The sequence below is a fragment of the Ursus maritimus genome, unplaced genomic scaffold, assembly GCF_017311325.1.
Source record: "Ursus maritimus isolate PB19 unplaced genomic scaffold, ASM1731132v1 scaffold_9, whole genome shotgun sequence".
Classification (NCBI taxonomy): Eukaryota; Metazoa; Chordata; class Mammalia; order Carnivora; family Ursidae; genus Ursus; species Ursus maritimus.
Window position 1 is genome coordinate 70,801,459 of NW_024427107.1, and position 72,089 is coordinate 70,873,547.

Here is a 72,089-nt window from a genome sequence, read left to right on the forward strand (position 1 = left end):
ATCGGCACCCTGAGGCTTCGACACGACGGCACACAACTCTTGCTGAGCTCCATACAGAGGTGTATGCATTTTTTCAAGCAGAAGCTCGCTTCTGGGTGCAGACTGTACCTTCTTCTTCCCTGAATCCCCAAAGCCTATCCCAGGATACAGCAGGTGCTCAAGCTGTGTGTGGCATGATGAAATTGGGCACAGCTCTCCTCTAAAGACTCCTCTAACAACGGCCTGAAGGCAGAGACAGGAAGCAATGGGTTTCATTTACAATGTCTGTAAAGATGACTGTGTCTGTTATTTATTCTTCCTGTGGCATAACATCGCAGCCATCCATCACGTGGGCCAGTTCAGTTATTAAACAGAACACGCAGGTACCATGAGTTATTTGCTTCAGTGTGTATTCTTGAAATGCACACGACGGAAGGAGGGAGCCCTGTTAAACTGTTCCGGCGTTGATTGTGGGGGGCAGAGGAAGAGAGCCTGAGGTTGACGGAGCTTGTCCCTGCCTCCGTACCCTTATAGCCCCGAGGATGGGTCCGCCCTTGCGGAATGGAACCAAGGGACCAGGAATGGGGTTTTCGTATTTTAGAAGGTACAGAACTTTGCACCAGGCAGAGCTGAATTCAAACTCCAGCTTCACTAGATGACTCAGGCAAGTCACTGACTCAGTTTGGGGCTCGGTTTGGCCATCTGTAAAATGGGAATGATAATCCCTCGTTTCTGGCATCATAAGGAAGATTAAATGCGATGACATATTCAAAGCACTTAGCCTGTGCTCCTTCGGTAAGTATGTGTTCATCACCTACAATGTAGGCAGGTAGCCAAACAGGCAAATAGCCGCTATATTCGTCAGCTCAGGCTGTCATCACCAAACACTGCCAGTTGGGTGGTCTACACAACAGTAATCTATTTCTCACAGTTCTGGAGGCTGGAAGTTCAAGCTCGGGATGCTGGCTGATTTGGCTCCTGAAGGTGCCCACCTTCTCCACGTGTCCTCACAAGGTGGGGAGAGCTCTCGAGCCCCTTCCTCTTCCTATAAAGACACCAGGCCTATCAGATTAGAGTCTCACCCTTATGACCTCATTGAACCTTAATGGCCCCCCAAAGACCCTGTCTCCAAATATAGTCACATTGGGTGTGACAGCTTCAACCTGTGAATTGGGTGGGGGTGGGGGGAATACAATTCAGTCCATAGAAGCTACTCTTTGAGAAAGCCAAGAGTTTCTCAGAGTCAAGGAAACCAGTCTGGAATTGGAAGGAACCAGACTGCAGGCTGGACAGGCTGTTGGTAGAGCAATGCCCGGTGTCCACTTACAAAACACTACTCAGCCTCGACATCCAGCTCTACTTTCACCACATCTGTGAAGAGTTCTCTAACCTCTCGCCTCAAAACTAAGCACCTCCCCTGAGGACCCACTGGACTTCTTTCATGTATTAACTGAATAATGTCTCACCCTGTATTGTGTAACTCTTTATTTACTTATTTGTCTCCCCACTACAGTATGAATTCTTCGAGGGGCAGGACTTTATTTTATTCACCTTTGTCAGCCAGGGTTATGACAGGGGTTCAGTAGACAGTGGTAGATCAATGGATGGGCAGATGCGTGGGTATGTGGATGGATGGATGGATGGATGGATGGATGGATAAATGTTGTCCCTACAGAAAATCCAAAGGAGATGCTGAGACTTAAGTTTCCCAAGCAGGTAGCTGGTATCAGCGAGCTCTATCAGTGAAGAATCTCTCTTACCTCCAGACTTAGATTTTAGGGGAAAGTCCTCCTGTTTGGGAGTAAGGCTGGCAAGGCTTTGGCCGGCAGTAGTGCCAGAAAAAGACTGAGGTGTAAGGCCGTGCACCAGAATAGGAAAGTAGCAAAACCAAAAGGCAACCTAAGGAACAAGGCAGAAGGTTCGAGTGTGGTGAAGCCCGTGCCACAATCAGCCAAGCACTAGAGAATTTCGAGCATGCATAGTAGATGTAAGAGACATCAGGCTGGTTAAATGCCCCATGACTTAAGGCAAGATTGGTCCTCGTAACTGGAATTGGAGCCAGAAGCCTCAAGCTCTCAGTTACTAGAAAGAGTCATGAGCCAACTCTACCAGCCCCTGATCTATGTGGTAGGCTGGAGAAGACAAAATGTTCAAAGCCACCCCGTGAGGTGGGCAATGTCATATTCATTTTACATTTGAGGAAATAGGCTTAGAGAGATTAAGTGATTTTTCCCAAGATCACAAAGCTAACAACTAGAGAAATTGGGGGAAAAGCCCATTTTCTACATGATTCTATGTTGTCTCTTCAGTATTGTGCGGGGGTTGAATAATACTGGCTTCCAAAAGATATCCATATTCTAATCCCCACAACCTGTAAATGTTACTTAATCTGGCAAAGGGGACTTGCAGATTTGATTAAACTAAAGATCTTGAGATGAGAAAATTATTCTGAATATCTGGGTAAGCACTTGATGTAATTCCATAATCGGAAGGGCCCAGGAAACCAGAAGGCCAAAGGAGGAAGTAAGAAATGTGACAATAAAAGCAAGAGGCTGGAGTGATTCAAGGAAGGGATCATGAGCCAAGGAGTACCTCTGGAAGCTAGGAAAGGCCAGGAACTGGATTCTTTCCTGGAGCCTCCAGAAGGAACCATCATGCCAGTATCTTGACTTTAGCCCAGGGAAGCTGATTTTGCACTTCTGGCTTCCAGAACTATAAATAATGTATTTATGTTGCTTTAAACCACGACAGCCATAGGAAACTAACATAAATAATAAGATGAAAAAAATGAAAGATGAGTGCTAAGCATTTCTAAAGAAATTTTTTAAGATGAAAGGTGTCAAATGATTTCATAATGGAAGATGTCATAGAGAATATGACCTCCAGCTTCAGCTGAAAAATGACTTTCCTCTCCTCCTAAATTCATGATATGTCCTTTTCAAGTCCATCAAGACACTTTTCCCACTGAATTTTCACATATTCTTATAACCAATCTCACCACTCCAAGATGTCATGGCCGCTTATTCAAGTATGGCACAAAAAATGAAATCTACTCACCATTCTGGTTTAGGTGACCAGCCAAGAAATCAGAAAGCCACTCACTGCTGGTCCACTCAGCCTGGATGAGAAGTGTATAAGAAAACCTTTTCCAATCTTGGGGTGCCTGGGTGGCTCAGTCGGTTAAGCGTCTGCCTTCGGATCAGGTCATGATCCTGGGGTCCTGGGATTGAGCCCCTCATCGGGCTCCCCACTGAGCAGGGAGTCTGCTCTTCCCTCTGCCTCTGCCCCTCCCCCTGGCTCATGCACGCGCTCTTTCTCTCAAATAAATACATACAATCTTTAAAAAAAAATCCCTATCACAATCTTGATCCTATTTAAGCCTCGTCAATAACCTTGTGAACCTGCTAGAACGGGGATTACTCTTAACCACATTTTTTTGATTGGGAAACTGGAACCCAGAGAAATCTAGTTCTCTGCTTCATGTTATACAAAGGGGCCAAAATTAAACCCTGGGTCTATGTATTAGCCTGCTCAGGCTGCCATAACAGAGTAGCCCAGACTGGGTGGCTTAAACAACAGAAAGTTATTTTCTCACACTTCTAAAGGCTGCAAGTTTACAATCAAGGTGTGGGCAGGGTTGGTTTGGTTTCTTCTGTGATCGCCCCTTGCCTTACAGACGACCGTCTCCTCTCTGTGTCTTTATGTAGTTTTCCCTCTATACATCTACATCTGAATTTCCTCTTACTAGGATACCAGTTAGATTGGATTAGGTCACCCTAATGACCTCATTTTTTAAAGCTTTTTATTATGGTTTATTATAAAGGGTTTATTATAAATGGTTTATTATACAGAGCATGGTCTGGAATGAACCAGAGCACAGAAGCTTCTGTCCCCGTGGAGTTTGGACGATGCCACCCTCCCAGCACAGGAATGCTTCACCAACCCAGAAGTCCTCTATACCCCTTTGTTTAGAGCTTTTATGGAGGCTCCGTTACATAGACATGATTGATTAAGTTGTTGGCCTTTGGGTATTATCACAATCTTCAGCCCCTCTCCCCTCTCTGAAGGTCTGAGAGATGACATTGAAAATTTCAACCCTTGAACCCTGCGTTGGTCTGGTTATTGGGGTAACCAGCCCCCATCTGAGGCTATCTAGGGGCCCACCAAGAATCACTTCATTAGCATTCGAGCAGACACCCCTCACTCTGGACACTCCAAGCTGAATGACCTCATTTTATTTATTTTTTTTTATTAATAATGATTTTTTATTATATTATGTTAGTCACCATACAGTACATTTTAATTTAATCGTCTCTTTAGAGACCCTCTCTCAAGTACAGTTACATCCTGAGATACTAGGGATTAGAACTTCAACATATGAATTTTAGGAGGATGTATTTAAGCCCAGAACAGACTTTGAGGTTTTGGACCTATGTTGCTTTCTTTTTTTTTTTTTTTCTTTTCATAATATTTTTATTATATTATGTTAGTCACCATACAGTACATCCCTGGTTTTTGATGCAAAGTTCGATGATTCATTAGTTGCGTATAGCACCCAGCGCACCATGCAATACGTGCCCTCCTTACTACCCATCATAAGAACTAGGAAGATTGGTAGGACCTATGTTGCTTTCTTTTTTTTTTTAATATTTTATTTATTTATGTGACAGAGAGACAGCCAGCGAGAGAGGGAACACAGCCCGGGGGAGTGGGAGAGGAAGAAGCAGGCTCCCAGCGGAGGAGCCCGATGTGGGACTCGATCCCGGAATGCCGGGATCACGCCCTGAGCTGAAGGCAGACGCTTAACGACTGCGCTACCCAGGCGCCCCTGCTTTCTGTCTCTATCAAGCACCTCAAAGAATGGCACCAGTACATCTCCACATGACCCCAAAGAGCAAGAGCCTTGCCAGGGTTAACACCCTCGAGTTCTGGGAGTCCGCGGCACACAGTGCAGCTTCAAGGAGATGGGGTGGGTGGAGAATCCAGGCTCTCAGAGCCCGAGACTACTGACTGCACTCAAGAAGTTCTTATATAACCCACACGAGAAGAGCCCTCTTCAGAGGCAATGAAGCCGCACTGTCTGACAAGCAATTTGAGCTCCCAGAAAGCAGGCATTAGGCAGGGAAATCAAAAGGGATCTATTCTGGTACCTCCTCGGTTAGGGATGCTCTCTGCTTCCCTGACAGGTGACCTTTAAGCAAGCACAGCGCAGCCAGATTGAGGGGGGCTCCTTCCCGGCAGGGACCGTGAGTGATGTGACCGACGTGCCAGTACAGACCCCATCCCGGCCGAGGCATAAGCAAACATCCCCTCGTGAATGTGACCCCAGCCTGTCAAGCAATTTTCCAGTGTGAGTATGTTTTCAATTAAGTTTTATTCTGAACAATATTTGGAAGTGATGCCTGTGGTCCCTGTAAATGAAAAAGCAAATTGCTGTGACAGATTTAGCTATTTCTTATGTGGGAAAAAAAGGGGGGGCAGCACTCAAATTCTGGATGTCATAACCATTATGTCTTTAGGCAGAGACATTTTATAGCCCTCCCCACACCTTCCTGACACTCTTCTTGCCCCCAAAACACACAGACACATGCACACTTTTCATCAACCTAAATTTCTATTTGTTTGTGGCAAACGATTATTTTTTTAAAAAGGTTTATTTTATTTATTTGACAGAGAGAGAGAGACAGCCAGTGAGAGAGGGAACAGAAGCAGGGGGAGTGGGAGAGGAAGAAGCAGGCTCATAGCGGAGGAGCCTGACATGCACCAGGACTCCGGGATCACGCCGTGAGCCGAAGGCAGACACTTAACGACTGAGCCACCCAGGTGCCCCGACAATTATTTTTCTTTCTTGGAAAATTGGTCCAAGTCCTTCGGTTGAGAGAAAGGCCATAGCCGACTTTTACCAGAAGAAGAGGAAGGAATAGACTGCAGAACTCTTTTTCGTCTCTCTTTGCCCCGCCCCCCTCCCTGCTGGCCACTCCCCATGAGAACTGAAAAGAGAATCACTTCACGAGGAATAATATCTATAGTTTAATGAGCACTTACTCCATGCCACCCCACTGCACTCTATTCTTCATGAGTAGTTTTGCATTTAATCTTCACAATTCTGTGCTGGTGGTGGTACTATGAGGCTCATTTTTCACGTGGGAAAACAGACTGAGCAACTTTCCCAAAGAAGCAGAGATTGTAGCCATGTCTGTGTTAGCAGAGAAATAGCTCTCAGAGATGTCCATGTCTTAATCCTCCATCCTCGGAACCTAGAACTGTGTTCATTGACAGGGCCAAAGAAACTTTGCAGTGTGAGTAAATTAAGAATCTCAAGATAGGAAGATTATCCCGATTATCTGGGGGCGAGGGGTTCAGTAATCACAAGGGCCCTTGAAATAGGGGGAAAGGAGGCAGCAGAGTCAGAGGAGATGGGGCAATCCAAGCAGAGGGTAGAGGAGTGCGATCACTGACTGCAGAGCTGGATCAGGGGTCAGGAGCCAAGGAATTGGGGCAGAAGCAGCTGGGAAAGGAAACCAATTGTCCCCTGAAGCCTCCCCAGGAAACACAGCCCTGCCAACAGTGCTTTGAGGCCAGCTCCATGAGGTTTATCCCTCCTTCTGACCTCCCAAACCGAAACATAGCAAAGTTATGTTATCTTTAAGCCACTGCATTTGCAGTAATTTGTCTCAGAAGCAATAAGATACAAAGTCCCCGTCCAGCTGTCTCCTCTCGTGTCTAAAAGTTGAGCAAGGAAGAATCACCTTCCAGTTTTGTTTAAATCCTGTCCTGATGAAGGCTCAGCACACTTGATCTCTTTGCTCCCCTGACAGGCTCAGCGTTAGAGGGAAGTTCTGCTGAATCTTTATACCAGTAGCAACAATATTAGTTACTTAACACGGAGGAAAATGAGGGTTAAGTGGGGCAAGAGATGAGAAAGCCTGAGAACGCTGGACTGTGGGCTTCTTTAGGGCCACGTCTACCTAGACCCCAGCCTGACACAGCAGAGACATCCAATTAATGTTGAACGGTGGGATAAACATTGGATGGACGCATTGGTAGATGGGCAAGTGGAAGAGGTGTAAAGCACTGCGTACGTACCTAGCATACAGAAGGTGCTCAATCAATAGCCACTCTTAGGCGTTCTAGGTGATGGTTGATGGCATTAAGGTCAGGGTATTAGGGGGTGATCAAATACTACCGTTTCTATCATTTCTCCCTCTCCACAGAGTTCCCAGGGACACACAGACACACACAGCAAATGGGAAAGTAAGTGCAGTGCTGCTTCACCAAGAACCATACTGGTACCTGGAATCCCAGTTCAGGGCTCTGGTAAATACACATGACTTAGGCTCGGGGAAGACAGATTCTCTACCTCCCCTCACTTTGTGACCACCTCGCCACTCCCACCACTTTTCCTACTGAAAGTAAACCTCAGAACACACACTCTGAGGGGCACCTGGGTGGCTCAGTCGGTTAGGTGTCCAACTTTGGCTCAGGTCATGATCCCAGGGTCCTGGAATCATTCCCTATGTCTGGCTTCCTGCTAAGCGGGGAGTCCGCTTCTCCCTCCCCACTGGCTGATGGGCTCTCTCTCTCTCAAATGAATAAATAAAATCTTAAAAAAAAAAAAAAAAGAACCCTACACCCTGAGGTGGTAAAGTGGGTGGAAATATGACCTGGTCTGTATAACTGGGTTCTGGGTTAACCTATACACAGAACCCCCATGAATGGAATGGAGCAGTAGGGACCCACAGCTAGGCCTAGATCCCGGGTAAGAAGTGGAGCTGAGAGGCCTTTCCAAAGAGTGACTTCACCCAAAATAACCACAGGTCATTATGACATCACCTCTGCCCAATCAAATCAACTGTGTTTCCTCTGGTGAAAAGAAAGTGTAAGAGGCTTGGGAAGAAACAGACCAGGCAGAAGAAAAGGGCAGAATTATTACTCCTGTTAGCATTACTACTAGTAGGTATGATGATGGATGGATGGATGGATGGATGGATCCTCCGATACCCATTGATCATAACAAAGAGGAAGCAAAGACAAATACATGGAAGGTAGATTCTCCGGGGTAGCGCAAGGGTCTGATGAAAAGTATTTATGAGGTGTAACAAACTCAAGTGTGGGTCTGGCTGTATCAATATAAAAAGGAAAGAGGAACTATCACCTGAATACCTACCATGTACCAGATATTGTGTGTTATACAGGAAAAAAAAACACAAGACAAACCTGAGTGGAAGGTGTTATGATCCCATTTTAAGGCAAGGAGTACAAGCTCATGGAAGTTGAGTGACTTGCTTAAGGTCACTCAGCTAGGAACTGAGGGAGCAAAGATCCAAAGGTTTTCTAGCTCCAAAGCCATACTCTTTCCCAACAAGTTCAGGTTATGGAGAAGTTGAGCTGATTGGGCCCAGTCAAGCAGAGCATACAATAGATACCCACTCCTTGTGTCCCCTCAACATCAGCCTCCTATTCTTCAGATACGAGCTCCTAGAATTTCTTGTAGGGAACCACGGCTCCCCATCTCTGGCCATGTGGCTTGCCCAGGGCTGACCCCTGTTCCCTGCTGTAGATAGCCCTATGCCTCGGCTGATCGATCATCCCATACTCCATCTCCTTGGTCATGGAATCGATGCAAGAGGGACATGTACAATACGTGTCAATCACAGAACATTTGTGGGAATTGTTGGAGGATCCCTCTCTCTCTCTCTCACCTCATCTTATCTCACCTCGAGTCACTGAGAAGACAGGGAAGAAGCTTGGTCCAACTGGGACCAGCACCAGAGTGAGGCTGCCAGAGAAAAAAGTCAACATAAGAGAAAGAAGAGCAATGAAATAGAGACGTCTCCCAACGACAGATCCAGCCAAGCTCGAAACCAGCTTCCCTAGACTTTTTTCAGTTGCATGAGACTACACTCTATTTCATTTTGTTTCTGTGTATTTCAATCTAGTTTTTACCATACACAACAAAAAGTCCTAATACAGAGAGGCACTAGCAAAAGGATCGGGGTTATTTTGTACATTTACAGAGACTTGCAAGTGGTAACTTATACCTCAAGGAAGGAAAAGTCCAGACCTCTGGAATAGGAGTCTGTCCTGTGTAGAACATCAGGACCTAGACAAACAGACTGAGTTTCTAGAAGCTTTTCAGTCTTCACCAGGAACTGGAATGCCAGGCCTTGAAAAGGGAGCAGATGCCAGGGCCTGCAGATGGCACTGTAGCCTGGAGACAGGGAAGACAACAAGACAAAGTTCACCCCTACCATATGCACACCACATTCATGAGCAGAAAGACTTCTTCAACAGATTGTTGGACTGAGGCTGCTGATGTACTTTCTGACCCTGTTGGGTTCAACTCATGAACTCCAGCAACCTAGGATTGAGGATGGGGCCCAACCCCAAGCCCCATGGTGGGAAGACAGAGGCAGGAAAGGTAGAAGTTGAGCAATGATGTAGCCAAACAGTAACAAGTATGGAAAGGGAAGAAAAGAGTCTTTGGGGTCAGCATATCTCCAAACAGCTCTGCCAGTTCACAGAGGAAATAGTGATTTTAGAAAGGAAGTGAAGAGTATATTATAAGGAAGGGCTGAGAGTCTTTCAGGGAAATTAACAAGGCTGCATTCTGTAGCCTCTAAGGTAGTGATGACGGTGGTGATGGGGATGGTAGTTATCATAGTGCTGGTGCTGGGGATGGTGGTGGTGATGGTGATGGTGACGGTGATGGTGATGGTAGTGGTGATGGTGACGGTGATGGTGATGGTAGTGGTGATGGTGACAGTGATGGTGGTGGTGGTGGTTATCATAGTGGTGTTGGTGGTGATGGCAGTGGTGGTGATGATGGTGGTGGTGGAGGTGGTAGTGGTTATCATAGTGGTGTTGGTGGTGATGGCAGTGGTGGTGATGATGATGATAATGGTGGTGGTGGAGGTGATGGTGGTTGTCATAGTAATAGCAGTGGTGGTGGTGAGGGCAGAGGTGGAGTGATACTCACCATATATGATCCAGGCATTGTATTAGACCCATTATTTCATTTAATTCTTACAACAACCCAAGGAAATATGCATTATAAGCTCATTTGACTGATGTAACGGACTCAGAGAGACTATTTAGCATGTCCAAGAGCACATAGATAATAAGTAAAAAAAGAAAGAACTTAAAACCAAGAGCATCTGACCCCAAAACCAGTGCTTTTAACCATTACACTTAAACTCAACTTCAGCAGAGCTCTTGGAAACCTTTGGTGCCCTCCTCAGTCCACTGCAATGTGCTTCTCACCCAGCCTGGGCATATCAGCAATGTGGCACTTTGTGTTTCCCTAAGTTCATAGTTTTCCACACATTGTCCTCTATGCCTATGGTTTCTAATCTTTCAAGTAGGACAACTCCATTTTAACATCAAAGTATTTTGCTGATCCTTCAATGAACATACTTGTCTTTTTAATATCAGTGACCAAAAAAATACATTAAAAAGAGTTATCCTAAAAGTACACAACTTAAACTATGTGAATAATCACAACGGCATCTACTTGTATTTGAAAAGTAGCCAATCATATATTTTATTTAGAAACATTACTTATTAAGGCCATAGTTGAGACTTTGTGAGTATAGGAATTGGCCAATAACTCAGAGGCAGAAGAACCCACTACTGGATGTTATCTCACTAGTTCCTTGGGGCCTTCCTGTGAAGAGTGTGGAAGTAAATGGTGTTGATCCGTCAGGGAATGGCAGTGGGGTGCATGCTTCACCCGCTCGGCGATGTTCAGGAAAATAGAAGCTTCTGTTTCTCCCTTCTCACCCTTGGAGCTTTTGGAGGTTCCAGATGTTTGGCTGACATGACCAGGAATTAGGCTTCAGATCCCAGTTCATTTGCTAACGAACCATGTACTTCTGTGTTCCAGGCACCCCCACCCCCACCCGACCCCCCCCCCAGGAGTTCCTTTTCCTCATCTGTAAAATGAGAACCTTGAACCAGGACTCTATGGGTTCTCTCAAGGTGCAATGTTTGGTGCTATTCGTTCTTGTGCATCTGGTATATTTCTCCAATCCCACTTCTTTAGAATCTCCCGCTATTTATCATCAAAAATAACCAGTATGTTAAAATGCAATGAAAAACTTCAGAATGAGATTTTTCAAAATATAATGTTCTACCAGAGAACTCGTCAATAATGCCACTGCCTTACTGAATCCATAGAACAGTTCATCATCCCCTTCCAAAACCCAATGTGAGCATGAAAGAGCAATATATTCTTTTGAAATAGTGGTTTCGACTCTTTTAAGGTTCTGGGCCTAATTTGCCTCTCCAACTATAAGAAGACACTGTCAAGCCATGACAATGGGGGGTGTGCCTGGTGACAAGAGCACAGGCTTGAGTCAGGCTGCATGGCTTCAAATCCTGGCTCTGACACTTACTAGGTAGGTAAGCTTGGACAAGTTCCTTAGCTATTCTTGGGCTCAATGTCTATATCTGTAAAATGGGCATACTTACCGGACTTATCTCACGTAGTTGCTGTGAAGATTGGATGAGATAAAGCACATAAATTTGACTTGGCGTGTGGTAAATACTCCATGGTTGATGGTAAAGCAGAAGAGTGAAGCATTCCCCCTGTTGCTAGTTTGATGATTGAATAAATTGTACCCCTATCCTCTAAAGGAAGACAATGTAAGCCAATAACTGTTATTACTAGGGGTTGGGCTGAGGGAGCAGTAAATGGAGAAGGGTAACCCTGCCTAAGAGTTCAGAGCGGCCTTTACAGACAAGTTTTCCACCTGCATAGGGATGGGAAAGTTAAGTATAGTTTTCCAGGACAGGAGAAGGGGTGAGGAAATCCCAGGCAAAGAGAATAGCATGTTCAAAGGTCCAGGGGTTGCAACATAATGGTAAGTTCTGAGACCCTCAATAGTTCAGCATGGCTGGATTGTAGGAAAAGGTCAGAAATGGTGAGTCCCTTCAGAAGAGGGATTGTGTTTCTCTTAGTGTTCCCAGCACTTACCACAGTCCCTGACCATGGTCTCAATAAATACTTACAGAATGAATGAGGCTGAAGGTCAGACATGCCATGTGGGGGCGGGGGGAGGTTGGACTTTGCTGTGACATCAATGAGGAGCCATGGAAGATGATGTGGGGAGCAGAGGGGAGACCACTATGCTGATTTGAAAGATGGATTGGAGGTGAGGGGGGTGAGGGTCAGCGAGTTCAACCACAGCAGCTCACTAGATAGAGCTGTCATTCTCTTTAGGTCCAATGTACAGATGAGGAAACAAAGGCTTGGAGAATTCACTGACTTATCCAAGGGCCTACAGCTTTCACAGGATTCAGGTCAGCTTGACTTGAGTCCCATGTCCACTGTCACTGAGCCCACACAGGCCATTGACTTCTTTCGGTCCCTAGCAATCCTGTTTGCAGCAAGTAGAAGAGATCTAGCGATTCCTTAACTCACTCTCAGCTCAGAGAGATATCAATACCAGAAAAGAGAAAAGGATGGTGGTGTGTCTTCAGCCGTTAGAGTGTGTGTCCGTGTGTCTATGTGTGTCTGTGTTGTCTCGTGTTGGAACATTAGCTACAATCCAAGAACCTTCCGGCAAAGGGAACGGTGCCTGCAGGCACACATACCCACATGGACACGGAGGAAGCTCAGAGTCATGCCTAAGAGCAGATGAGCCCAAGCTGTTCGTTTCCCCAAAAGGATAGAAAGTCCAGTGTTCCCAGAAGAAGCTGAAAAGAGGGACACACTGGGGAAAGGATGGAAGGAAACAGGCTAGGACACATTCCTAAGAGAAGGAGTGGGTGGTAACAAGGACAACTACCCGTCTCTGGAGGCAACAAAAAGGTGCTGAGAGATGGAACCCATGGGGACCCTGGCTTCTCAGCTCGGCTCTGGTCCTGTCTCACTGTGTAACCATAGAGAGGTGGGTGGTGTGGAGCACAAGGCAGCATTTCGGGCAAATATGACGCGTGCCTCGGTGGCTCACTTGGCAAAGTGTCTGACTTCGGCTCAGGCCATGATGTCAGGGTCGTGGGATCCGGATCGAGCCCCACATCAGGCTTCCTGCTCAGCGGGGAGTATGCTCTCCCTCTGCCCCTCCCTCTCCCCCTGCTCTCTGTCTCGCTTTCAAATAAATAAATGAAATCCTTAAAAAAAAAAAAAGCAAATATGAGATAACAAAAGGTGGAGCCTTACTCTTGAGAAAGGCTGAACTGGCCTCGAAGTTTTGCTCTTCTTTTTCGTACCTGTGTGATCCTGAGAAACTTTATCTTTCTGCGGTTCAATTCCCTTACCTGCAAAAGGAGGACAGTGATGGGACCTAGCAAAGTTCGAAGCAAAGACTGAATAAAATCGTGCATGACAGGGCTAGCGGGGTGTCTGGGTCAGAGGAAGTCCTCAGTGGGTGGTGGCTGCCATGGTGACCATGAAAAGTAAGATGGAAGGGAGGGGTGCAGAAAGAGAAGAGGGGAGCTGGCATGGAGAAGGAGGAGGGGGCCATAGAGTCATCGTGCAGACAGCAGGAGATTCCAGATCCCCATGGGCTTGGCACACGCCTGGCACATCAATGCATCTCAGGACCTGTTAGCCATCTTTCTCTTCCCTTTCTTGCATAGTTTACCCGACCTCGCTCTTGAGACTGAGCTCCCCAGAGCAAAGAGGAAACAAGTCTGTCAAGTGGTTTCTCCACTTCGGAAAGCCCAGACACAGAGACAATGGCCCCACCTACTGCATGGCAGAAGCACTGCCTCTACTCCTCCAAGGGCCCTTTCCACGGAGTCCTGCCTCCTGAGCAAAACGTCACCTCCACCATACTCTGCTGTTTCCCTGTATCACCATCTTTCTACTCTCCCTAAAACGTAAATGAAGCCGACAGATGCTTGGCAAATTCAGTGATCTCAACAGAATCCCAGATAAACATCCACGATGGGAGAGTTAGGGGAAGGACAGAGCTGTATCCAATGAGAGGCCCGAGAGCGAGGCCTCTGGTGCTGGCTCCCAGTTTACTAACTCACAGGCTTGCTAACCACAAACACGCTCTAGCTTTTAGGGGTTGCTGGAAACCCTTTTCTGGGAAAGCACCCTCTTACTCCCTTCCCCTGTCTTTAATTATTGAAATTGGACTCATCTCCCTAACCCTCCTTGGCTTCCCTTTGCTTTTAAGACAATGCTTCAATGTCTTAATACGGCCCGGGAGGCCCTAGGAGAACTTTGCATTTGTGGTGGTCACATCTGAAAAGCCTTTTCTGAATTGCTTCCCGGTGGGTTTAGCTCAACTATTCTCTACTTCAATGAGAACTGGATGGTTGGAATTGTTCGTGCTTGTCTCTCTGCCATCAGACTGTGAGGCATGAGCTGTGCGGACAAGATTCTCTGTATCCTTCACTCTTCTGTGCCATACAGACCACAGAAGCCCTTCGTTAGTAGTTGTGGAAAAGCAGACAAATTAATCAATTAATTAATCAACAAATCAATGAGTAGAACACCTGTTCTAATGACGTCTCTGGCACTTACTGGCATGGCTTTTGGCCAAACTCACCCACCTCTTGCCTTCGTTCTCTCAATTCAGCTAGTGATACCTACTACCGGAGACCCAACAGTGAGCAAAGCAAAATTCCTGCCCTCAGGAACATACATTCCAGAATGTTCGGAAGGGACAGAAAATTAGCAACAAATTACAATACAAGATAATTTTGCAAGCCCACAGGAGGGGCTTCGAGACCATTCTGGGATTAGGGGTATCTTCCCAAAGGACATGACAAGTTAATATATAGAATGACAAACAGTGAATGAATGCAGAGCAAGAAAATAGAGCAGGCCAAGAAGTATGGTGAGTGCCACACTGAGCAGGGTTGTCATGTCGTGTCACAAGTGGTCTCACTCATCAGGAAACGAAAATGCAATGGTGCAGCTAATTGGGGAAAAGACATCCCAGGCAAGTGCACAGTGTTAAACCAGCCCAGGTGATTGTGTCCAACGGAGTCTTGTCTTCTACACGCTCTCTCTTGCACTCACTTTCCACAACAAGCTCCTGCCAAACGCATAAACTGCATCGGAGAGCAACTTCTGTCCTCAGGCTCAATGCTTTCCTACATGGCTGGCTGGGCTAAAAATCAGGAAGAGACGGCAGGTCCCCTCTGCCGGGCCTCGCTTTGCCTGGGCAGCAAGTACCTGCTTCTTCCCATCAGCCCTCCATGGTCTTCATCACTGGTGGCCCCTTAAGACAATGATCTCCCAGCAGATAATGATCCCAGGGCAATGATATCCATTGGTCATAGAGGGAGATTATCAAATTTCCATATTTTTAAATTTTATTTTATTTAAATTCAATTAATTAACCTATAGTGTATTATTAGTTTCAGAGGTAGAGTCCAGTGATTCATCAGTGGCATACAACACCCAGGGCTCATTCCATCCAGCGCCCTCCTTCATGCCCATCCCCCAGTTACTACATCTCCCCACCCACCTCCCCTCCAGCAACCCTCAGTTTGTTTCCCATGATTAAGAGTTTTTTATGGTTTGTATCCCTCTCTGATTTTGTCTTATTTTATTTTTTCCTCCCTTCCCCCATGTTCATCTGTTTTGTTTCTTAAATTCCACATATAAGTGAAATCATATGATAATTGTCTTTCTCTGATTGACTTATTATGCTGAGCATAATACCCTCTAGCTCCATCCATGTCCTTGCAAATGGTAAGGGTTCATTTTTCGATGGCTGAGTAGTATTCCCTCGTATACATACACCACATCTTCTTTATCCATTCATCTGTCAATGGATATCTGGGCTCTTTCCATCATTTGGCTATTGTGGACATGGCTGCTATAAACATTGGGGTGCAGGTGCTCCTTCAAATCACTATGTTTGTATCCTTTGGGTAAATATCTAGTAGTGCAATTGCTGGGTCATAGGATAGCTCTATTTTCAACTTCTTGAGGAACGTCCATACTGTTTTCCAGAGTGGCTGCACCAGCTTGCATTCCCACCAGCAGGGTAAGAGGGCTCCCCTTTCTCTGCATCCTCGCCAACATCTGTTGTTCCCGGAGTTGTTCACTTTAGACATCCTGACTGGTGTGAGGTGGTATCTCATTGTGGTTTTGATCTGTATTTCCCTGATGCTGGGTGATATTGAGCATTTTTCCACGTGTCTGTTGGCCATCCAGTTTCCATTTTATTTTGAAAAATCACTTTGGCAACAGCATGAGAAATGTATCGGAGGGAGGAAGCTGAGCATAGGGAACCCAGCTAGGAGGGTGTTACTGCAGTCCAGCAACCAATGAGGGTGACCTAAATTCAAGTAACAGCAGTGGGGATAGAGAGACACTAGCAAAGTAGAACTGGTAGAACTTGATCACGGTGTAAATGCAGACCCATGTGGAAGAAATTCAAGGATGACTCCTGGGTAAGGTTCTGGCAACCAGCAAACTCTGGGCTGACAGCTCAGGGCTTGGCGATGTCGCTCACTGAGATGGAAGAGAAGAGTGGAAGCAGAGTGGAGAAAGATGACAGATGATGAGTCCTGTACCCCTTTTACCATATCCCAGCCTGCCTTGGGATTTGTTACAGATCAATTGTCAAAGATAGGAAGTGATGCATTTTGTATAGAGTAGAAAAGAGAAAACTTACAAGTGTAAATAATTAGAGGTCATTTTGAAGCAGGACATGTTTCGTTGCAAAAAGATTGTATTTGGGATTGAAGGTACAAAAAGGCTTGAGGTCATAGGGGCAGGACAGCAAGGGGAAAAGATGAGATTGTGACAGAGTCTTGAAAGTTTTGGTGGGTGGAGACAAACAACAGATGAGGAAATTATGACCAGGCTCACTACCTAATCAAAGCCACAGCTGTGGGAATGAGGAGGCTGTGTTTGAGAAGCGGTGACTCAAAGAAATGTATTAAAAATTGTCCATAGCTGTAGTGCAAGGTGCTCTGAAGTTGGTGAAGAAATTGCAATATTGTGTGGACATCAACTCTGGGAATGGAAGTTGTACGCAATGGGCATCATTATCTTCCTTCGGGGTTTAGTACAAAGAACATGCATTTTGGAGTCAGATAAGCTCATGCTCACATCCTGGGACCACTACTAATGAGCTTTATGGTGTTGGCAAATGAACTAACCTCAGCAAGTCTCAAATTCCCCGTGTGCAAATGAGAAAAGCGATAACTTGCAAATTTTCTGAGAAATAAACAAGATGATACAGAGTAAACGCTCAACATATGTTCATTTCTTTCCGGTACTCTTCTTGAGTCTGTGCCCATCTACCTACCCAGTAAAATATCTGAACAGGGTCCCCGAATACCACGTATGTGGAGCAGATACCAATGTCAATTGGCACTAGGGGAGTTCCTCAAGCTCAGGTTGTAAAAAGAAACCACTACGAATCAATCTGTAAACACAGACCAAATTGTAACCTTGAGCATGAACATATTGAATATGCTGGAAAAAGTTGCAAATACCATATGGGGGTCACAGCCAGGTGAGCATGGTATGAATCACCTGCTCGTTCTTCCTCATAAGTGCAGAGACCTAGACCCTTAGCCATTATGGCAGGGAGCCTTCTGCCCCAGGTCCACATCCACTTCTGCTGCTGCTGCTCTGTCCGTCCATGTCCAGGTGTCAGTACCAACTTCCACTGTGTCCGAGTCCATGCTGAACTTTACAAGCTTTCTGCGATCATAGAATTAAATGATATTCCATTGCTCTTGCTTACACTTTTTCCTTTTTTCTTTTTAAAAATTTATGGATGTCTTTAATTTATTCCTTTTTATCCTCATAACTATTCATATTCACCTGATCACCCTCTCAATGGGCAACCATTCTAAAAGTTTTAAACACACTCTTTTGCATATATGTTTCATTAATGGATCACGTGGTAATGCGATGGGTCATTTTTAGTTCTTCTGCTTTGCCCTTGACTGCCACCACTAGCCTGTGAGCATCCCAATGATGGGCTCATGCCTTATTCATCTTTGTCTCTCTCTCGTTTAGAACAATCTTCCACAAAAAATCTTCTAAAAAAATGCATATGGATTCAAATTCTACAATATTCCAGAGTCTTAAAGATTACAGGTATACCTCGGAGATATCGCGGGTCTGATTCTAGACCCCTGCAATAAAGTGAGTCAAATGCACGTTCTAATTTCCCAGGGCATATAAAAGTTATGTTTACATGATTTAGCTTATTGTAGACAATTAAGTGTGTAACAGCATTATGCCTAAAAAAACAATGTACATACCTTAATTTAAAAATACTGATCATGAGGGGCTCCCTGAGTGGCTCAGTCGGCTAAGCGTCCGACTCCTGATTCCAGTTCAGGTCATGATGCTTAGATCGGTCCGTGCTCAGCGGGGATTCTACTGGAGATTCTCTCTCTTCCCTTTGCCTCTCCACGGCTCACACACTCTCTCTTTCTGTAAAATAAAATGTTAAAAATACTAACCATCATCTGAGCTTTCAGATGAGTCATAATCATTGGTGACAGATTACCATAACAAATATAATAATAATGAAAAGTTTGAAATATTGTGAGAATTACCAAAATGTGACACAGAGACAGGAAGCCAGCAAATGCTGTTGGAAAAATGGTGCCAATAGACTTGCTTGATGCAGAGTGCCACAAACCTTCCATTTGTTAAAAACAACAACAAAAATAAATCAATCAATCACACAATATCTGCAAAGCCCAATAAAGGAAGGCGCACTGAAACAGAAGTACACCTGTACACAGGTGAAAGGTCCACAGCCCAATTCAAATCATTTGTGAATGCCTTACCTGAACTCAGTACAAACTCAGGGTTAACCACCAATCTGCCGTCTGGGAGCAGACGTGAGCAGTAGAGACAGGGCTTGGGTGCAGGGCAGCAATGGTTATTCTTACTATAAATGTTCTCACCTGATTCCTCAACTTTTGTAGGTGGCCGGATCTTTCCAGAAAGGTGGGAGGGGGAGTAAGTATTTTTATAGGAATTTGCATATAACAGAGCTGCAACTTCAAAGTAAAAAGTTATCAGGGATTCCTAGATTAAGCTATTAGCTCCTCTTTTCCACACTCAAGGACCACGCTACGGATAAGTCTGCGTCCGTGAGTGAGTGCGGGTGCGTGGGTCTGATATTCTGCCAGTACACGTTACCGCAACCACACAGGAGGCAAATATGGACAAGCATCCAGATTGTTGGTAAAGAGCCTCCCTTGCACCCCACTCCACTAGCCCACAGCCCCCTCTTCCCCCTAGACTCTCCCTAAGCCTTTGGACCGTCCCTTACTCAATGGCTGAAGAGTGATCCTGGCAGCATGGGTCCAATGCTCCTGGACCTGCTCAGATACCAGTCTTCCCGCTTCTGGTCTCGCTCATACCCTGGCTGAGCTGGCTGCTGGCTGTTTTATTCTTATTTTTTGTCAAAAATCAATAAAACTTTATTTGCTTCCATTTCTTCGCCATTAACAGAAACCGGGAAAAGCAAACATGTTTTGTGTTTACAAGGATATATAGCCTCTTTACCCAGAGAAGATGAAAGCCACGAAGGACCACAGGGACGATCAAAAAACCCCCCCCCCCCCAGAGCTGCCCTTGTCACTTTAGACAAAGCTCAGTCCCCTGGCCAGGGACCCTGTATGTGGCCAATGCAAGATGAGGGCCAAGAAAGCGGACCAATCCGTCCCCGTGATGTAAAGTCGAACAGAAGCTACGCCAAGGGTCCAGTGCCTGGATTTTATAGGGTGCAGGAACCAGGTGGCTACTTATTAAAAATAAATAAAATAAAACAAGGTTCATTTGAGGCACAACATTTTTACACCTTGTTTTGTTTTTAAATCAGTAAAAGAAAGCAGGTCCTAGAAGCTGCATTTGTCTTTTGTTTAGTTTGTTTTTGTATAAATTCAATTAAATTATGACCCTGCTGAACACTTCATTTGCATGAAGTTCTACGCCATACATATTAATTGTAGTAAAGTTAGCCCTCCCTGTTCCCGGGGGAAACACCACTCTGGAGGCGCCTGGCTGGCTCAGTCCATAGAGAAGGCGACTCTTCATCCTAGGGTCGTGAGTTCAAGCCCCACATTGGGTGTGGAGCCCCCAACAAAACTAGATTTCAGTTTTCACTGAAATCTAACCAAACTTTGTTTCCTAGACTGTGACAAGACTATAAATGATATGAAAAATAGGCTGTTGGTTCTTTCAGGCAGTGTGTGTGTGTGTGTGTGTGTGTGTGTGTGTAATGGTGTCTATGTGACTCTCCCTCATTCCCTCTGCTTCTTTGTGGACCACGGTTCCCTTCTCCTCCAACACACGGTTCAGGTGCTTACTCTAGGTTGCTCAGGACCACCATGACCTCCCCATGCCCTCTCCACATCCTGACCCACACATTTCACCTCCTATTTCTAACTGCTGGTTCAAATTCCNTGGTAGGCACGACATTCACTTTTCCAGTCAAAATCACTTCGCTGACTTAGCCAGCTTGACCGAGCCACCGAGGTGGCAGGGGAGACGGGGGCTAAAGGTCCGGGCTCCGAGGAAGATCTGGGGATGGTACCGATCTGCACAGAAAGGAGAGTTTTTGAAGGAATTATTCTGAATTAACTTGTGGGAGTTCATGTACGGTCCAGGACATAGTGAAGAGCCGATGAATCCTTTCTGAATCGGATTCTGGGAGAAGCTAGAAATTAGACGGATGGCGCCGTCTAACACCCATGACATGGCCCTTCGTGGAGGCTGCAGGCTTCTGGATCTCACAACTGCAGAGAGGAAGAGTAGGATTTCTGCTTGATGGGGCTCTTGTGAGGGCAAGATAAGAAATGCTGTGTGCGTGGTGGTGAAGAAGCTGGATTTGGGGGTCCCTCAGACCTGCCCCTCCACTCCAAAGCGCTGGAGGCAAATGATTCATCAGCTTACATCAAAAACCTCCCAAAAATTGGAGATGGGGGTATTGGAAACCGAAACCACCAAATCCAAGGCAAGCTCTTGGATGGGCTGGAGGTGCCTGTGAGGCTTTCCTTCCAGAACAATCCCAGCAGACGTGGATAATGGATAAGGCTCTAGCTTTATAGTCCCATGAGCAAGCATCTGTTTGGTTTGTATGTTCCCTAAACTAGTCAGGGACAGTGGGCTGGGGAGGGGCAGGATGGGGGCAGCTTGAGCCCTGGGGCAATCGCGCTGGGTGCAGATCAAATGACACCAAGCATTAAGCTCACTCCTTGACACAGACAACTGACATTCAACATAGTATCTATTTTTTTGCGCCATAGTGCTTTGCAAAGTGTGAGAAGCTTGTTTCCCTGTCTGATCTTGCTTTGCTGACCTCGTGCTGACATCCCGTAGGGTAAAGAGAAGTGTAAGAAATGACCCTACTTCCAGGGATCTTACAGTCTTCAGGAGAAAAACATCAATACATAATTAAGGGTTTGATTTTATGATACAGATCGCAAGTGTCCGAAGAGATAGTGGAACACCTTTAAAAAAAATGGATAAATGAAAGAAAATTCTAGGAAACAAACCTGAGTTTTGTAAGAAAAATAATTTGGAAAAAATCAATTTTGAGGCTAGACTGGAAAGTGATTTTCTGTTCCATTTCCTTAGCAGTCTCATACCCATAACAAAAATAGACTTATTTATAATGCCATTGATTGCCTTGTGTATAGAACTAAGAATATAAAATAGGAGGGGGTACATTCCATTTTGACAAATGCGGAAATAACAAGGAAAATGTACTGAACATTCCTGCACTGCTCCCTCTGGATCTTTTCTGTTCTCTCTGACTCCCTGCCTTGCCAAGCAATTTTGTTTTATCCCCACGAATGAAGCAATTTACATGATTTGAGTTTGGCTTTGTTTGTGTATTACTGAGAAATGTCCTATACCTCCACCATCAATTATCTTGAACAATATCATGAAGATACTGAAAAGAAATGTACAAAGAATGCATCTCTCTCTCTCTCTCTCTCTCTCTCTCTCTCACACACACACACACACACACACACACACACACAGAGTCCATGATCAGATGATGGTATTAAGAGATAAATTAACATTCCCAATCCTCTAATTCAGGCTCTTTGCCTGTTTGTAAAATGGAAATAGAAACATCTCCTAATAGAATGATAGGGCTGCGCTCTGATTATGCACCAGCCTGTGGATTTTTGCTAGGACTCTGCCTCTCACCTGAACCTCATATTCTGTCTCTTGCAGGCATTTCGATATTGCCACATCCTGATGTCCTGCAACGAGGTAACTTCATAACGAATGGCCCTGCAGTGCAGCAAGACCCGTGGTAACGTGGACATGACATCTTCAAAAGAGGTGGTTGTTGTATAGCTCAGAGGCAAGAGGGGTGTGTGTGTGTGTGCGCGCGCACGCACAAATGTGTATGTTACGCAGAGGCTTATTTTAAAGCTCTTTATTCGAAGAGTTAGCTGGTCCAGCAAGAATAATTCTGACCCCGTGTTTCCGTTATTCTACCAACATAAAATAGCCCACATTTTTCATGCTTTGTCGTAGGCATTTTATACACACTAAATCCTCAAAACACCTCAAAGTACATATGATCAGTTTGACTGTTTTATAGATAAGAAAACTAAGAGACTAAGGAAAACAGAGAGGTCAAAGAAATTGCTCAGATGAAACAGCTGGCCCATTCTGAAGACAGGATTTGAACCCGGGTAATTTGACTCCGGAGCTGATACCGTTAATCCATTCACGAGACTGGCAGAAGACATGTTGGGGTACTGTCTGCACACACACAGTGGAACCCAAGAGATGATTGTGAACAAGCTCACTGAAAATATAATCATAAATTAAAACACTCCATTTCAGATGCTGGCTCCAGACGAAATGTCTGCACAGATCAACTTGATGTGAAAATTGTCTTCCCCTTGGCCCCATTTCCTATCAATGAACTTCCACTCCGTTCACACCAAGGAACTCCCAGCTGCATGGGTAGAAGAGCTGTTATCCTATAGTGTTCTGCAGAGCACTGGCCTCATTTAGGGTATCATGGCCCTTTGAGGGTGCCGTGATGATGATGATTATATCGTTATGTTGTGTTCATCGTGTGCCAGGCTCTATTCTAAGCAATTCACATGAACGATGCTATTGAAACCATGCCACTACCCCACATGGATTCCTGTTACTATCCTTGTGTTACAGTTGAGATAGCAAAACTTGGAAGTTCAAGGCTGAAATGACATTTTCCATGGAAAACCGATTGCTCGGTGCCTGTGCATAAGGAGTACCCGAAAATGTTAGCAAGTGTTATTCTCACCACATCATTTTTTATCATTATTGCATTTTTTACTATCGCTTTAATGGGTCCATAGCTCACAGAGGATATGGTTCAGAATAGAACTCAGACCTATGTGGTTCTAAAATTTATGCTCTTCACCAGCCCATGAAATCCGTGTCCAGAAATCAGCAACCCACACCGTGACAGACCTGAGAGCCAGTACATCTGAAGAGGGGTTGCAGACCACCAGACCTCCGGNNNGGTTCAGCAGGGTCTACATGAGACTCGGGAAAGTCAAAATCATACTCTGTATATTCTCTTTTGCACTGGAGGCACTGGTTGAAACTCGGGAAAGACAAACTTTTAACTCCACTTAGAATGCATTGTCACGATCCATGCTGACCAATCCTAGAATGGGATTTCCTGTATTTTCACCCTTGGGAATTTTTTTTTCTTTTTTTAAAGATTTTATTTTTTAAGCCATCTCCATATCCAACATGGGGCTTGAACCCCAGGATCAAGAGTTGCAAACTCTACCAACTGGGCTAGCCAGCTGCCCCTGTCCTTGAGAATCTTTTCTTTTAAATATTTTATTTGTTTTTATTTATTTGAGAGAGAAAGAGAGACAGCCCACGTGAACATGAGTGCACGTGGAGGAGGGGCAGAGGGAGAAGCTGAGCAGGGAGCCTGACACTGGTCTCAATCCCAGAGCCCCGAGGTAATGTCCTGAGCTGAAGGCAGACACTTAACCAGCTAGCCACCCGGGCACCCTTTCCTTGCGAGTCTCAAAGCAGAAGATATGTAGGGGCGCCTGGGTGGCTCAGTCATTAAGCGTCTGCCTTCGGCTCAGGGCGTGATCCCGGTGTTATGGGATCGAGCCCCACATCAGGCTCCTCTGCTGGGAGCCTGCTTCTTCCTCTCCCACTCCACCTGCTTGTGTTCCCTCTCTCGCTGGCTGTCTCTCTCTGTTAAATAAATAAATAAAATCTTTAAAAAAAAAAAAGCAGAAGATATGTAAACATTATCAGAGACTCTGGGAAGGGTTTCTGTAAGGTAATGTCATAGCCAAGTTGACTTCAACTCCCCCTTACAACTTTGAAATTCTGCAATTTATAAAGGGTCTGTGCAGGCTTGGAAACTTCCATTCTTTGTCCCAACCCAGACACCAAGACTCCAGCCTTTTCTTTTGTTCCTCTCCCATTCCCTCTCTTTCAAGACTCAGGACCTCAAAACTTACTCGAGAAGTTTACAGTGCTAATGTATCTGGGTTGAGGTGGATCAATGCTACCCCTTCTAGTGAAAATAAACAAAACAACCAAAACTCTGAATTGAATGAACAAAACATGTTGATTAAAGAAAATTAGAAAATATAAGGAAAAAGAGAAAAAGATAATTCACCCAGAATTCCTCGTAATAGATGGTTGCATAGTTTTCCAGTCCTTTTTTTTTTTTAATTTTTCAATTTAAAAGATGAATTCTTAAAATTCAGAAATGGCTCTAAACATAAGCATATTCTGTAGAGTGACAGACTGGAAATTATACATATTTTCAGTGCAGTACACCAACCGCTGAACACTGAGCTCTGTGGCAAGCACCGTATCGGTTAGTAGCAAGACACAACCAAATAAGTCACGATCTCTTCTGTCAGTATGCCCACAGTCTAGTACAGGAGACCAACAAGTAAACAGAACCTAATAAAAAATCAGGTACCTTCAACAGATGAATGGATTAAGAAGCTGTGGTCCATATATACAATGGAATATTACTCAGTCATCAGAAAGCACGAGTTCTCAACATTTGCTGCAACATGGACGGGACTGGAGGAGATAATGCTAAGTGAAACAAGTCAAGCAGAGAAAGACAATTATCATATGGTTTCTCTCATCTATGGAACATAAGAACTAGGAAGATCGGTAGGGGAAGAAAGGGATAAAGAAAGGGGGGGTAGTCAGAGGGGGGAATGAAGCATGAGAGACTATGGACTCTGAGAAACAAACTGAGGGCTTCAGAGGGGAGGGGGTGGGGGAATGGGATAGGCTGGTGATGGGTAGTAAGGAGAGCACGTATTGCATGGTGCACTGGGTGTTATACGCAACTAATGAATCATGGAACTTTACATCAGAAACCAGGGATGTACTGAATGGTGACTAACATAATATAATAAAAAAACATTTAAAAAATGCAGGTAAGGAGGGATGTGGTAACGATAGGCACATATGGGTTTATTAGGGCTCCTAAAAAGAAAAATGGTCACACAAATAATGGTCATAATCACAGTAACTAAAAGCAATCAAAATTTTTACATTTATTTATTTTTTACATTCATTTTAGCTGATTTCATCTCCACTTTTATTTTTTTTGGTTTTTAAGTTTTTATTTTAATTCCAGTTAATATACAGTTTATATTCGTTTCAGGTGTTCAATATAGTGATTCAACACTTCCATACATCACCCAGTGCTCATCACCACAAGTGCACTCCTTCATCCCCACCGCCTATTTCCCCCATCCCCGCACCCCTCTGGGAACCATCAGTTTGTAAATTCACCATCGTGTATGAAGTTTTTTTTATTACTATCTTATGTTAGTCACCATACAGTACATCCTTAGTGTTTGATGTAAAGTTCCATGATTCATTGTTTGTGTATAACACCCAGTGCACCAGGCAACATGTGCCCTCCTTACTACCCATCACCGGCCTATCCCAATCCCCACCCCCTCCCCTCTGACGCCCTCAGTTTGTTTCCCAGAGTCCATAGTCTCTCATGGTTCATTCCCCCTTCTGTTTACTCCCCCTTCGTTCTTCCCTTCCTTCTCCTACGTTCTCCCTGCTATTCCTTATGTTCCATAAATGAGTGAAACCATATGATAATTGTCTTTCTCTGCTTGACTTATTTCACTTAGCATGATCTCCTCCAGTCCCGTCCATGTTGCTGCAAATGTTGGGTATTCATCCTTTCTGATGGTTGAGTAATATTCCATTGTATATACGGACCACAGCTTCTTAATCCATTGTCTGCTGAAGGGCATCTCGGCTCCTTCCACAGTTTGATTAGTGTGGACATGGCTGCTTCACTTTTAAGAGGAAACAGAAGAATGTAATGAAAGACCACGGGCTTTGTAGCCAACCAGACTTACCGCCAACTCTCGATCCTGGCTCTGACCTGACTCTGTTAGTTGAATGTATTCAACTACCTTTCAGGGTTGCTCTTGTATTTCTTAGTAATATTGAAAACGTGCCCGATGCATGGTTAAGTAGTCCCTCAAGTGCAGCTTTTATGATTGACCAAAGCTCAGAATAAGTCAGTGACGTGCCGAAGGTCACACAAGCAGTGAACAGAGCAGGCACCCTGAAACCTCTGATGCTGATCCTGTCTGCCCCTGGACTGTGCCAATTATAGAGCTCAGGCAATCATCTATTGCTGGCAATGGCAGTGCCAGAAATAGAACAGAGACTGTGTGTGTACCTGTATCTATATATTCATATAGATGCATTGAACATTTGTTCCCTTTTTTTTTTTTCTTAAGTGTCCAGGGGGCAAAAAAGGTTAAATCAAAGTTGTCTGATATTTTTCCTGGTAAAAATCTGCTCCCCAAATCCTCAGCCCATGATGGCAACACCAGAGACTACAATTAGAAGAGGGAATTGAAACTGTGGAGAAATCCATCCTACAACTGCGAAACCTGCACAGCTGCTCCTAGGACACGGCCTGATTGCCTTCTTGGCTACGATTCCGAAGGACCGGACTGAAGAGCCCACTTGGGACCTCTTAAGACACCAATTCAGCGTCCGTTTCAGTTTGGTGGGCAACGAGTTCCTTCTACAGAAGGTGTCCATCTTCCTTAGCACCTGTTTGAGACAAAGCAGAACTGATGGAGAAAAGAATGAGCAGTGATGGAGAGACACCTCAGTGTGAACAGGGAACTGTTTCCTGACCGTGAGTCAGCAGGGGAACAGTGTTGTGTAACACGAAGGCACAGTGCTGGCAGGAGCCACAGCATCTGAGAACAACCACGGACTCTGGCGCTGTAGGGCACTCTAGAACAGTCCTTTTTTTAAGTTTTTTAATGCGGTCCACAATCGGAAATGCATTTTACAATCGCAACTCAATATACGCATATACAAATAAACATAACAAATAAAACTTCTACAAAAAAATTTCTATCCTGGGGCGTCTGGGTGGCTCAGTTGGTTAGGCCTCTGCCTTTGGCTCAGGGCATGATCCCAGGGTCCTGGGATCGAGCCCCACATCGGGCTTCCTGCTCATTGGGGAGCCTGCTTCTCCCTCTGCCTGCCACTCCCCCTGCGTGTCTCTCTCTCTCTCTGTCAAACGAATAAATAAAATCTTAAAAAAAAAATGTCTATCCTTACATATGATGCATTCTAATATTGGCTATTTTAACCTATCCTATGCTTTTTCACCTCCCAATGAATTACTTTCTCAAGATGCTAGTGGATCACAACACATGGTTTGTGAGTGGATGGGGAGGTTGGAGGCGGGGAGCTCGGCTTTGGAGACTAACTCATTCAATCCCCTAATGTAATGTCCGTGAAAACTCCTGATTCATGCCAGCGTGAGGTAATCTTTAAGAATGTCAAAGTCATTCATGAAACAAGTTTACAGAAATGATACAGCAACAATAAGAGTAGCCACCTACTATGTACTATGTACCGTACCCGATACAACAACAATAAGAGTAGCCACTAACTATGTACTATGCACCGTACCCGTTCTCGCTGTCTATATGCTATCCTGTCCTCACAACGACCCTTTATGCTGTTCTAACATCACCTCCATTTTGCAGATGAGGAAATGGAGGCCTCCACCAAAGGCTAACTACTTGTCACAAAGGGTCATCTAATCCATTTGGAGTTCAGTTGTTTGCAGGGGTGGGGGGTGCTGGGCACCCAGGCTGCTGTGACTTCGTCCTGCTTTCTGTACAGGAAGCATGCAGACCCGGGACTGGCCCAAATGCCAACACTGGGCCAACAAAGCATCTCTGAATCGTCATACGAGCACGTCTTTCCTCTGTTCTGAGCCTGTTGACTTTTACTGTCAAGGTCGGAAGTGCTATAGAGGCCCTGGGCGTCATAATCCCACTCGACGTGCATCTAAAGCAGAAAAGGAAGAGAGGAAGGGGAGACTTTCTTCAATAGTCTGGAGTTGGAAAACTTTTCTGAAAGACCTCAACATTCTTCTGTTTACATCTCCCTGGCCGGACCCCAGGCAGGAGCTCACCTTGGACCACCGTCTGCAGGTAACTGTTGCGTTCTCTCACGCAGGGGGCAGCGGGGGGGGGGTTGCTGCTCCTAAAAAATCATGATTCTGTCAGTAGAGAAAGGGCCATGGCTGGTGGGGAGGCAGTAACAGCATCTGTTACCTTCGCTCTTCAGGATCTGGATCTTGTTCACTTTTCCAGCCACAACTCCCCCCTCTTCCTCCCAAGGCTGAATTCCCACTCAAACTGTACTGTACTTTTTTTTTTTTTTTTAGCACTTGAAGTGTGCCATGTCTAGCTGATCTTAGGACCTAACCCCTACCTAATCTTAGGTACTAACCCCTACCTTTCTTAGGTACTAACCCCTACCTTTCTTTAAGGTCCCGGATGAAACATCCTCTTCTTCAGGAAGCCATGCTTGAGCAAAGTCTGGGTCAGGTGCCTCTCCCCTCTGTTCTCTCTGCTTGGCTGGAATTGACTGAGTTCAAAGGGCAAGCCTACCAAGGTACCTGGTTTTTAATAAATGTTTATTGAATAAATGAGTTAAAGTCACCATTGTTAAGTGGAAAGGGCACTATCTTTTTTTTAAGATTTTATTTTTAAGTCATCTCTACACCCAACGTGGGGCTCAAACTCATGACCCCGAGATCAAGAGTTGCGTGTTCTACTGAGCCAGCCAGGCACCCCCAGGGGCACCGTATTTTAATATCGTCTGAGTATGTGCCAGAGACTTCATCAGACATTCATACATCACATAAGAAAATAGCAGAACGTATTCATCCCAATTTTACTCAATTGAAAAACAAGAGTAGAAGGGATCGAGGTACATGTTCAAGGTCACACAGTGTGTGAAGGACAGAGACAGAGTTCCAAGCCTGTCCGGATTCTAGAGCCCAAGGATTTTCCACTCCTCCACATTGTTGCCCATTGAGAAATGCATTAGCTTCGAGTCTCTTGAGTCTCTTCCAGTTCTAGTTTGTGGTAGTAGGGGTTAATAAATACATATTTTTTTGAGAGAGGGGAAGACAAGGGGAGGGGCAGAGAAAGAATCCTAAGCAGACTCCATGCCCAGTGTAGAGCCCGACAAGGGGCTCAGTCTCACAACCCTGAGATCATGAATCAAGAGTCAGACACTTAACCAAGTGAGCCACCCAGGCACCCCTACAAATATTTCCCATAAAGGACCAGACAGTAAATATCTTGGGCTTTGGGGGACAGAGTCTCTGCCACAGCTGATGAATTCTGTTGCTGTAGCTTGAAAGCAGCTGTAGAGAATGCATAAAGACAAATGAGCGTGGTTGTGACCCAGTGAAAATATATTTACAGGAACAAGTACTAGCCAAATTTGCCTCACAGGCTGTAGTTTGGAGACTCCTGACCTGGAGCAATTGAGCTCCTCCTACTTTCGATTCTTCACCAATAAACTGGATGTTTGGATTTTATACAACTAAGCTGACTTTCTACTCTGAAACTCAATGATTAATTATTGTTCTGAACCCCAGAAAACCTCCTGTTATACTCATTTTATTAGTGATAGGAAGGATGAATGTAAGGGTTTGCTCGATTCAAATATAAACAAAACATTAACATGTAGGCTCCCCCCAAAATTAAAAAGAAAGACACAAAGAGTCAGATGGAGAGTTTAGCCGATATAAAGCAAAAGCACAAAAGAAGGGAGCGTTTAGCTGCCTGTATGATCTCCTGCGAGAATTGCTTGCTTTAACATTTCTACTCAATCAAATAATCTAACACTTCTTTGAAAATGCAATCTTTCCAATTTTAGCCTCTACCATCCCTAAGAACGTAAGTGCCATAATTCCTCTCATTTTAAACATTGATTCTTGCTTTTAGAAGTTCGTAATTCCTTCATCCAGAAATAACTGTGAATAGAGTTGAGACAGGGAAACAGAAGGGACCTCAGGAGAGAAAAAGCTGTTTTTCTCCTTAGTTTCTTTTCCTGCTTCTATTCTGACTCGGACCAGCACCTCTTGTAAAGCAAATAGCGTAGGTCCTCCTTGTAAGGGACAGGGAGTTAGTGATTTCTCTAGAGCAGATGACATCTAAGGAAGGACCAGGTGAGGACCTGCCAAAGCCCTCATGCACGTATTCCAGACACCAGAGCTGCTCATCTCAACACCTAGACACCCTGGCTCCAGGGGAAAACACCTGGGCCCTCGTCTTTGTTCTAACTGGTTTCTGGATGGCTGAGAGGACACGCACACCAGACCATCGATCTCGATAAAAACCCCAGACCCAGAACAAAGACTAAATTCATGCTCTGTTCCTTTCCAAGTCTCCCAGATGGTCCATCTGTATCTGCTCGCTCTATATCTTCCCTAAATTGTGCTTTCACCTCCTGCTGGCTCACATTCGACTTCCATCCTTTGTGAAGCCAACGAGCCCGTTGGTTGGTCCTGTGGGACTCCCTCTGGGTCCCCAGACTCGGGATGTTCATTATAAATCTTTACAAATCCTTAAATAAATATTTACTTATATCAGAGGGTTGTTGTCAGTATTAAAGAAGATAATGTGCCTGGCACAAAACCGGACAGGAAGGAGGTGTTTCATACATTGCCATTATTGGTGTGGTTACTAATATTATCAGTTATTTTCACTTGATAGTGATGTCAGAGGCAATGCCTTGTTCATGAGAGTAGTGGCCCTTACCTGGAGGCAATTTTGCCTCCCAAGGGTTATTGGTCTCTCACCTGGAGATATTTTCGGTTATCACAACCAGGGCTGCTTCTGGAATCAGTGAGTAGAGACCAGGGATGCTGCTGAACAGCTTGTCAATGTTTGAAGGGATAAATAAATGAATGAGTTGATGGATAAAAACAGTCACCATTGGGGCGCCTGGGTGGCACAGCGGTTAAGCGTCTGCCTTCGGCTCAGGGCGTGATCCCGGCGTTGTCGGATCGAGCCCCATGTCAGGCTCTTCCGCCATGAGCCTGCTTCTTCCTCTCCCGCTCCCCCTGCTTGTGTTTCCTCTCTCGCTGGCTGTCTCTATCTCTGTTGAATAAATAAATAAAATCTTTAAAAAAAAAAAAAAAAACAGTCACCATCATGATGATATTTTGCTTCTCCCTAATACTGGGTCTACTGATGCCATAACATTTCATTGATACCTACACTAGATTAAATGCCGGCTGTGACCCCGTATGTATTGTTCAAAGTTAAACCTCCAGTGCATAGCACAGTAAGGACACACAGTGTCTCAACTGAGGGACCCCTGGGTGGCTCAGTAGGTTGGGAGTCCAACTCTTGGTTTCGGCTTGGGTCATGATCCCAGGGTCGTGAGATCGAGCCCCACATCGGGCTCCACACTCAGCGGGGAGTCTGCTTGAAATTCTCTCTCTTCTTCTACCCCACCACTTCCCCCCCCCGCCCCGTTTCTCTCTAAAATAAATAGATAAATCTTTTAAAAAATCTATCCCAACTGATACTCGACGGATAAATGGTAGTGCAAGAATAATTGAGGGAAGTCTCTTGTGCCTAACGCACTCAATTCATTCATTCAACCATTACCTCCCGAGCTCTGCTTTGTCCCGCCTCTGTCCTTGGGGCCCTAATGGTAGGGGTTTCCTTCTCATCCTCTTGTCTCCTCCCCATTCCACCCCCCAAAGAGTAGGGTTACAGGGTAACCAAAAATTTCACATCGCTCGCCGTTTTTCCACAAACAGGGAAAAATGTGCGCCGCAAAGCCCAGCAGCACAGGCAGCCTGCCTCCTCCACGCTGACGGGGTGTATGCATTTTTACCGGTCGGAATAATATGTGCAGATGAGTATGCAGGAGGAGCTGAGGCAGAAAATCCAGGAACAGCAGCTGAACCGGTGAGCACTCAACACCTGGGGAATTTCGCTGAGCTCCAGGCGGCAAAGGAGACTTCAGGCCCCCAGGGGATGAAATGAGTGTTGTTGGTTGATAGAAGAGGCAGTGACTACAGGAGATTTTTGCTTTCTGTTTTGTGTTTGTGTTTTTGTTTTAAGCCATTGCCTTCAAGGAAGAAAGAAACATTTAGAGAAACATCCATTTTAAAAATCTCCCATCTGGGAGAGTCTGTCTTCGCAGGAAATACTAACCTTGGATTTATTAACCCTCGGATGCCTGCGGATGTACTGGAATCCACTGTAAGGGAGGAAAACTCTTCCCTTTTGCCCTTCCAGGTTCTTCGACTGGCCTAATAGTTAAATTGACGTAAGACAGATTAACAGGAGGGAACACAAATTCAATTTTGTGCACACGGGAGCTCCTGGAAACAAGAGAGTCAAAGAAGGGACCAAAACAGACTGCTGTTATGCCTTTTAGAGAAAGAAACAATTATTCGTGAAGATTTGACAAAACAGAGGGGTTTGGGCTTGCGGTAGCATGTTAATGAAAAAGTAACAATGTTCATTTATACAGTCTTCCCAGCCTCCGATTCCCTGTCTCAGACTATGAGATGCTCTTCCCCTCTTGGTATGGCGAGGACACCTTCACAGGAGAGATTTATTTCCAGCTTTTAAGGGACAGAGGAGGTCAGAGTGCCCTTCTTGTGTTTGCTGTTCCTTAAGTAACTTTAATTCAAAATAATCAACATGCCGAGGCGGACTGTTTGGGGGTGGCCTAGTCTCTCCATTACCATAAATCCTTGAAAGTTGATGTAAGGTTATTTTTCAGACCTCCGTTTTTCATGTCATGAAAAACATTTATCATCAGGGACCAAAAGAGAAGTTAGTAACTCCTCGAGCACTGCTCTGAACGTCTAAGTATAGCAATTAGTGCTTTCGACTGCTTAACCTGAGCTAAGTCCTGTAGTTAAGAATAATGCACGTATTTGTTTTCCTTTCAGTTGGAAAAATAACTGTGAAGCAGGCTCTTTCACTGTCCCTGTGTTTTGGGGGAGGGGCCGAGGCTTGAGGAGCTGCCTGGACCAGTCTGAGGAGGCCAGACTCAGACTTCAGTGCTCCAAACCCGAAGCCCCACAGCTGTCCTGCCACCTGCACTGGCGCCACGGCTGCCACCCCCGAATCTTACCTGATGACGGTCTACATGGCTTTGGGTGAATAATATTTCACTCCTCTCATCCTCGGATTCTCCATCTCTGCAATGGAATTAGTAGGGGCACCTGGGTGGCTCAGTTGGTTGAACTTTGGGCTCTTGGTTTCGGCCCAGGACATGATCTCAGGGTCGTGAGATCCAATCCTGTGTCAGGCTCTACACTCAGCAGGGAGTCTGCTGAAGGATTCTCTCTCTGTCCTTCTCCCTCTGCCCCTCCCCTGCTCGTGCCCTCTCTCTCTAATAAATTAATAATATTTTTAAAAATAATTAACTAACTAATTAATTAAGTGGAGTTAGTAATAATAGTCATTCTATCGGGTTACCATGAAGACTACATATAAAGAGCTCAGCAGAATGCATGTTGCCTATAAAACAGGTAATAGGGGCGCCTCACTGGTTCAGTGGGTTAAGCGTCTGCCTTCCGCTCGGGTCATGATCCTGGGGTCCTGGGATCGAGCCTGTGTCAGGCTCCCCACTCAGCAGGGAGTCTGCTTCTCCCACTCCTCCCTGCTTGTGCTCTCTCTCCCTATCTCTGTTGCTATCTCTGTCACTCTCTCTCAAATAAATAAATAAAATCTTTAAAAAAATAAATTAGTAAAACAGGTAATAGCTGGTAACTACAATTATATAGTCCCACTATTTAATTTCTCACTACAGAAGGAAAAAAGGAAGCACCTTGGCATATAAATTATTTTGAATTAAAGTTACTTACTTAAGAAACAGCAAACAGAAGAAGGGCACTCTGACCTCCTTTGTCCCTTAAAAGCTGGAAATAAATCTCTCCTGTGAAGGTGTCCTCGCCATACCAAGAGGGGAGAGAGCATCTCATAGTCTGAGACAGGGAATCGGAGGCTGGGAAGACTATAAATGAACATTGTTACTTCTTCATTAGTTTGCTCCCCTTACAGATAAGAAAACGAAAGCCCAAAGAGACATGTGACTTTCTCAAGATGACAAGGCCAGGTGATCACCATTCAGGGATTAGACCTCAAGTCTCCTACTGTGAATAAGGGGTGACTTCTGCTGTCACCGCGTCTCATGCAGCATCAAAGAAGACCCTGCCCCAACCTGACCGGGGCCGTGCAGAAGTGAGCAAATCCAAGGACAGTAGGAAAAGGGGATTCACAGTCCAAATTTCACTACAAATTTTTGTGAACCTTTTAACATGACATTAAGCAGCTGCACTCCTGGCTCTTTAATTTGTTCACTGGACGTTGATCTGAGTGAAATAATAAAAGGGAAAAGAAGTTGGGGTTGTGTCTCTTCAGAAGAATCCTGAGGAAGTCTTGACCTAAATCATTCTCTCCACGAAACAGCATGAAAGGATCAAGCAGTCATGGGTTTTGAAGTTCAACAAACCCTAGCTCGAAACTAGGCAAGCTGTGTGACCTTGCATTTCTGCTTCCCAGACTCTCATGCCATGCAAGTGTAAAATGAGGTGAAATGCAGTATGATCACGACACTGGAATGAAATTTTTTTTTTAAAAGATTTTATTTATTTATTCGACAGAGAGACAGCCAGCGAGAGAGGGAACACAAGCAAGGGGAGTGGGAGAGGAAGAAGCAGGCTCATAGCGGAGGAGCCTGATGTGGGGCTCGATCCCAGAACGCCGGGATCACGCCCTGAGCCGAAGGCAGACGCTTAACCACTGTGCCACCCAGGCGCCCCTGGAATGAAAATTTTTAAAATGTATTTATTTAGAAAAATGAATGAGGTGAAAGGCCCACAAGATCATGGGCAGGAGAGTCCGATGAGATCATAGGACCCCTTGAAAACAGTCAAGGACAGGTTCTGAAGTGCCATAGGCATGAGTTCGAATCCCAACTTACCATTTATGAGCTTTGTGACCCAGCAAGGTATTGCATCTGTCCAAGTCTCCTCGTCCTCTCTCAGATGGCCATACTATTAGTATCCGCATCGCAGTGCTGTTGTGAAGATTAGGGGCTGCTATGCATGTAGAGAAAGTGGTAAATCGCCTAGCAAAAATCTAAGTGTTTGGGGCGCCTGGGTGGCACAGCGGTTAAGCGTCTGCCTTCGGCTCAGGGCGTGATCCCAGCGTGATGGGATCGAGCCCCACATCAGGCTCTTCCGCTAGGAGCCTGCTTCTTCCTCTCCCACTCCCCCTGCTTGTGTTCCCTCTCTCACTGGCTGTCTCTATCTCTGTCGAATAAATAAATAAAATCTTTAAAAATAAAAATCTAAGTGTTCAATACGTGCTAACGACTAGGTGTACTACATTATTGTCCTTCGTAATTTTTTACTGAGCAGAAATTGCTGCAGACTACTTCCGAATTGACCTGTGCATTCATTCATCCAGCATACACTGAGTAACTACCATATGCCAGGTTTCATGCAGGACTTTACACACCACCTTTAAAAGATTGGAACTAATGCCTGAAAAAGAAAAGAAAACAACACAGGATTCAGGGGGACATAAAAAGCATCATAAATATTTGAAGAACTATCACATAAAAAAGAGTTTCGTTTTCATCTCAACATCTCCAGAGAAGAAAATGAAGGCTAAGTCATGAAAAAATTAGGAGATGAAATATTTTTGTTTCACCTAAAAAAGATTTTCCACTGATCAGACCCATTTCATACTGATACGGTTAATCTTGAAAAGCAGTGAGCTTCCAATTATCAGAAATAACATGGTTTGCTTGTCCTCCCTTCCCTGCTGATGGACAGGTTGGGTTTCCAAATATGCCACGCCATGTCACTTGTATCTCTGTGACTTGCACGTGCTGTCCCCTTTCCCTGGAAAGATCTTCCCCCACTGTGTATACATCTCCTAGTCAATGCTTAAAGTTCTCAGGATCCTTCCCCAAAGTTATCCTATTTGCTATGATGCTGTAAGAAATTGTGGAATCTCTACAGAAGCATTTCCATTGTTTTAACTTTTATAATCTATGCCATCCTCATGCTGCTTTGGGGGCCAGGATTATGTCTCTCACTATTTCATGTCCTTTTAGGGGCTGACACTCTGTTTGCACATAAGATCCTCCATCAATAAATGCGGAATGCTAACGAGTAAATCACCGTATCTGGAGAGTATAGGAGAAGGAATGCTTTAAAGATTTCTTTATTTATTTGGGGAGGAGGGGTAGGGGGTAAGGAAGCAAGAATCTTAAACCAACTCCACGCTGAGTGTGGAACCTGACACAGGACTCTATCCCACGACCCCAAGATCACAACCTGATCTGAAACCAAGAGTCACACACTTACCCAACTCTGTCACCCAGCCACACCAGAAGTGTTTTAGATCATTTTAGATCACTTCTAAGTATGGTCCATGTCAGTCAGGATAGACCAGCTCTATGCTGAGAAACATACAATCCAAAATCTCAGGTGTTAACCCCTATTAATTTCTCACTCATCCAGAGTTATCCATAGGTCGGAAGACGGGTAGCTCTCCAGGGCAGCTGTGTTCCACACTGTGACCCAGTGAACAAGGATGTTTCATGTTGTGACCTCGCCATCCCAAGTCAAGGCCTCCATGAAAGATTGGAAAATGTCAAAGGTGTTTTTCCTGCACCGTGCAAAAAGTAACACACTTCACTTCCACTCACACTCCTGGCCAGAACCGGTTCCATGAGCTAACCTAACCTCAAGGGGAACTGGGAGATATAGTTTTCCATAGGCCTAGAAGGGAAGACTAAGAAGCAGGATTTGCTGAATTCGTAAGTGTCATCTCTGCCACATGGTTATTGGGAGGAAGTACAACATATTTTTTAGAGCGCTATTAATGTTGACCACTCTTCAAAAATGATGTCTTCGAGCCATTTCAAAAATGTACGGAATTAATGCAAGTTGCAGAATATGCATGTACCTAACTAAATCTTAGGTAGGAATTAAAACTTATATTAGATTTGGCACCTGAGTGGCTCAGTTGGTTGAGTGTCTGACTCTTGATCTCAGCTCAGGTCTTGATCTCAGGGTCATGAGTTCAAGCCCTGCATTGGGCTCCACGCCGGGCAAGGAGCCTACTTAAAAAAAAAAAAAAAGTTATATTAGCGAAAAAGTTTATAAAATATTAATACAAAAGTGTTGTAAAATAATACATACAGTATGTCTTCAATTTTGTTAAAGAGTAATACATGTGCACATGTGCATAAAAAGACTAGAAGGATAGACACCAATGAGTTAAGTCTGGTTATCGCCAGAAGGTGATATTACATATGTTTTCATTTTCTTCCTTGTGCTCTTTTGTATTTCCTATTTTTCTTACAAGAAAGAATTATTACTTTTGTTATCAGGGAAAAAAAAGGAGTTTTTCCTTCTAATTTACCAAAGTAATGTACCTGCCGAGCCAAGAAACTATTAAATCACTCAAGAGTGGAATTATCTTTCAGTGCTTTTTGTCTGGATACTCCTGGGGATTCATGAAATCCGCCCAAAAGGAGCAGGGCTTTTGGCTTCTCCTAAAATGAAACATCTAAAAATAATGCCCTGCAGAGTTCAGATTTCACAGGCAAGAAATGCCAACCCTAAATTTAAGAAGAAAAATCACCGTGTTTTGAAAGTGTACAAGCACGGGCTGTGCTGGGTGCTGGGCGAGGGCGGCCGGGACCCACAGAGACCCTGCAATGGCTGGAGAGGTCATCAGACCCATCCAGCAGCACACGTGGACAGCCTTGCAAAAGGTCAGGAGCTCAGGGGCCCTTGAGACGAGAATACAGGAGAGGTGGAAGAGAAGTAGGAAAAGAGAAGAAGGAGGGGGCCTGGGGAAGAATGGGAAGAGTGAATGAGTGATAGAATGTGGGGAAGGAGTCAAAGGAGAGTGGAGAGAGGAGAGAAGGGAATGAAGGGGTTGATGCAGAGCTTAATAGTTTGGGGGTTTGTGGGGTTTTTTTGTTTTTTTGCTTTTTATTGGAGAGAGAGAAAGCGTGCATGCACACAGAGAGGGTAGAGGGGCAGAGGGAGAGGGAGAAAGAGACTCCCAAGCAGTCTCCACTCCCAGTGTGGAGCCCAACACAGAGCTCAGTCTCACAATCCTGAGATCATGACCTGAGCTGAAATCAAAAGTCCAATGCTTAACCAACTGAGCCACCCAGGCGCCCCTAATTTGGGTTTTTGAAGTCCACGGTACCCCACTCCAGATCTTGTCCTGCTGTTTACTACCTGTGACCCTTTCAACACTCAGTCTCTCTACTTCCCATTTTTAATTTATTTATTTACTTGGTTTGAATCCACATAATGCATGAGCGTAAAAAGGCTGATGATGGTTTCGCACCGCTAGCAACTGTCCAGCGGCTCTATCCCTAATCCCACTCCTGAAGGAAACTACTTTCAACTTTCTGGGCATTTACTTCTCTATTTCGAAAGGACGGGCCACCTTGAAAGTTCTTCTTTTTTAAAAAAAATTTTTTAAATATTTTATTTTTAAAGAATTGCCACACCCCATGTGGGGTTCAAACCCACAACCCTGAGATTAGGGGTCACATGCTCCACCGACTGAGACAGTCAGGTGCCCCTGAAATTTCTTAATGGCTCCTGTTTGACACATGATCTACTGACTTCCTATTAAGGAAGATGACAATTTCCCTCCTCCCATATGGCCAGTCTCTGCTTGCCTGCCCCACACTCCTGCCACCCCCAAATACAGAGACACTCCCTCCCTCTGTACCATCCATGTCTCTACTTTTGGTTAAACTAGCACTCTGTTGATATCATAATACAATTATGAATAATGAGGCACCTGGCTGGCTCAGTCAGTACATATGTATGCATTTAACTATATACTGTACAGTTACGTTTTCATGGTTGTTTGACTGCTTTTTCCTTATTTTTTATAGGCTTGGTTTTGTGTACTAAGGTCTAATTAATCAGGTATAAATATTGACAAAAGTATATTCATCTTTCAGTGGGTCCAACACACCAGGCTGATCTAGAAGCTTTTTCCCGTTGGTGTGATCTCTGTGAAAGCCCTCTCTTCTCCCTGGGCCAACCTAGAGAAATCCTTTTCCAGGCCTGTTGCTGAGCTCTCACCCTGGGGCAGGCCCTCATCATCACCCTGGAGATTCTTTTGCTTCTGTTCATCATCGAACCCTCTTTGTTCAACTGCGTCTTTGTAAAGCTTGGGTGACACCCTCGTTTGGGAGAAGCACATCCTCAAATTGTATCCTGAGAAAGAGGCCTACAAGACAACTTTTTCAGACCTGAATGTCCAAAAATGTCTTGTTTCTATTCTTCCTAATTGGTGGTACTGTTGGGTAAAAAAACAAAAAACAAAAAACCTCAACAGAAAATGGTTCTTTCTTAGAACTTAAAAAAAAAAGAAGATTTACTTATTTTAGAGAGAGAAAGTGGGGGTGAAGGGGGAGAGGGAGAGAGAGAGAATCTCAAGCAGTCTCCCTGCTGAGCATGGAGCCCGATGCAGGGCTCAATCCCATAACTCTGAGATCATGACCTGAGCCAAAATCAAGAGTGGGATGCTTAACCAACTAAGCCACCAAGGCACCCCTAGAACTTCTGAAAATATTACAGCATAGGGAGTTTAGTCAATGGTATTGTGATCACATTGTATGGTGAAAATAAGAAAAAAATACATTATTCAATTAGCTACGCACTATAGGTTCTGAGGTTGAAAACTCTGACACCCTTCTGATTCGCACTCTCTCTTTATGCAAACTGTTTTGGGGGCTTTTGTCTATTTGCTTTCTATATAATTATGAGAAGCTTTCAGTTTCTTTTATTAATCCAGATCCCTTTCAATCTGAGAATGTTTACTCATCCTCTCTGGGAATCTTATTAAACTTTTCTTGGGTAAATTCCTCATCTCGATTTCTCTCATGTCCTGTTGTAAACTTTTTGTCATTCATATTTGGGACTTGCTGGTCTAAATGCACTTATTTTCTTATCTTTCCTAATTTCCTCTCATTTTCTCTTTACTCTAGTCTCTGGAAAATTCCTTCAACCTTATTTTGCAATCCTTTTTTTGAAAAGATTGTATTTATTTGTTTGACAGAGAGAGAAAGAGAGAGAGAGAGCACGAGCAGGGGAAGCAGCAGGCAGAGGGAGAGGGAGGAGCAGTCTCCCCGCCAAGCAAGGAACCTGATGCAGGTCTTGATCACAGGGTCCCAGGATCATGAACTGAGCCGCAGGCAGACGCTTAACCAACTGGGCCACCAGGCACCCCAAATTTATTTTGCAATCTTATTCTTGGAGATTTTGCTTCAGATTTCCAATTTTAACTTCTAGGGTAACTTCTTTTTTTAAATAATTTTTTATTATGTTATGTTAGTCACCATACAGTATATCCTTAGTGTTTGATGCAATGTTCCATGATTCATTGTTTGTGTATAACACCCAGTGTTCCGTGCAATACGTAACTTCTCATTTTTGTTTGTTTTCAAAGCACGCTGTTCTTATTTCATGACTGTGTTGATGTACCATTTCTCTGAGAATATTATGTATAACTTTTGCTTCCTTTAAATTTCCTATGCTCCCTGAATTGACTGTTTCCTCCAATTTTCACTTTTCTGCTTACGTATCCTTCAGTCTGAGCTTTTCTCCAAACCTGGTGATCCTTGGCTATTCATTCACAGGAAGAACGAGGCACTAAAGGTAACTGGGCAGAGCCTGCTGGGTGGTGGCTTTCCACAGCGTGATGGAGCAAAGCCTGGGTTTTTCATCTGGAATCCTCAACTGTCACTGTCTCCAGGTTATGGTGACAGAAACACAGTTTTCCCAGAGATAAATTCCCCAATCTCCTGCCTAAGAGAAACAAGCCTGGCTGTCAGCATTCTCACAGCTAAGTGGGGGATGGATTGAGGTCTCACTGTTTCGGATGAAAACTTTCATGTAATTTCCCTCGTCTCAGATCAGCATCCCCGAATTCAGCAGGCCTGGTATTCCAGAGTGAAATCCTTCTGGTTAAATATCTCCAGAGTTTATGGCTGACCATCTTTTGCCGGAAAGGGGGGAAAAGTAACCATCCAAATAATTCTATAAAACAAAAAAGAAAGAAGGAAAGAAAGAAAGAAGAAAGAAGGAAAGAAGAAAGAAAGAAAGAAAGAAAGAAAGAAAGAAAGAAAGAAAGAAAGAAAGAAAGAAAGAGGGATGGCTGGGTGGCTCAGTCGATTAAGCGTCTGCCTTTGCCTCAGGTCATGATCCCGGGGTTGTGGGATTGAGTCCTGTGTCAGGTTCTTTGCTCAGCGGGGACCCTGCTTCTCCCTCTGCCTGCCGCTCCCCCTGCTTGTGTTCTCTCTCTCTCTCTCTCTGACAAATAAATAAATAAAATCTTTAAAAATAAGTAAATAAATAAACATCTTCTGAATTTTTGTTGGCATCCTTATGTCATCTCTGTTGACGTTCTCCTGGCCCTTTGTGGGTGAGATCTTTTTTTACTGTCATTTAATGACCAGAATGAAAACAGGGTTTCATCCACCTAAGTTTATGTCCTCCATTTATTCATATAAGGAACATAATAGTATTGATATCATTCACTTTTAAAATAAAACTGACAAAGATTGGGGGCACCTGGCTGGCTCAGTCAGAAGAATGTGTGACTCTTAATTTCAGGATCATGAGTTCGAGCCTGATGTGGGGTGTAGTGATGACTTATTTAAATTTTAAAAACTTTTCAAAAGAAACTACTGAAGATTAAGGTGAATGAGATAATTCGGTGTTTGTCAAACTTTGGTCATTCAGGTACCACCTCATGAGTTTTCCCTATTTTGTGTTTTTTTTCTAATATTTTCTTTTGAGTTTTCTATAGCTCAACTTGTGATTTTTAGCTAAATGGTATCATTTTAAAAGGAAACTTTATATCACAATCCTCAAGAGAAAGTTAGTATGCAATTATGAAACTAACAACAAAATTTGGCTATCTACAGCTTAAAATCATCTGTCCTCCCATCACAGGTGTCACACTTTGGAAAACAATGTACTTGGGAAAATATTGAAAACAGTGCCTAGTGCACTACATAATACATGGGAGGCATGAGCAGAATCAGAGGTTCTTCCCTGGCCAGTATGCAATTCTGAACCCATTTCCGTGGAGACAGTACACAATCTGGACCTTACCATATTTACCTTTTTTCTTATCTAAAAGCGTGCAATGAGTTGAATGATGGCCCCCCAAAAGATACATCCATGACCAGCATCTATGAATGTGACATTTTGGGGGAAAAAAGGGTCTTTGCAGATGTCATTAAGTTAAGGATCTCAAGATGAGATCATCCCAGATTATGCAGGCCCTAAATCCAATAACAAGAGTCCTTACAAGAGACAGAAGAGGAAACACAGAGAAGAGGACAAGGCCTTGTGAAGACAGAAGCAGAGATGAGAGCTGTTTTCAAAAACCAAGCAGCACCTGGAGCCACCAAAGAGCCAGAAGCAGTAAGGAGGGGTTCTTCCCCAGGCCCTTTGGAGGGAGGGTAGCCTGCTGACACCTTGGACTTCTGGTCTCCCCAACCACGACGAAATACATTTTGGTTGTTTTAAGCCACCTAGTCTGTGGTACTCGTCTTGGCATCCCCAGGAAACAAATATAGGGCGAGACTCCAGATGTGGCAGAAAACAGGTTGGATGGTAAAATCTTGCACCTGAGTGGGATAAGCAGACTTTGGCTGCCCCTTGCGACAAAATCCTGATGCGTGTTTCAAACACAAGTGTGTTTCTTGCCTCTGAATGTGGCATCTGGGATTCAGCACAGAGCCCCTGTCCCTTGGCCCCTGAACGGTCCACTGATTCAAAGCACCAAATTGTGGTTTCCATCGGCATGAAGTCTGGAAACAGGGCAGAGGAAAATGTCTGCTCCCTCTGTGCCCGGGCATCAGGGATCCTTATCAGGCGGGAGACGCAGAGATTAATATAATGTCAGTGTTTCGAAAGTTCTTAGAGGAGGTACAATAAAGGTCCACAGATCTGGCTCTGCAACGAGCAGTCAAATGGACAGTTATATTAGGAGGAATGTGCTTTTTCTCCAGAACAATAGAAAAATAAATCCCTTAGCAAAAGCCCCAGGAAAGCTTATTACTTTCATAAAATATTTTTTCCTTCCTTTCCAATGCTTGGTAAAGATTAAAAACAGAAGACAGATTGCACTTCACTGCTCGTTTTTATGTGTGTGAACCAAAAAATTCTGTAAAGATTCAATTAAAAAAATCAATAAAGTTTCTGAAAGAACTATGAAATCTGAAGATCCCCAGTATAGAACTGTAATGGGAGGGAGGGGGGAGGAACACAGAAGGTTTGCAGAATCACTAATTAAAGAAATCGGCTAAAATGGAATCATATTTCCCTGAAATGGTTCTGAATCATCAAGTCTGGGGGCTGGAGAAGGGACACAAGAGATCATTTTGTCATCTTCCAACTCAAACAGTAAACCAGAAAAATCCTTGTCTGTTCTTTTCCATAAGCCTCCAGAAAAGAAAAGAAAAAAAATTCTCTCTCCCTTGACAGTACAGCCAGTCAGTGAGTCACTGAGTTAATAACCACCGAGCATTTATTTCACACCCAGTTCGATATTAATCGGGAAGAATCTCTCTTTGGTCAGGTTCAACAAATTTAGGTTGAAACGCCGTTTGTTGGAAATTCCTATTACCAATCAATGGACCACATCCTTTACCAAGTATTAACTCATTTACTTTTCACAACTATTCTGTGAAGTAGTCATCACTGTTGTCCTTTTCTTATGAATAAGAAAACATCTCTTAGAGAGCTAAGAGATCTCAAACCTAGCGCATGAAAGCCAGCTTTTATGATTCGATCTTTTATGATTCAATCTTCCACCTCATGACATGCCTGCCTTATGTTCCAGATTATTCTCAGAAGGTGCCTTCTATTTTAAGTAGGCTTGATGCCCAACGTGGGGCTTGAACTCATGACCCCAAGATCAAGAGTCCCATGCTCTACCAACTGAGCCAGCCAGGGGCCCCTGAAGATGTGTTCTGGAAACAACAGAGTATGCATACAGCAAGAGTACAAGCGCTGCCTTCATAGGACCTTGTAGAGAACACAGACTCCACCACCCACCAGCCCAGCCGTGAGAAACCATTTGACCTCTCTGAATCTGTTTCTTCACTTGACAAGAATCATGTCTGTATTGAGCAGTACGTAGTAAACAAAATACCACATATGCGAAGTGCTAAGTCAACAGCCAAGCCCTCAATGAATGTTATCTACAGTCTTCATCTTCTCTGAGAGGGCCCTCCCCTCCGTGTTGCTGACTTCCTTTAAAGCAGTTACTTCCCTCCACCTGACCTGGTTATTAACTGCTTGGATGTCTGGGTCTCTGACTAAATTTTAAGCTCCTTGAGGACAAGCACCTCATTTTCCTTTTCTCCTGCCCCTCAGCGCCCAGGTCAATATCATGTACAGCGTAGACTTGCCTAACGGTGTGACAAATGAACTAAAGAATGAATGGTTCTCATAATCTGCTCTTCAGGCTATAATCTGCGTGCCCATTTCGGAAAACAGTTTAGCGGTATCCATTGACATTGAACATACAGGTCACCAGAAATCTAGCAATTCCATTTCTAGGCATATATGCTGCAGAAAGGCCTACATATACCCGGGGCGGGGGGGTGGGGAATACACTCTGGCAGCATTGTTCATGATGGCCAAAGGCTCAACATGAATCGAATGCCCATCCAGAGTTGAGTGGAGAGCCTGCCTTGTTTCTATGATGAAATATTGTGCAGCAGGGAGAGACGTGAACTGTAATTACATGTAACGATATGGATGAGTCTCACAGACATCATGTGGAACGATCGAAACAGACACAAAAGAGCACACGCTGTACAATTCCATTTACATAAAGATAATACTCATCGACGGTATTAGAAGCCAGGATTGTGCTTGCCCTTTCTGAGGAGTCATAACGAAAGGGGCTCCAGGGAGTTTTGGGGTGCTTTTCAGGTTCTGTTTCTTCATCTTGGTGCTGTTTACACGGGCTCTACTCAACTGATAAAACTGTGTCAAAGTTTGCACTTTTCTGTATGCATGTTTTGTATCAACAAAAAAGGTTTAAGAAATGAGTAAATAGAGTAGCGAGTGCACAAAGGCGTCAAAAAAAAAAAAAACGGAACACAGTACTAATAGGATTTCATAAAGGCGAGGAGCTTGCAGAGACCCAGAACGGTATACATGAGACCTCCATCATCCAGCCCCTCCCTACTTTTCTCACCTCGTGTCTGCGATCTCTCCCATATGCCGCATCCAGCCGCGCGCAAGGGTTCCGGGGGACCAGCAGAGGCGATCTGATTGCATTCGCGGCCAATTCACTGAAGAGCCTTCAGTCACCTTGCATTTCCTGACCCCTTAGAATACGATTAAATTCATCCAGGATATGCCTGCTGAAGAATTAGGTCCAAATGTCAGTTTTAACCCATTTACTTCCTTCCAAACTATGTGGATTTACTTTTCCTTCTATGAATAACTCAAGAAACAAAAGAACCCTAACCACTTAAATCACTTAAGCTAAAGGAATTATATCTATCTATCTATCTATCTATCTATCTATCTATCTATCTATCATCTATCTATCTATCTATGTATATATACTTTTTTTTTGAGAGAGAGAGAGGGGGAAAGAGAGACAGAAAGCAGGGGGTGAGGGACAGAGGGAAAGGAAGAGAGAGAATCTTAAGCAGGCTCTATGCCCAGCTTAGAGCCCAATGCCAGGTTCCATCTCACAACCCTGAGATTATGACCTGAGCCGAAATCAAGAGTCAGACGCTTAACTGATGAGCCACCCAGGTGCCCCACTTTAATAAAAAATAATAATTTTTTATTATTAAACACACAGCAAAGAGATGTCCCCACTTGTCATGGATTGCTGGGGTCTTGCCCAAGTGACCCAGTTCCATCTGTTACAATACAGGACTCAACAGGTCTGCCATCTCTTTCCCCAAGACGCAGAATGGAAGGAAATGCAGAGGCCAGGGCTCCGATGGCAGGGTGATATATGCATTTATGTCCCCTGACACCAACATTTCCACCCAAATGACATCTATGTCCTTTCTGCAGATTTGGATGGCCATCACACAAAGTGACCCCTGGCCAGTGATTCCTTGATCAGGTGAAACGTGTGGCATCACATTCTTTTTTTGCTAGCAGGGAAGGAAGAGGTCATCAGTTAGACTGCTGAGAAGGACTTGCATTGGCAGCTACCGTCTGCAAAGCTGACTGATTGTTTACGTGCACTTGTAAGATTACAGTGGAGATCAAATGATCAAAGATGTCTAGGGCGATACTTCGCGGGAGGGTGGTTCCTTTGTCTTGTCGTTCACTGAGCATCCCCACCTTATTTTCTTGGACTGGAAACTGTGGCCATTACTCTAGTTGCAAAGACCAAAGTATGAGGACCTGGAGGAGAACGGCACCGTTCTGCTGGGAGTTTTGGCAGCTCTTGCATGTTCATGTGAGTACGCTCTGAAGTCCTTTTCCCTTGCTTTCTGTTCAAATTCCTAACTATTACTCAAGCTTTTCCTTAGTAAAAGAGGTTTCCTAGACCACCTCAGAAAGGTCTAGGGACTCTAGATTTGTGCTACCATAGTACTTTACACGTAATTAGATTAAAGCCAGTGAACCCTGATTTTTAACTACCTACCCATGTCTTTCTGCCCCTACAAGAGCTTCTGTGTCTCACAGATAAAGGCTGATTATCACAGTATACGTGTTACTTGCATATGCATTAAGCATTCCAAAAATGTTTGTTGAATTATCCTCCTTATTGAAGAGACATTCTCATCAAGAGAAATCAAAAGCCTTAGCAAAGTCAAAATATACTCTGTTTCAATTTTTCTATCATTCTGTCACAGAAAGAAAACAGACTAGTTTGATATATCGATTCTTGCAAAGCTCTGCTGTTTTTCACCCCAAACCCTGTGCTCCCATGGCGGCTTAGGAATTGATTTCTGGTGACATATTCGGTTTGTTTGTTTGTTTCATGGCATGACATGTTGATGGATCCGTATCACCCCACACTGTCTTTTCTCTCCTTTCAGGGAAATGGACTTTAAATTGCCTCTTTCACTCACTTTGCCCACCTCCCCAAATCTTCATGAATCATTTACAATCATTGCTAGTGGTTGTAATGTCCCAACTGGACCTTGGGTTAATGCAACTTTGCTGATTAAAATGCATCCCACTTGCTTAAAATGTAACCTTGATTTCCCTAAGCCATACCAGCACTGTGGTTAAAAACACAATTGTCCTGGGGTGTCTAGGTGGCCCTATCGGTTGAGCGTCTGACTCTTGTTTTCAGCTTTGGTCATGATCTCATGAGTCATGGGATCCAGCCCCCTGAGGGCTCTGTAATTGGTGGGGAGTCTGCTTGAGGATTCTCCCCTCTGCTCCCCCACCAAATAAATAAATAAATCTTAAAACAAACAAACAAACAAACATGATTGTCCTAACACTAATAAAATAGAATATTACTGTCTCCCAAATTATAAGACTCCATCTGATTCAAATTGCTCCCCACACCAGATTGCTGGGGGTCACTGGGGATGTCTCAGATGTTTGCAAACAAATCTGGCCTGCCATGTGGATCCACCATGTTCTTCCTGTCTTGCTCCTCTGCTCTGATGTCCAGGTGTTGATGGCCGTGGAACCATCATGAAGCTGCCTTACGTCCTCTGTGGTTCTCTTAGTAGCCACTAAGGAATGACATTGGCTACCACTCCTCCATTTGAGATAAAAGTTTGTTTGGCTAGCTCCCGCGTGGCTGGGTCTGTGCTGTACTTGGGCGTCACTCAAGATGGGAACATTCCCAATCCTGGTACAACTCTCTGCCACGGCAGCCACAAGCAGCACTGCCTTACGGACCCTGAATCTTATGGTGCTTTGCTTTCAAGTTTTATTCCGAGTCCCCTCTTCCTAGGATCAAGCAAGAGTGCGGTAGTTAGGTCATAAACAACCTGAGTGGTAGGCATGGGCGCTATTCAGAAGGACCTTGCACTCCTGTATAAACCATTGTATTCCAGATAAAAATCCTTCGTCCAAACTCCGCCTTTGCTCGAATGATGTCTCACCCAAGAGACTCCTAGTCCATAGTGACAACAGAACGCTCATGGGCCCATTCAAGGGAGCTCTAGACATGCCCAGCTATATCTGCATCACGGGTGACTACAGTCTGGGAGCAAGAGGAGGCTCTCTTTACGTAAAAGAGAACTAGCGGCTCTATGTTACGTCTTGCTATTCTCCCATGCTGTAGGCTTCCTTGTCCATAGATTCTAGATAATGTTTAAAATTGTTCTGTTTCTGGGACTTCTGTGACCTGGTCAGCTCAATTAGATTCAGTAAGAACTGACAGCACTGTCAGTGTGCCAGGCATTTGCTAGCCGTAAGAATGCAGCGATACATAGAACAGGAGCCCTGTTCTCCAGGGTCTTCTAGCTTACTAGAAGACAAGAGTCATCATGCAGACTGATAGTTTTTATGAAAGTGGTTAAGTACAGAGTTCAAAGGGGAAGAGCTTTTGTCAGCTTGGGGGTCAAAAAAGGCTCTCGAAGGGGATAATGCCCAATTTAAGTGCTGAAGGACAAATAGGGCACCACCTGAATCAGGATGGAAACTCCTGACGGTGGGAAGAACGTCGTGAACCAAGATGCTGAGGCATGCAGCCTACGGGGTTCTTGCGGAAACTCCAAGTAGTTGGGTAGTACTGACTCACAGGTGAAGGGATAGGGGAGGGGAGTGGTAGGAGGTTGTATCTATTTGTGGCTGCTAGGACTTGTGACCATATCTTTATATTTAGTGCAACCCCCGGCTCCAAATGATGAGGATTTGCATCTTCTCTATGGGGTTTGCCAAAAGAAAATGTAACAATCCTAACCACCCGTCACTTAGATAAAAGAAGAGGCATTCTTTCAATTAGCAGCATACTCCTAACAAGGGAACACTAAGCATTTAGCGAAGACAATTTTTTTTTAAGATTTTTATTTATTTATTCGACAGAGATAGAGACAGCCAGCGAGAGAGGGAACACAAGCAGGGGGAGTGGGAGAGGAAGAAGCAGGCTCATAGCGGAGGAGCCTGAAGTGGGGTTCGATCCCATAACGCCAGGATCACGCCCTGAGCCGAAGGCAGATGCTTAACCGCTGTGCCACCCAGGCGCCCCGCGAAGACAATTTCTGCTGTAGATTCTTCTGTCATTGGTGACCCACCCTTCAAGGCTTTCTATTTACATTTCTGAAGGTCTTCAATGGTTGAGCACCTGTGCCTCAGAATATCGCCAAGAAAGGGAGTTCAGAGGCTGGTACTCTCTTGGTGAGGTGACATGTCAATCTCCCATCTTTGACCCAGGTGACTCGAATAGTTGTCATGTTTGGTCAAAGTTTGCACATGTTTAAAATTGGAAGGCTATCACTCAGACAGATGACTAATTTGTTAGTCCAAATCCATAGTACAATACAAACAAGAGGGGTGGCAATGTATTAGGATTGACTCAACACTGCAACAAAAAACAAGTCAGTGGATTAACACAATGATTAATTTTATTTGCTCACCTTGTTGTCCAATATGGTTCCACACAGTCATTTAGGTATGCAGGCTTCATTCATCTTGTGGCATCACCATCTCCAACAACTGGTCTTTAGAATTTCCACAAAAGAGAAAGAGAACATAGGAGAGGGTGGGTATATAGCTAGGCATGGCGTACATCCCTTCCGCATACATTCTGACGCACAGAACTCAGTTACGTAATCTCAGTTTAATTGCAAGGGAAACTTGGAAATATGGTCTTCCTGTGTGCCCGAGAAAAAAAAATGAAACTGTTCAGGCTAAACACATAGCATCGTTTCAAACGCATTAAGGAAGAAGAGAGAATCAGGGTGGACCACTGTGAAATTGATCACTGACGCCAGGAAGCAAAGGGAAAACGTGGAGTTATTATCCCCTTATGTCTTTGTAGTGAACTCTAGGCCACTTGCATGTGCTAAAGGCAGGATGGACACACCATCCTAGGCATAGAGAATGGCAGATGACAAACTTTTATACTTCTGTGCCAGGATATTTAGTGTTTGTGAGCTCAGCATTTGAAAGAGGTCTTCCTTACAAGGAAAGTAGAGAATGGAATATGAAACTTTCTAAGTTCAAAGAGTTCGTGAGTTTTACTAACCAATACTGTAGCCTGAGAAATATGTTCCTTTAATATTTTCCTTTCTGAGTCTGTACTTTTAAGACTGTTGGCAACTATTTTCCATATAACAAGATGTCATATCCATAAGGACACTTGGCAACACCCGTCTCCAAGGGCTGTTCCTCATTGGCCATGGTCGCAATAGAATCAAATTAAACTGAGGAGAAAAATGTACCTTTTCATCATCCAGGATCAAATACCTACCTAATGACAGAGCCCATGTAACATTTACACATAGATCGAGAACTTTAGCATCTTGGGGGAAATGGCAGGAAACTAAGAAGGTCATTTTAGTTCATTACTTCAGATTCTTGCAAAGCTTCACAGACATTTGAGCTAATTCCACATTTTTTATGTTTACCATTTCACTGACTCACTATATTTTGTGAAAATAGCTTTTCTTTAATACCCATAAAACACCACAAAACATCTTCTTCTAAGCATTAGATATTATACGAAATATAAAGCAATGGAATAGTTTGTGGAGAGGCATTCTATCTCAAGAAATACATTTATAATGCTGCCTTGGGGACGGTATTAAAACTCGCCTTCCAGAGAGAATTTCGTGTAGGAATTTTGGATGCCAACCTTCTTTCCTTTCCTGCCTTCCTTCTTCTACCTTTTGATAATTATACTCATGAATCTTTACAAAGAGGATAATACACATCATTTGCGTACAGTGTTGGCATAGGGATCAAGTGAGATGACATGCGTGTAATCATCATTGAAATAGTAAAATGTTGCAGCTGTTCTGTCGTTTGGCCCTGTGCCAGCAGAGTGGGGTGCTCCCCACTGTCCTGTGTGCATTTGTCCATGACAGCCTTGTCCCCTTGGACTGTGAGTCTCTACCAGAGGGAGTCAGAGCTCTGGGATAGAAACGTGTTCGTGGTTGGTTGGGGAAAGGAATGCTGTAATAACACAGTGAGCATGCGTGGTAGATGGGATAGTCACCAGGTCGGGCATCAAAACCAATCCATACCCCGTGTGAACATAGAGAGGGAGGTAGTCAATGTCCTCCATCCTTAGACAGGAAGACATTGACTACTTCTCAGCCTACTTTCCTACTTAGGCCCATAGGCTGACAAGGAGACTTTCACTTCTACGCCAGCTCCAGAAGTGTTGGAGAGAATACATCCAACGTGGTCAATCTCTCTCTCCTTTTACCTACAGGAGACTGTGAGGTCAGAGTGATACGTTTTAGACCAGAGCTACCTATATTCTAACTTTTTCTTTCACCTTCTTTGTTGTCTGTTCTGCTGAAAGTGGGTTGTGAGACAAAATTAACAATTTTCCATACAGCTGGATGGGTAAGAGTACAAACACAATGCAGAGGCAGGTCCTTACATTTAGATCTGGAAGGAAGTGGGGGACAGAGAAGGAGATTTATTTGAAGGAATTGATTCACACGATTACAGAGACTGAGAAGCCCCGTGTTCTGCAGTCAGCAAGTGGAAATGCAGGATTACCATTGTACAGTGTCAGCCTGAGTCTGAAGGCATGAGGACCAGGAAAGCCAATGGTGCGAGTTCCAATCTGAGCCCAAAACCAAAAGCAAGAAAAAAACAATTTCTCAGCTCAAAGACAGTCAGGCAGAAAGAATTCTTTCTGCTTTTTTCCCTTTTTGTTCCATTCTGGCTCTTGGTTTACTCAGTCCACAGATTTAAACGTTATTCTCATCTAGAAATACCCTCAAATACAACCCAGAATAGTGTTTAACCAACTATGTGGACCCTTACGGGCCCAGTCGAATTGGCACACAAAGTCACAATCTCTAATCCTTGGCTAGGGAGTTCTTTGTCCTGTATGATTAAGGCTAATGGTGAGATCATTGTTTGGCTTCTCATCTCTTTGCTACTGGTTGGAACCCAGAGAGGAGAGGTAGTGAGGAATCGGCTGCAAAAAGCAGAGTGGGACCCCGTGCTGGAGAACCTCAGTGATCACACGTGAGCAGAGCTGGAAAAGGCAGGCACTGGTAAAACCAACCACCACGCAGTCCTTTCAACCCCGTGAACAGTTTCACATACCTAGATAAGAAGGCAAATAGATAAGAAGATTATGTCTAGAACATTTGTTGGGAGCTGAATGGTGCTGAGCGATGTGGCTACAGGACAAGAGAACTCAACCCTTGGCACTTCCAGGGGGGTATCTAGATGAGCCTCCCAACATACTGGCTTCTCAGTTCCTTGAAATTCTCTCCTCCAATGATCCCATCCCGACTCCATCACTCGGTCTGGGGAGCTTATCCTCAACCTCATCATCGGCCATCATGGCAACTCTGGTTATTTCTTGCCTCCCACCCTCTAACCAACACCTGCTAACTTCCACTCACTGGTTTAATCCCCCTGCCCCCACTCCACAGTGTCCACTCCACTGACCCTCCCATTGACTTTCAGCCCTTACCATTCTGCCCTTCTAACCAGCTTCAACTCTACAGTCGGTTAGCCTAGACCTGTGCTCCCCTCCCTTCCCTTGATACTCCCTCACTTCACCTTCCTCACTAGAAAAACCACAACCTGGTTAAAATCAACCCCTCACCCACTCAAACTTGCCCTCCTGCAGCTGGCCATGCCTGGAAGAAAACACCCAACCCTGGTGACTCATGTCAATTTAAATCTATGACCAGGAACTCGAGAGGGCCCTTCATGTGGCTCAGCAATTATCTTATACTTCACTCCTCTGCACTCCTAGAGCACTATAGTGAAACTCCTCTCTCAGCAAATCTTTGTCATCGCCTCTCCTAAGTTCATTTCCGATGGCTAAGCTTGCTTTCTGTGTTGAGTAAATGGAAGTAATCAGATGAGAATCCCCACACCCTCACACCCATCTGCATCTCCCTCTAGTGGGTGACATGGATGGACTTCTCGGGATCCTTTCTAAGGCAGACTCTTCCTCTTCTGCTCTAGAGCTCATCCCTCTTACCTGCCCTACAGCATTGCCCTACTTCTCTCTCCCACCAGTTCTCCCTCCAACCTAGACCACTGCCATCAGCAGACACACCTGACAACGTCTCTCCCATCTTTATTTAATCAAACTTCTCTCTTCTCAAGTGCTCAAAGCCCTTGCTTTCTTTTATAGCAAATCTTTTTTTAAATGGTCATTATATTTGGTGCCTCCATTTTCTCTCCTTCAATCCATTCCAGGCAAGATTTCAACTCCTCCCCCCACCCCATCAAAAATGTTCTTTCCACAGCTGCACAAAGATACTCCCATTGCTAATTCACTGGTCAGTTCTTAGTCTTTTTACCGGACCCATCAGCATCCGTTGACGTGGTTGGTTACCTCTTCCTGCTTGACTTTGATACCTCCTTCTTCATTTGGCTTTTAGAATGCCACACCCTCTTGTGTTTCTGTCTCGTGTGGTGATCATTTCTTCTCAGTCTTCTTTGCTCATTGTTTCCTATCTCTTATTCCTGAGTGTCCTTTTGCTGAGACCTTGGTCTCCTCCTCTCCTCTGTCTACACTCACTCCCACCTGATCCCCATCTTGTCCTGTGGCTTTAAATGCCAACTATACACCAACAGCTCACAAGTTCATATTTTCGAGCCCAAGCCCGTCTTCTGAACACTAGACTTGTATATCCGACTTCACCTCTCCACTGATTTGTATAAAAGACTTCTCAACCCAACAAGGTCTAAAACTCAATTCCTAATCTTCCCTATCCCATCCCCCCCAAAAAACTTGCTTCCATACATAGCCTTCTTTAATTCAATCAATGGCAACCCCATCACTCTAGTTTCTCAGACCAAACACATTGAAGTTCCCCCCATGATTCCTTTCTTCTGCTCTCACATGATAGGCATTGCCGGGAAATTCTACTGGCTCTCCTTTCAAACTATATCCAGTATCAGATCACTTCTCACCACTCCACCACAACCATCCTGGTCTGCACCACCATCTCCTCACACCTGGGTGGCTGTAAGAGTCTCCTAACTCATCATCCGTTTGTTACATTTGTTTCCCTATGGTCAATTCTCAACCCAGAACGCAGAAGGATACTTTTCCAACATTAAGTCAGACTAAATCTCTACCCTGCTCAAAATCCTCCTATGGGTCTCAGTGTTAGAATTCCTAGGAATTTCTTACTATAGCCTTCTGCAAGACCCTCCATGATCTGGGCCTCTGTCACTCCTTTGAAATTGTTTGCTTACTCTATTCCAGCCACCACAGCATCTTCTCTTCTTTAGATATTCCAGACCAACTCCCACCTGAGGACCTCTGTACTAGCTGTTCCCTCTCTCTGGATTATTTCTCCCCAGATAAGCCCATGGCTCACTCCCTTACCCCCACATGTCTCTCCTCCAATGCCATCTTCTTTGTGAGGCCCACCATGACCACCTATCCAAGATGGCACTCACCCCTCTCAAATTCCCTAATCCCTCACCACGCTCTGCACTTTCTTTTCTCTGTAGCACTACCACTTAACATCCTGTACAATTTACTTATTATGTTTATAATTTATTTTGTTTCCCTCACCCTGGAATATAAGCCCTCAAAGAAAAAGAGCGGTAGTAGCTTGTGTTCACTGATGTATGCTAAGCATTTAAAACTGAGTCTGGCACATATTAGGTATTCAGTCAACATTTGTTGAATGCAAGAATGCACTCACAGATGCGTGAATAAAAATAAATAGAAATTTGTGAGTAATGGGAATAGCAACGAGGCGGGAAGGAGCCTGTGGAGAAAAGTGTCCAGGGAGAAATGCCTGGGAGTACAGAAGCCAAAAGACTTTTAAGAACAAGGGGGCATTGCATTACTGCACCATAGTGTTCTTGGGTGGTTAAAAAAAATGGCCATGAGTTCTTTGCCACTTCTCCCACTGAGAGGTAGGGGCCTGTGTTCCCTTTCCTTGAAAGTGCAGGCTTGTGGGTGCTCTGCCCAGCAGGGCTTGGCATCAGTGAGGCCACAGGACCTCTGGGGCTGGATCACACAAGACTGTGCACTTGCTGACCGGTTCCCTCAGATGCTTGCTCTGGAGACACTCCCTCCTAGAATCCAGCCACCTTGGGTGAGAAGCTCTAGCCCCATGGAGAGGCTATAGGTAAGTGCCCCAGGGGACAGTCCCAGCTGGGCACAGCCTTTGACTCACACACAGATGATTCAAGGCCTCCCCGCCCCACTCTGTTGAAAGAGTCACCCCCCGGTTGAGGCCTTACATATCGGGGAACAGAGAAGCCCTCTCCACAGTGCACTGTCTGCATTCTTGATTTTTTTTTAATGAGCATAATAAAATTATTGCTGTCTCATATCATTAAGTTCCAAGTGGTTCGTTATATGGCAGTAGTAACTGGGACAGCCCCCATCCTCCAGAGTCACACACCTGACCAGTGTGACTGGGACACGTGTTTGTGGAGAAGAATCAGCAAGGGTGGGGAGTAAAGAACCACCCCAGAAGGTGAAACTAATTTAGAGACAAGAGTCTGCCAGGAGCAAAACCTCAGGGGCAGCCATGACCAGACACAGTACAGGTCTAGAAGCTAGCAGAAAAGGTGAGGAAAGCAGAGACTAGCCCACAGATGGTGAGGTAGGGGCTTGAGGCCACTGACGGCAGGTGACCACAGCCTGTGTCCCAGGAGGAAAGTCGAGGTTTTGAACATTTGTGCTGATTCTATGTTAGTTGTCAACTAGGATCCAAGTGTGGGGTGTCAGAGATCACCCCAGTAACCCACTGTGTCTACCAGGCGACCTTATGTCTCTCACTGGAAATTGGGGGTTCCTTCCCCCACTCTTCTCTCTCCTTTGTCCCTACATGTAATCCTGAGCGCAAAAGAGCAGAAGCAGTCAAATGAGTAGCTTTGAAGCCAGCTCTCTGGATCTGATGACCCATCTAGAGAGCAGGTCACCACCCAATTTCCAAACAACCGGTGATGCCTCATGGCCTTAGAACGCCACCAAGGCCTGCCCAATTTCATGGCCCCAACATGACCAGTTTTCTCTCGTACCACTTGGATGCCTGTTGCCTTTCTCCTTCTACCCGCACCGACTTCCCCCCACATACTTGTGTCCTCTGCCAGCAATGCCTTGTGCCCCACTCCTTCACTCCGTAACGTCGTCATCTATGAAGGAATGTTCTAGGCCAGGCTCACTGAACTCTTCGTGTTAACCCACTGACTGAAACTTCATCTCAGACTTTGTTTCTGCTTTATTCTGAAGTAAAAGCAGGGGAAAGATGAAAGCAAACCCACGTCAGGGAGATTGTTCCTAATAAGTGCTTCCCTGGTTCTTCTCTAAGAGCAATTTATGGTGAGCAATTTCCTGCCTCCTGCAGGGCTCGCTGGCCAACCCCTCTCTCCCACCCCTTCCTTCCAGCATACAGCGATGGAGGCCTCCACAGCTTCAGCACCGAAATCCTCAGGAGGGGAGGGGCAGCAAAGAGCCCGCAAAGCAGTTCCTCGAAATGAGTCATGGTGACAGGAAAAAGGTTGATATTACAATTGTTGGGGCACGTGTTTGTCCTTTCTAGCCTAACCTCCTTGACACCTGCCCAGAAGACACACACACGCAAGGAGCACAGACACGCACAAGCACGTATACACACACACGTTAGAGTGTGACGTTATCGTTCCTGACATACCATGTATTGATTGTTGCTGTTTACTGTCTGCTTCCTCCCCTCCTGTCACCAAATGCCAAGCCCCCTAGGACTTAGTGTTTTGCTCGCTGTTACATATCCAGTGCATCGTATGCAACACATAATAGGTTCTCAACAAATATTGAATGAATGAATGAATGAATGAATGAATGAATGATGGATGGATGACTGAATGGTGGAAACAACTCACTAAACTTATAATAGTAGAAGTGTTGCTACTTATTAATTATACAATCTTCAGTAGGACTTAAATCTTCCAAGGATAAATGATGGGTGGGTGGATGGATGGATGATGGAAGAACCCACTTAAGTCATAATCAGTAGAAGTTCTGCTACTTCCTATCTTCATGGTCTAAAGTCAGAACTTGAACCTCTGTGGGCCTTAGTATTCTCATCTGTGAAAAGGGCACAGCAGCATTTTAAAAGGAAAAAATATTCCAGAAGAACGAACTCTACTCATAGCTCCATGCCCAGCGCTAACACCATCATCACTGTGGAGACTCACCGTTCCTCTGACAGCATCTGACACTCCTCTAGCTTCCTTCTATACCTTCTGTGTCCCTATCACGAATGATCACGGAGGTCCAAGAATGCGCTGTGGAGGAGAACAGAATTTAAAGACTGACTGAGAAGAGAGCTAATGGGGGCCAAGGAGAAAGCTAGAAAAGCACCAGGCAGCATTAGAAGGCCCTTCTGACAAAAGGAAGAAAATTCACAGGAAGAAAGGAAAATAGAGAAGGCAATACGGAGACAAAGCAGTAAATGCAGCTTCAACCTTCTTGAAATCAGAAAATTACCTGCATGAAAGTGATAGCTTTTTAAAAATTTGTTTCATTTATTTGAGAGGAAGAGAGTGCATGCATGAGAGAGAGTGAGAGTAGGGGGAGGAGCACAGAGAGAGGGAGAGAGAAAAATCTCAAGCAGACTCCCCGCTGAGCCTGGAGCTTGACGCAGGACTCCACGTGAGGTTCGATCTCACAACCCCGAGATCATGACCTGAGCTGAAATCAAGAGTCAGAGGCTTAACTGACTGAGCCACCCAGGAGCCCCTGAAGTGGTAGGGTTTTTTAGAGCGAGAAGGCACAAGCTGAGGGAAACAGAAAGCCCCATGGACATTAGATCCCCATGCGAAGGATGGGAAGGCCATAGGGTCATTCATTACAGCAAGGGCACAGGAGGGGATGTTTCTGCATCAGTGACTTTCCTGTGGCCCCGCAGAAATGTTAGCATTTACTTACTTCGAGAACAAACTATGCAGGATGCCAGAGGCAGGTCTTAGGACTCAGCACAGCATGGAAGTGGAGGGATCCACTGTCACCAATATCCCGGGTGAAGAGGAACAGTGCCCCCCAGTGCTCTGTCGCTTGCACCTGTCCAGCTCTTAACATATTTCATGACTGAAAGAATTTGAGAATCTCTTTAAGCTAAAGCATATTTTAGGCTGAAGTATAAACAGTTGATTCATTGCCAAGTATAAATGGTGCAGTCATTCATTTTATGCCTTGAGAGAACAAGGATGGATTGGAAAAGAAAAAGAGGGTAAGAGGGTGTTGAGAGTTCCCATTATGGGTCAAGATACAGCCCTGCAGAGACTGTAAGGAGAGGCAGTCGACACAGAAAGGAGATTTCAGAGGCTTCTAATTTTGCAGAGGGCTGTCATTCAATCGGGCAAGGTTAAAGGGAGAGAATGTAGTGATCTACTCCCCCTTGTGCTAAGGCATAGGGGGCACAAGGGACAGCAATGCAAAAAAAAACAAAAAACAAAACAAAACAAAACAAACTCACGATAAGAGTACACATCAAGGTCTGTGGGACCAGAGAAGGGAGCAATTAACTTGACATGTATTCTAGAAGAAGGGGCCGGGCAACCAGCTCTCCCATTCCTTCGATGTGGGTCCTAAGACGAGTTACCTTCAATCTCTCGAGCCTCAGCTTCCCCTGTGAAAATGAAGATGGTGATAATGACCACACCACATTGCAAGGATTAAATAATGTATTTGAAAGAACCTGACACGACGCCTAACACCTACAGATATTCACTAAATGTGAATTCCTATTATGGAGGAGACTTTAGTGAAGGTTTCATTGGAAAAATGACTTTTGAGCTAGCTCTCAAAGACGTAAGAGTTTCATTTTTCTTGGCTGAAGAACCCTTATCCCCCTTAATTGAGGAAGTAACTCAAGACGGATGTACTTGGAGCTCTGAGGACTGATCGATCGATGCATGTACCCCTCCGGTCAACCAGATAAATGACTTATTGCAAAATGTCAGGCGTGACAGCTGTCACAGGCAGATCACCCAGACCTCCCACCGAAGAACAGGCAGGTTACTCCCAGGTGGGGATAGCAAGCTTTCTGTTGCCAGTCACCCTTCTCTGCAGAGCCATAGTTTGGGACTGGAGTCTCCAATCTGAGCCTGCGTCCCTGAAGGTGTTCACAGGCTGTGGCTGAAAACTGCAGGTCAGGGAGGTATTTATCGCAGCAGCAAGAAAGGCTATTTTTGCACTTTCTGAAGGCGATCTGCTGTTTTTCTGCCTTTCCTGGATTCAGAAGGCATTGTTACGGCGTAAGATCAGGCTGATTCTCTTCCAAAGATACTTCTCAATAGCACCTGTGCTTTCCTGGCTGGTGGGCATCACATATTTAAATATTTCTCAGCTCTAACACTGGAAATTGCAGATTCTTCCACGTCCTAATCAACAATCACAGGAACACTTCAGGCAAGAAGAAATAGGTATCTGTTGTGAAAATGGTTCTGTTCTTTCCCTNNNCACACAGCTTTAAGAGCAGGAAACCGGTCCTGCACGTCTCTGTCTTGCTTACAGCGCCACCTATCGTTCCATAAAGGAGCTTTCCTACCTAGGAGCTCTTTTCCAGAACAAAACTGATGCTCTTTCACAACCGAGAGAAATCGAAATCAGCACCGTACCGGTCATTAGAATATGCCAAAAGAAGTGAAAGTGACACATTCAATCTAAAAGGCATTTTTATCTCTAGTTAGTTGGGCAGGAAGAGACATCAGAGCAAAGAAATAAATTTGTGAATATATCGAAGTTGATTTTAACTCAATATGAAAACAATCGAGCCCAGCAATAAGGCGTGCCTCGAATTGTTAGGGTTCTGATCAGACCGCAGAGCTGAAGGGGATACAAATTTTGCCTTCACAAAGCCAACTTCAAAACAGACGATTAAAATATACAGTGATTATGTGATCAAATTATAAAGCTTATGGGAAGGGAGCCTGAAGAAGACAGATCTCTGAGTCTGAGAATAAGGTCGGGGAGTCCCTGAGTAGAGATCTTAAAAAGCTAGATGAGTAAAGACAAAAAAAGGGAAGGGAAGAAGTGTTCAGTTTGTGGGGATTAATAGATAGATTTAGGGGTGTCAACCTAACCAAGGGTCATTCAGGAGCTGCCCTAATTCACTGATTGGGGGGGCAGTTGTACAGCTTGTACTCTACCCCCCCTCCCTCAATGCTCCAGCCAGCGCTGAGGGGACTAGCCTGAGCTGGGAAGTTAGAACTGAGACTTCAAGGTCTCCGACTGGGGAGTTAGGTGGAGAAGCCATGATTTGCTGTGTAGGTAAAACAGAAGAGAAATTAAAAAAAAAATAAAAATGAAAAATAAAAAGTTTCCATCACATGTCAGCACCTCTCTGCTACTGTTGTCTCTCTCCTGGGTTACTTTTTTTCTTCCAAATTTTTATTGAAATTCTAGTTATCTCCTGGGTTATTGTAAGAGCCTCCTAACAGGTGTGCCTGCCTCTGCCCTTGCCCCCTTGGCCTCTTGACCAAGGCAGGTAATTTCGTCCTGACTTTAACCAGATTCTCTCCCCTTAACTGTGTCATAGCTTCAGACCTCAAAGTAGAAGCCAAAGTACCTAAAAGAATTTTAAAAACCCGCATGACCTCCCCCCAGAATCACCATTACATCTCTGCTCTAATCTCCTGCTATCTCCCCTTCTCCATTTTCACTCTGCTCCTCCGCCCTGGCCTGCTTGCTTTGCTCTAAATGCTACCTCGGGGCCTTTGCATTTGCTCTTCTCTTGGCCTGGAATCTCTTCCTCCAGAGATCCATGTAACTCACTCATTCACCTCCTTGAAGATCTTCTCAAATACCAACTTTTTAGTGAGACGTCTCTTGATTCCCCCAATGAAAAATAAAACACTCTCTAATATCCCCTACTCCCTGTGCCCTGCTTTATCGTTCATGGAACTTATCACCATCTGACAGACTATAGACTTTCCTTATTTCGATTGTATACTATCTGGCTTTTACCCTAACACCACCTTCAACTCTTGTGAGAACATGGGAAAGAGATTGTAACTAACTAGTTAGCTAATTAATTCATTAGTGGAGTAGAGGGTACATGGAGAAAAAGCTCTGCCTGGGTCCTAATTACTTTTCTAGCTCCTAGTTCATCTGCTCCTGACTCTGCCACATCCCTGCCATTGGGTCCCAGGAAACACCTCTGTCTGCAACTTTATGAGAAATTCTTCTTTTGTTGCTAAAATAATTTCAGTTAATTTTTGTTACGTGTGCAAACTAAAAAGTCCTACAATGAGATACATTAGAGAATAGTCTTTGAAGTTGCTCTATCTGAAACAACTTTTCCTCTAAATATCCTGAAGCCTTGCTCCCTTGCTCCAGTTAGGTTTCTGGTCAAATGTCTCTGTATCACAGAGGTCTTCTCTGACCACCTTGCCTAAAATAGCAATCTTCTAGAAGGGGGGGGGATGGGGTAACTGGGTGATGGGCATGAAGGAGGGCACTTGATGGAATGAGCACTGGGTGTTATATGCAACTGATGAATCACCAAATTCTACCCCTGAAATTAGTAATACATTATATGTTAACTAACTTGAATTTAAATAAAACAAAACGAATAATAAAATAGCAATCTTCTAGAATAGATCTCAAGTGTTCTCACCATAAAAAAAGCTAACTATGTGAGCTGATGGATATGTTAATTAGCTTGATTGTGATAATCAAGGTATATGTATATCAAAACATTGTATTGTCTGACCTAACTATATATAGTTTTTATTTGGCAATTATAAATAAAACGAACATAAAACTGGTAAATAAAATAAAATGGCACTCTTCCGTCTCCCCATCTCAGTCTATTCCAACCCATACTTTACTTGTCTTCATAGCACATATGGCTAGTCTGATAATAGATTTATTTGTGGACCCTCCACTGGAATGTAAATTCCAGGAAAACAGGGACATAAGGTTTTTATCACTGGATCCTCAGTGTTTAGAATAGGCTAGAGGACAGATAGCTCACACTCAGTAACTGCATATTCATCTAGTCTGCAAGGACCTTTAAAATGCCAATCACTGTTCCAGGTGCTGTGGAAACCCATGCCCTGCAAAGAACGGCCATCCTAATGGGAGATTTTTGTTAACTATGAAATGAATGCACTGAGAGGTGAGAAGCATATGGAACCTGTGTGAAAGTGTTGCTGGACCTAAAAGACTTTAGGGACCACCTTGGAGGGCCTCGTGGGTTGTAGAAGGCTTTGGTGGGTTGCTTCCCCAGCATCCACCTCCCACACCTGCTGAAAGAACACAGATTTTGCACTGGAGAACTCCCCTCCCTCCTGTTTCAGCAACCCTGTTTGGACAGCTCTAGGGGCCGTACCTCAATAGACATAAGCAATCGGCCTATGACCCCTTGGCCACCAACACTGGCTTTCAGCAGAATATGTGGCTCAGTTCAAACTGGTAAGGCAGGAAGAAATATTTGTTGAGGTTTCTGGACAAGAAGTATCTCTTTTCCATGGGAAGGTAACCTCTCTTCCTGTGGATATCCAGGTTGAAGCTGTAAGTTCCAAAACTCTTGCTTCCATAAGCTAAAGAATGAACAATACAAGGTGACATGTGGAGGACAAAGTAACATATAGAAAATAGCAGAGTTCAGAGACTTGCCCTGATGATATCATAAACCCCTGGCTCAGACTGTCTGAAGCACAAATTCTGACCTTTTCTGTCTTACAAGCCAATAAACTCCTTTTATGGATTAAACCAGTTTTCTACCTACCAAACTAGAAAAGGAATACATGCTTGCAGAAACATGAGAAATAGTAAGAAGATATGTAAGACAGAGCTAATCAGCTTCTTCTATTTTCCTTCCCGTCCCATCCTCTGAAATATCCAATATTAACAGATGGATGCTGCTGTGGGTTGAATTGTGTCTCCCCAAAATTCTATGTTGAAATGCTAATCCCCAGCATCTCAGAGTGTCACTATATTTGGAGATAGGATCTTTTAAAAGGTAATTGAGTCAAGGGGTGCCTGGTGGCTCAGTCAGTTAAGAATCCAATTCTTTTTTTTTTTTTAAGATTTTATTTATTTATTTGACAGAGATAGAGACAGCCAGCAAGAGAGGGAACACAAGCAGGGGGAGTGGGAGAGGAAGAAGCAGGCTCATAGTGGAGGAGCCTGATGTGGGGCTCGATCCCAGAACGCCGGGATCACGCCCTGAGCCGAAGGCAGACGCTTAACCGCTGTGCCACCCAGGCGCCCCAAGAATCCAATTCTTGATTTCAGCTCAGGTCATGATCTCAGGGACGTGAGATGAAACCCTGCATCGGGCTACACACTCAACCTAGAGTCTGCTTGAGATTCTCTCTCTCCCTCTTCCCTCCCTCCCCTTTTTCTTTCTCAAATAAATAAATGAAGTAAAAATGTTATTAAGTTAATTAAGTAATCGTTATTTTGTTATGTTATCTATAACATATATTAACACATATAACATATATAGCACATATAATATATATATATATATATATATATATATATATATATAAAACATTTAAAAATGTTATTAAGTAGTTAAGTTAAAATGAGGTCATGGAAGGGTCCTAAACCAATGAGTTTGGTATCTTTATGAGAAAAGGAGATTAGGACAAACCATGTGAAAATATAGGGAGAAGACAACCATCTGCAAGGCAAAGAAAGTGGCCTCAGAAGAAACCAATCCTGCAAACACTTGGTCTGGACTTCTAGCTTCCAGAATTGTGAGAAAATGAATTTCTGTTGTTTAAGCCATTTAATATATGGCACTTTGTTACAGCAATAGTAGCAGACTAATACACATTTGTATCTTTCCACAGCTTTCCGCTTGCTTTCATCTAGACCTACAATGTATCTACAAATAATCACGCATTCTGCCTTTGTTTTCATCAGGATTCATCCTATACTCATTATTCTGCAGCCTGCTTTTGTCACAAAAAGCATGGGTATTGCTAAAAATCAGCTGAGACCAATCCATCTATACTTGTTTCCTAATTTTTAAATGCACGTATGTGTACATCAATATAATTTTATATAAATGCAATCATAGACATATCGGGGTTTGGAGAGGAGCTTTTTGTTTGTTTTTCTGCTCGGTTTGCTTTTTTGGTACTGTTTTCTTTTACTTTCATTTTTTTCTGGGACTTGTCTCTCTTCTTTTTCCTCACATCCAAGATAAACCAAATTAACAACCTCACATGTTTCCCAGCATCCACACTTTTCTCCAAGCCAATCTTTTTATTGCCTAAATCCAATCATCCCAACCCAACTGCATGACCCCTAGGAGCTGATGGCTATAACACAAAAGTGTGACTTCATCCCAGCCCAATGAGTGGTTCACTTTAAATGTTTCACAGTGGATCCCATTATTCGTAAAGGCTCAGGGGTTAAACTGAGAGCCTCAGATGAGGACGTTGTCCAAAGCCCAGAGCAAAAGAAAGATGGCTGACACCATGGGATCTTTGAGATGATTGCATTTGTCAGAGCACAAGAGACACCTGCTGGAGACTCTCAAGTTTNNNNGCAAAATTGTGCCCTGGCTGCTGGACACCTTGTAGTAGTTGAAAAGCCCTATAAAAACTGTTTTGTTCTCCCCAATTTAAATCCCCTGCCCGGCAATTGCATTTAGATGATAGTATAGGAATGAGGCCACTGGAACAGCAGTCTTTGAAAACAGCTCAGATGACTTATCTCTGTTAATAGCAAAATTACACAACCAAATTTTTCTGTCCTTGTAGATCAGTAAAACATGAGAATAGGATGAGAAGTTCCCATTGAGTTATTGAACTAGTTCTTCACTTTGCTCGAGGTGATCTGTCTTCAGTGGGGCACAGGCAGAATAGATCAGAGACACTCCGGATCCAACGAAGTGCTGTGAAGAAAACAGTGGAATTTCACACAGAATGGCCCCCGGATATGTGCCATTCGGAAACCAGCTCCGTGGCTGCTGAGCTCACACTGTCTTATGCCACATATCAGCATAGCATCAGCCAGTCTGTGTCCTACCATGGGTTTTATCTTATCCAGAAACAGATTCTACCTCTTTCTCCAGGTGTCAGACAAATGCTCATTTGGGCTCAAACATACTAGAAATATCATGTATTTAAGAAATGGAGTGTTTTACAAACAGATAAAACAAACTCTTCAAAAGAGATCCCGAGTAAAGGATCCGCACAGGTTATGCATGGGAAGTGTAAGTGCAGGGGAAAAAAATCAGTGTTAATCCTCTCAATCCCTAAGTGCAAATCAGGACCATAATAAAATATTTTTCGTCAATAAACCAGCAAAATAAAAGATAATGCAGTGTTGGTGAAGATGTAGGGAAACTGGCTTGTGGTACACAGTTGATGCAAGGATAAATTACTATAAGCTTTCTGAAAAGCAATTTGGTAATTAGTAAGCAAATAACTTAAACATGTGACTACTATTGGCTCACAACTCTGTTTATGGATATTCTGATATATAAGTATTCTATTGTCTTAGAAAGCTGTTCATAATGCGTGAGGTTTTTAAAAGTATGAAAAGAACCTTATTACGTTAGAGAAAAATATCTGTATGTGTATGCATTCCCACATGTACACATGCCTAAAATTCTGGAAGAATGTGCATGAAGTTTAACAGCAGTTATTTCTTAACAAACAGTTATGGCTAATTTTCCTTTTCCCCTCAGCCCTCCTCTGACCTCATCTCCTCCTGCACCTCATCGGTGCTCCAGCCTTACCCACCTCCCCGCCACTCTAGAACATACGAGGACGCTCCTGCCTTGAGAATGTTCCACTGATATTTCCTCAAACCGGAAACTCTTTCTCTTCAATATTCACTTGGTTCTCACCCTCACACCTTCAGGTCTTTGCTTAAGTGCCCTCTTCTCAATAAGGCTTTCCTTCATCCCACAAGTTAACACTGAAACCACCCCTCAACCCAGGGCCCCATATCCCTTTCCTGCTTTCCCTCCATGGCTCTTCCCACCATGTAACTTGCTAAACATTTAATTCATTGGTTTATTATGTCTTGTCCCAAGACATCGGATCCCAAGGATAGAGCTGTGTTTCCCATGCTGTAGCCCCAGCCCTTTGAATAATGCCTGGTACACACTAGGCTCTAGATAAATACAGGGGAAATGAAGGAACGTGCTTGATGATTCAGAGACAGTGTTATTAATCTTCACAAACACTCTGGGAGGCAGACAATCAGTACCCCATTTTACAGGGGACCAAACTAAACCTTAGGTGTGAAAATGTCATTTGGCAAACAAGCAATAAAATCAGGTTATGAACCCACGATTACTAGACCTCAAAGCCAATCTTTTGTCACTATAGCTACCTTACTACTACCGTACCTCTAAAAAGGCTGGAGGGATTCAGATCATTCTAGTGCATATTGCACCTTTTATTTATTTGTTTGTTTGTTTGTTTGTTTATTTTATGTTGAGAGAGAGGAGGATGCACATGCAAGCAGATGAGGGAGGGGGAGGGGCAGAGGGAGAGAGAACACAGAGCCCAGCACAGAGGCCAGCACAGAGGCCAGAACAGAGCCCAGCACGGGGCTCATTCTCACGACACTGAGATCATGTCCTGAGCTGAAATCAAGAGTCATTCGCTTAACCACCTGAGCCACCCAGGTGCCCCAACTATTGCACCTTTTAAAATGCTGCTAGACCCATTGGTGGGTAACCATGGAAACCAAAATAAGTAAGATAATAGACTAAAGACTTACTTCGTTGGTAGACCACTAATTCACCTTGCCAGCGTCCTGAGATTCCCGCTCTCGATGTTTTTCGCCATGCCATGCCCTCAGCCTGTATACAGCACTTGGCTTTGGAGTTAGACCTACCTGAGTGCTGGTCCCACAGTTGTCACTTATTATCCATATGCGAAGCAATTTGTCGGCCCTCTGGGCTTCAAGGTCCTCAATTGTAAAAGGAGGTGTCTGTTCCCTACCCCAGGGGGTTCTTGTAAGGATTAACTGAAAAAGTGCACATTAAGTGCCTAGTGCCCGGTGCTTAGGAGCAAATGTGTAATAAATGATCCCCATATGTATGCAGGTGGGGACAGACCAGAGTAGCGTTGGATTTCTTAGGCCTATGGTCAAGGGGCTGGCTAGTATACCCAGTATCCCCTCACAAGTGAAGAATGTGCTGGGGTTGGGTCAATAACCATTTCTGGTGCTTTTTTTTTTTTATGCCTTTGTAGCAGAATCTTGATAAATTATAGCTATTTGCACAAAACTGGATTGCACAAATTGGATATCTTTGTCCATCCTTTGCTTCCATCTCGTGCTGAGGTAATATTATTATTACCAAGTGGGGGGGCATTATTCTTTTGCTACACTCAGGCTCTTTTCATCTATTACTTACTTAAGTAGATAGTAAAATCTTTTTTTTACAAATAAAGATTCAATGTTACGATGTTAGGGAGGTTCTCCTTTTCTTTCTTTCTTTTTCTTTTCTTTTCTCTTTTCTTTTCTTTTCTTCCCTTTCCTTTTCTTCTCCTCCTCCTTCTCCTTCTTCTACAGCACTCATCAATATCTGAAATTGTCTTATTTATTAAATGCTTAATTATTCATTATCTTTCTCACCAACTAGACTATGAGCTCCCTGAGCACAGAGAGCACATCATTTTGAGGTTTTTTGTTTGTTTGTTTTTTACTCCTTTCCCTCTAGTACCTAGAACAGTATCTGGAACATAATTGGTGTTCAATAAATGTTTGTCCAAAGAGAAACGCAAAAGGAGAATATACTTTTCTGAAACGATCTGACCAGCCTGAACCAGAGGAAACCACCTGTGAGGCCCAGCTAATATGCTTCTTAAAAAAATTACTAGGTTCCTGGACTTCTATTAAAACCCTGAACATATGCTTTTCTGGAAAATTACTTGACTGCTGGGAATATATTACACTCCCAACTTTTACTCTAAGCAACTGACACTGCTTCTGGGTGATGTGGACTCCTCTTTCCCGCAGTTTCATCCTCACTGACATGGAGAACAAAGGCAAAAGAAATTAGGAAAAAATTCAACTTCCTTATAACTTATAGCCCATTGACAAGTCCTTGAGACAGGCAGAGTGACCTTCCTCCGGGAGCCCAACTGCCTCAATGTGAATACTTTGTTAGAGGGAAAAGGCAACCGTAGCTTGACATTAGCCTGACCCCCAGGATCCTGTAAGTCTACTTTAACATACTAAAAATCCCTTTGGAGACTTCCTTTATCTTTACCCTCCGCCCCCAAGAAATATGTTAGCAATCATCCTCCAAACATATGGCCAACTGCTGCACATCTGAAGGGTCTCATGACTAAGGTTTTACTAGACAGTAGTAAATGACCTTATCCTAACAACAGCTGTCCCTCAAGATCCTGGAAACCTTGCTTCCAAATTCCTTAGAGACTTACACTATCCCTAACCCCCCCCCAACTTGAAAGTATATAATCAGTCACCCCTCACAACCCCAATGCAGCTCTTTCTGCCCAAGGGTCCTGTCCCCACACTTTAATAAAACCACTTTTTGCACCAAAGACATCTCAAAAATTCTTTCTTGACCACTCACTCCTGGACCCCAAATTTCCCATCACCCACCACCAAGTCTCCCTCTAGAGAACAGAAGAAAGTATTTTTAAAGTATTCCTGAAACTCAACGACCTCAGCAAATGCTCTTTATTCTTTTACTAAGTTCTTGGAGATTTCCATTGTTAAAACATGGTAAGATTTCATTGTTGTTGTTCATGGTGCAATAACATTGTAGCAAGATTACGAATATATAGACAGTCCAAAAATATCTTTGTACATGGTTTGGAGAGAGATCTTCCAGAGGATCATTTGAGATACCACTCAGAATAAAACTGCTGTGAGGCTGTACTCTCATTATTGTGGCTTTATTCTTTCTTCTCATTCACATGAAGGTGAGGACATATTGATGACAAAGATGCCCGTAGGCTTTTGTTCCTCTACAAAGATGCTTCCGTGGAGTTCAACAGCTCTCAGAGAATCATTATAAGACATTGTGTTGTTTAACTTCCTACAGCACACGAGGGCAATAAAGGGTTTTCAACATCTTTTTAATAATCCAACCATCTCTCATAACCTATGCAAGCTGTATGGTATACAGAAAAAAAAAACAGCTCTGATGCGTACAAAAATTTTTAAGAAGAAAAACAGAGTAAATGGCAGGGGGAGATAAAAATTGCTCAAGGCTCTCTTTATTGCCTATAAAGTTTTAATCAGACACAATTTTGGTGAGCCTGGAATGGGAAGAGAATAATGAGCTTCTATTTTGGGAAGTTATGATAATCAGAAATTCTGACAATACCGATTTACTGCAAGGCACAAAAAAAAGGCATGGCCTCAGCTGGCAGGGCTGGAAGTGCATCCAGTTCCAGTCTCTGTGAAAAGGGGATTAGTGCTTGACTAATACACCAAATCTCTGCATTTGAGAGCTCGTGATTGTCTAATCTATAAGGACTCAGACACAGATTTCCTGTTTTTTCCCCCATCTTCTCTTCAAAAAAAAAAAAAAAGTTGTTCAGTGATACGGTGGGGCAGAATCTCAGAGGCCATGTAGTCCACACCCTGTTTTAAACCAGTGGGGATACTGAGGCAAAGAAAAGTTGTCTCAAGTTCAGTAAACAGGATGAACCCACCAGATGGCAAGAAACCGTTCTACTATTCGTTTTTAAAACAACAGAATAAAGTAGCAGATTTTTAAATATCCATTTCTACCATCCTACTCAGGAGGCACGTTTCATCCATGTGTGCACAACAACTTTTGCAACTGGCATGAGAAAGATGGCTATTTTCCATAAAATCGTTGCAACTCGATCATGAGAGTGGATGTAGAGGCAGAGGAAGATAGAAGTCACAGACTTCCAGCAATCGGATTTGGGTAATCCCACATGGGGTAACACCTTATGAGTTCCATCAGCCCAAGAAAGAAGGCATTATCCCATTGCCATAGCCTCCTTTCCAGCAAGACTCAGCCATGGGACCTAAGCTCCACCGACCAGGTGCACCAGGACAAGAGGTCTATTCAAAAGTGAGCAATGGAAGGAGGCTACCAGCACATGGTATTGATTTTTCCAGACGTGAGCCTCACCTCCTGGTGTTGTCCTTCCCTTGAAGGAAGGGCTAGCCCTGTGCCTCCCTCCCCACAAAATGTGACTGAGCGATACTCCGTGACTTCTAAGGGTAAGTCACTAGAATCCTCGCAGCTTCTGCCCGTGCCCTAGGATTGCTGGCTCTTGGGGAAGCCAGGTTTGGAAACTGGCTGTCACACTGTAAGAAGTTTAAGCCATGTGGAGTGGCTGTGTGGCGTCAGAACGAATCAAATGGAAAAGAGGCGGCCAGATTCTCCTGGCTGAAAGTAAAGAAGGCCTCTACCCTTCTCAATCTTGGAGAATTTACTTTAGAAAACATGTAATTATAAGTACGTGCTCCTCTCTTTGAAGTGTATATAAACTCCTTTGAAAACTAGATAGGTCTTTAGTCAGCTTTATGACCCAGGACAGATGTTCTCAAGGACCTGGGAGCCATTTCTTTGAAATGTGAACAGCAAGTGAGACAGCGTCTCCCCTGCCTCTATCCCCATCCGTGCTCCCTCCCTACCCCCCCCTTCCTTCTCTCTGTCTCTGTTTCTTTTAGAGGGTAGGAACCTAACTTGAGTGGGTACCTTTCTCCAAGTTGCAAGATAATCTCCCGTCATAGAGATATCAGAAGTTCATTACTCCTCTGGACGAAATCAATTAGCCATCACAGACGTGCACCCAGTTACCACGTAAAGTTAGGATGAAATGTATGTGACAAGTAGCGCCATCGAGTCCTCTGACCTGAGGACTAGCTGCTCTTCACCTTGAGAACGGATACTCCACAGGTTCTGTCTGCTCGGCCATATTAATGAGACTTCTCTTTGCCATCTCTCCGCAGAGTGCCTCGGATGAGACCACATTCCGGTTTAGTGTGGATTCAACAATAAAACTGTTTTCTTACTCTACTACCCTGTGGAGAGGGTTTCTGGGATAGAAGATTTTGTTTTTAATTGTGTTTCACACGAGTAGGCACTCTGGTCGTCAGCCCAGCTGAGGTCCCAGATGACAGCAGTGCCAGCTGCCAGCCATGGGAAGGAGCCATCCTCCATGTCCAGCCCAGAAACCCCTCAGGTGAACACAGCCCCGGCCAATATCAGAATATGATCCCGTGAGGGACCAGGCCAGGCCCCCAGCTGAGCCAGTTATCGCAGAACCATGAGCAGTAATAATGAATTATTGTTTTAAGCCACTAAGTGTTGAGAGAAGGTTCTCTACAACAAGATACAACCAAAACAAATGTCTCCTGTTCTTGTAAGCTGAGACCTGAGACATAGAACCTCTTCTTCCATGTGGTGAGCGTCTTGGGAGATTGGGGCCCGTTCCGTCTCTGAAATCCCCTCCTGAACCTGGTGTTACTTTTCGCACGAGGGGCGAGGCATGCACGTTCCTGCTTAAATCACTTTTTAGACAGATGGGGGTTTAAATAAAGTAAAAACAACAAACCGGAGGCAATACATCCCAGTCAAAATGAATTGAATATTTTTCTCTAACTGCTTCTAAAATCATTTTCTTCTGTTTACACACTCCACAGATAATTTCCCTGCAGTTTAAAGCCAATACACACGAAATTATATGAGGGCAGTACCAGGACTTTTTCATTTGTTCCAAGTCATTTCT